This window comes from Triticum urartu, chromosome 6A, assembly GCF_056163025.1.
Source record: "Triticum urartu cultivar PI428250 chromosome 6A, HENAU_Tu73, whole genome shotgun sequence".
NCBI lineage: Eukaryota > Viridiplantae > Streptophyta > Magnoliopsida > Poales > Poaceae > Triticum > Triticum urartu.
This window is the reverse complement of record NC_141878.1, coordinates 24,004,760-24,076,848: the sequence shown is the minus strand read 5'-3', so window position 1 is coordinate 24,076,848 and position 72,089 is coordinate 24,004,760. Positions and strand designations below refer to the sequence as shown.

The window sequence follows — 72,089 nt, the reverse complement described above, 5'->3', positions numbered from 1 at the left end:
TGGTCAATTACATGGCTAATGTTAGAGGTGAACTTAAACTCATTAGTAAACATGCTTCTATGGTTACTACTCAAGTAGAACAAGTACTTAAAGCTCAAAATGATTTGCTCAATGAGATGAATAGTAAGAAAAATGATTATGCTGTTAGAGTGGCTACTAGAACTGGTAGAATGACTCAGGAACCTTTGTATCCTGAAGGCCACCCTAAGAGAATTGAGCAAGATTCTCAGAGAAATAATATTGATGCACCTAGTTCTTCTAAAAAGAAGAAAAAATGATATAACTTTGCATGCTCCTAGTGAACCTATTGCTGAACCACCTGAGAATCCAAATGATATTTCTATTTCTGATGCTGAAACACAATCTGGTAATGAACATGAACCTAATGAAAATGTTAATGATGATGTTCATGATGATGCTCAACCTAGTAATGATAATGATGTAGAAATTGAACCTGCTGTTGATCTTGATAACCCACAATCAAAGAATCAACGTTATGATAAGTGAGACTTTGTTGCTAGGAAACATGGTAAAGAAAGAGAACCATGGGTTCAGAAACCCATGCCTTTTCCTCCCAAACCATCCAAGAAAAAGGATGATGAGGATTTTGAGCGCTTTGCTGAAATGATTAGACCTATCTTTTTGCGTATGCGACTAACTGATATGCTCAAAACGAATCCTTATGCTAAGTATATGAAAGATATTGTTACAAATAAAAGAAAGATACCGGAAGCTGAGATTTCCACCGTGCTTGCTAATTATACTTTTAAGGGTGTAATACCAAAGAAACTAGGAGATCCAGGAGTACCTACTATACCATGCTCCATTAAAAGAAACTATGTTAAAACTGCTTTATGTGATCTTGGAGCCGGTGTTAGTGTCATGCCTCTTTCTTTATATCGTAGACTTGATTTGAATAAGTTGACACCTACTGAAATATCTTTGCAAATGGCTGATAAATCAACTGCTATACCTGTCGGTATTTGTGAGGATGTGCCTGTTGTGGTTGCAAACGTTACTATTTTAACGGACTTTGTTATTCTTGATATTCCCGAGGACGATAGTATGTCTATTATTCTTGGAAGACCTTTTTTGAATACTGCAGGGGCTGTTATTGATTGCGACAAAGGCAATGTCACTTTTCATGTTAATGGTAATGAGCATACGGTACACTTTCCGAGGAAACAACCTCAAGTTCATAGTATCAACTCTATTGGAAAAATTCCATCGATTATTTTTGGAGGTTTTGAATTTCCTCTTCCTACTGTCAAGAAGAAATATGATATTCTTATTATTGGGGATGTGCATATCCCCGTTGAGGTAACATAGTGTTATTCGAAATTTCTCATGTTTCATGTTATTCAAAATGAGTTCGTTAACAAGACCTGATCAACCTTGTTAGTGGATTCCTTTTGATGAGCATGAGATGGATGAAACTAGAAGGCACAACCTTCTATACCCTCTCTATACTTTCTGTTATTTAGTTGAAATAAAGTAAAAATAGTATTTTTTCTGTCTGTTTTCTGATTTATCCGTGATATATAAAAATACCCCGAAAATAAAAGTTCTCCAAATGCCCTGAAAATGGAATATGATTTTTTCTAGAATATTTGAGAATATCTGGAACTAAGAACACAACAAGGGGATCAACCACCTGGCCACGAGGGTGGAGGGCGCGCCCCCCTACCTCGTGGGCCCACGGTGGCCCTGCTCCACTTATTCCTGCACCCATACACTCCTTCTTCCTCCCACAAACACCAATATTCCAGCTCAAGCATGAGTTCTAGCTCATCTTGCTGTGATTTTCGATCTCCTTGCTCAAAGCACCTCTCACAAAACTGCTTTGGGAGATTGTTCCTTGGTATGTGACTCCTCCATTGGTCCAATTAGTTTTTGTTCTAGTACTCTATTCATTGCAAATTTGTGCTGCCTAGGTGACCATGTTCTTGAGCTTGCATGTCAAATTTATATGGTTCCAAGTAGTTTTAATGCATGATATAGTCTCGAGGCACTTGTAGGAGTAGTCGCTATCAATTTTATTAAGGTTGGTTCACTTTTGTTTGAAGTTACTAAAAATTTCAGAATATTTTAGAAAATAATGAAGAGATTTTTGAGGGGCTCGTCGAGCCGAAGCTCGAAGGAAAAGCAAAAGGAAGAAGCACATAGGCCCAAATATAATTTGCCTCGCACCGCGGAGGTCCGACCGTGTGAATTTCCTTCCAATGATTTCTTGAGAGAAGCCAGGATTTATGATGATTTCTATTCTTTGGCCGAGAATGCTGGCCTCACCGACTTCCTCCGTGACCAACGTCATCAGTATCTCTTACTCACTAATACTTTTGTGCAAAACTTCTACTATTTTCCTAAGGAATCACCTCCTTCAGTAGAGTTTCATTTATATGATGTTGTTAAGAAGATGCCACTAGATGAATTTTGCAAGGTTTGCAAAATACCCTTCGAGGGTACCTTAGATGAACTACATCGTAAAAGACGTGGACGGGTTTATTGACACCATCACTGTGGGGGAAACTAGGAAGGTTTCCGATGCAAGAATCACTAGCATACATTTTACTATTTTACGCTACTTTACCATATTTGCTAGTCATTGCTTAATTGGTCGCGGAAACTGTGGAAACCTTAGTGTTCCTGATATTATCATTTTGTTTCATGGTTTATTTTCCGATAACACTGTTAGTATGGGCGGTATTATTGCTAAACGGTTAAGTCTGAACCGTACTAAGGGCCCCATCTTTGGAGGTATTTATGCTTCACGCCTTGCTGCACATTTTAATATACCTATTAGGCTCTATGAGAAAGAAGAAAAATTGCTGCCCAATGCTTATTTAGATTATAAGAGTATGCTAGCGCATGACTTTATTGTTAAGAATAGGGAAGGGGAGCTTAAATACAAATTGTTCTTTCATAAACATCACCCTAAGACTATTACCTTGCCTGCTCCTTCCTTGTTTAATTTATCTGAAGGTTCGTATCTCGTTCCGTGGGCTGCCATTCAAGCCTACCGGAACCCTACACCAGCCCCGGAGCCGGAAGCACAATTTGAGCCTCCACGACAGTCTGATTACTTTTGGGATCCGGAGATGACTGCCAGCCAGTGGTAGTAAGAGTCCTCTTCATCGCAGTACGACCCCAGTTACACCTACGGATATCCGCCAGGCCATCCTTGGCAGTGAACCAACTTACACCAAAAGCCTAAGCTTGGGGGAGTACGTATTTCCCACCGACATTACATTTATGTTTACGCACACTCATTGCTAGATGTCGGTGCTCATACTTTTTCACTGTAATATCCATGTTAGTTTATTTTCTTTTTCCTGCTTTCTTCTTGTGTGTTGGTTAAACTTTAAGAAAAACCAAAAAAATAATTAGTAATGGCTTGTAGTTAGTTTACTTTTCTTGCCGTAGTAGTAATAACTAAAAGAAAACCCAAAAAGATTTCCCGTTCTTCTTTTGCTTGTTGGGAGCTTTCCCGTGTAAATAGTTTTTATTTCTTTTCTTTTCTTTGGGGGTTGATAGGAGAAGACCATGATTAAATTGTTAAAGTGGCTCTTATATGCATTGTTGTTGATTTAACCAAGAGCCCATATTGCCTTGTCTTCTCCTGTTTATTGAATGCTCGCGGATTCCAGCTTAGTCCAATGCACGTACACTCTTATTATTATTCACATCGTTCGGTCGTGCAAGTGAAAGACAATTATGATGATATATGATGGACTGACTGAGATGAGAAAAGCTGGTATGAACTTGACCTCTCTTGTTCTTGTAAATATGATGAGTTCATCGTTCCTGATTCAGCCTATTATGAATAAACATGTTTGCAAAGACGATTAGAGATCATAGTTGCTCGTGCCATGCTTGATTAGCTATGAGTTATAATGGTTTACCTTGCGTGCCAACATGCTATTAAAATGGTTGTGATGTGGTATGATGGGGTGGTATCCTCCTTTGAATGATTTAAGTGACTTGACTTGGCACATGTTCACACATGTAGTTGAAACAAAATCAACATAGCCTTCACGATATTTATGTTCATGGTGGATTATATCCTACTCATGCTTGCATCTAATGTTTATTAATTTTAATGCATGTTCATGACTGTTGTCGCTCTCTAGTTGGTCGCTTCTCAGACTTTTGCTAGCCTTCACTTGTACTAAGCGGGAATACTGCTTGTGCATCCAATCCCTTAAACCCCAAAGTTATTCCATATGAGTCCACTATACCTTCCTATATGCGGTATTTACCTGCCGTTCCAAGTAAATTTGAATGTGCCAAACTCTAAACCTTCAAATAAACATTCTATTTTGTATGCTCGAATAGCTCATGTATCAAATAGGGCTGCCCTTATCTTCCATGTTAGGCGGGTTATTCTCAAGAGGAGTGGACTCCGCTCCTCATTCACGAGAAAATGGCTAGTCACCGGGATGCCCAGTCCCATGCTTTATGCAAAGTAAATCAAATTAATTGCAAACAAAACTCCCCTGGGATTGTTGCTAGTTGGAGACACTCGTTGTTTCGAGCAAGTCATGGATTGATGCTTGTTGGTGGAGGGGGAGTATAAACTTTACCATTCTGTTTGGGAACCGCCTATAATGTGTGTAGCATGGAATATCGCCATCTCTTGGTTGTTATGTTGACAATGAAAGTATGCCGCTCAAAATATTATTTATCTCTATTTCAAAACCTAGCTCTAGCACCTCTACAAATCCCTGCTTCCCTCTGCGTAGGGCCTATCAATTTACTTTTATGTTGAGTCATCACCCTCTTATTAAAAAGCACTAGCTGGAGAGCGTAGCTGTCATTTGCATTCATTACTATTAATTTATATTGGGTATGACTATGATTGGATCTCTTTTATCATGAATTACAATGTCTAGTCAGTCCTTGATCTTTAAAGGTGCTCTGCATTTATGTTTTGCGGTCTCAGAAAGGGATAGCGAGATACCATCTTGTTATATCATATCATGATTGTTTTGAGAAAGTGTTGTCATCCGAGATTTATTATTATGGCTTGCTAGTTGATTGTGCTATTGATATGAGTAAACATGAGACCTAAGAGTTATTGCAAATGTGGTTAGTCATAATCTTTGCTGAAAACTTGAATGCTGGCTTTACATATTTACAACAACAAGAGCAAACAGAGTTTGTAAAAGTTTTTCTTTATCACTTTCAGTTTATCAACTGAATTGCTTGAGGACAAGCAAAGGTTTAAGCTTGGGGGAGTTGATACGTCTCCGTCGTATCTACTTTTCCAAACACTTTTGCCCTTGTTTTGGACTCTAACTTGCATGATTTGAATGGAACTAACCCGGACTGGCGTTGTTTTCAGCAGACTTTCCATGGTGTTATTTATGTGCAGAAACAAAAGTTCTCGGAATGACCTGAAACTTCACGGAATGTCTATTTGGAATTAATAAAAAATCCTTGCAAAAGATGAAGACCAGGGGCCCACACCCTGTCCACGAGGGTGGGGGTCGTGCCCTCCCCCCTAGGGCGCGCCCCCCTACCTCATGGGCCCCCTGGAGCTCCTCCGACCTCAACTCCAACTCTATATATTTGCTTTCGGGGAGAAAAAAATCAGAGAGAAGAATTTATCACGTTTTACGATACGGAGCCGCCGCCAAGCCCTAAAACCTCTCGGGAGGGCTGATCCGGAGTCCGTTCGGGGCTCCGGAGAGGGGGATTCGTCGCCGTCGTCATCATCAACCATCCTCCATCACCAATTTCATGATGCTCACCGGCGTGCGTGAGTAATTCCATCGTAGGCTTGCTGGACGGTGATGGGTTGGATGAGATCTATCATGTAATCGAGTTAGTTTTGTTAGGGTTTGATCCCTAGTATCCACTATGTTCTGAGATCGATGTTGCTATGACTTTGCTATGCTTAATGCTTGTCACTAGGGCCCGAGTGCCATGATTTCAGATCTGAACCTATTATGTTTTATAGGAATATATGTGTGTTCTTGATCCTATCTTGCAAGTCTATAGTCACCTACTATGTGTTATGATCTGGCAACCCCGAAGTGACAATAATCGGGACCACTCCCGGTGATGACCATAGTTTGAGGAGTTCATGTATCCACTATGTGCTAATGCTTTGTTCCGGTTCTCTATTAAAAGGAGGCCTTAATATCCCTTAGTTTCCATTAGGACCCTGCTGCCACGGGAGGGTATGACAAAAGATGTCATGCAAGTTCTTTTCCATAAGCACGCATGACTATATTCGGAATACATGCCTACATTACATTGATGAATTGGAGCTAGTTCTGTGTCACCCTATGTTATGATTGTTACATGATGAACTGCATCCGGCATAATTCTCCATCACCGATCCAATGCCTACGAGCTTTTCACATATTGTTCTTCGCTTATTTACTTTTCCGTTGCTACTATTACAATCACTACAAAACCCAAAAATATTACTTTTGTTACCGTTACCACTAATATCATATTACTTTGCTACTAAATACCTTGCTGTAGATATTAAGTTATCTAGGTGTGGCTGAATTGACAACTCAGTTGCTAATTGATACGTCTCCAACGTATCTATAATTTTTGATTGCTCCATGCTATACTATCTACTGTTTTAGACAATATTGGGCTTTATGATCCACTTTTATATTATTTTTGGGACTAACCTATTAACCGGAGGCCCAGCCCAGAATTGCTGTTTTTTGCCTATTTCAGTGTTTCGAAGAAAAGGAATATCAAACGGAGTCGAAACGAAATGAAATCAACTGGAGAAGTTATTTTTGGAAGGAAAGCTACCGGAAAAGCTTGGAGTGCACAGGAAAGAAGGGAGGTGGCCACGAGGGTGGGGGGCGCCCCCCCCTGCCTTGTGGGCCCCCCGAAGCTCCACCGACGTATTTCTTGCACCCATATATACCCACGTACCCTAAAACTTCCGAAGAACAGAATAGATCGGGAGTTCCGCCGCCGCAAGCCTCTGTAGCCACCAAAAGTCAACCGGGACCCTGTTCTGGCACCCTGCCGGAGGGGGGGGGGAACCCTCACCGGTGGCTATCTTCATCATCCCGACGCTCTCCATGACGAGGAGGGAGTAGTTCACCCTCGGGGCTGAGGGTATGTACCTGTAGCTATGTGTTTGATCTCTCTCTCTCTCTCTCGTGTTCTTGATTTGGCACGATCTTGATGTATCGCGAGCTTTGCTATTATAGTTGGATCTTATGTTTCTTCTCCCCCTCTACTCTCTTGTAATGGATTGAGTTTTCCCCTTGAAGTAATCTTATCGGATTGAGTCTTTAAAGATTAGAGAACACTTCAAGTATGTCTTGCCGTGCGTATCTGTGGTAACAATGGGATATCACGTGATTCACTTGGTGTATGTTTTGGTGATCAACTTGCGGGTTCCGCCCATGAACCTATGCATAGGGGTTGACACACGTTTTCGTCGTGATTCTCCGGTAGAAACTTCAGGGCACTCTTTGAGGTTCTATGTGTTGGTTGAATAGATGAATCTGAGATTGTGTGATGCATATCGTATAATCATACCCACGGATACTTGAGGTGACATTAGGGTTTTGGTTGATTTGTGTCTTAAGGTGTTATTCTAGTAGGAACTCTAGGGCCGTTCGTGATACTTATAGGTGTCGGGTTTCGTAGTAATTTCAAAAAATTTCCTACGCATACGCAAGATCATGTGATGCATAGCAACGAGAGGGGAGAGTGTTGTCTACGTACCCACGCAGACCGACTGCGGAAGCGTTGACGCAACGTAGAGGAAGTAGTCGTACGTCTTCCTGATCCGACCGATGAAGCACCAAAACTACGGCACCTCCGAGTTCGAGCACACGTTCAGCTCGATGACGATCCCCGGACTCCGATCCAGCAAAGTGTCGGGGAAGAGTTCCGTCAGCACGACGGCGTGGTGACGATCTTGATGTACTACAGCAGCAGGGCTTCGCCTAAACTCCGCTACAGTATTATCGAGGATTATGGTGGCTGGGGGCACCGCACACGGCTAAGGAATAGATCACGTGGATCAACTTGTGTGTTCTAGGGTGCCCCCCTACCCCCGTATATAAAGGAGCCAAGGGGGAGGGGGTTGTCGGCCAGGAGGAGGGCGCAGGAGGAGTCCTACTCCTTCCGGGAGTAGGACTCCCCCCCAATCCTAGTTGGACTAGGATTCCCCGAGGGGGAAAGAGAGAGAAGGGGGCCGGCCACCTCTCCTAGTCCTAATAGGACTAGGGGAGGGGGGAGGCGTGCGGCCACCTTGGGCTGCCCCTTTCTCCTTTCCACTAAAGCCCATGAAGGCCCATATGGCTCCCAGGGGGTTCCGGTAACCTCCCGGTACTCCGGTAAAATCCCGATTTCACCCGGAACACTTCCGATGTCCAAATATAGGCTTCCAATATATCAATCTTTATGTATCGACCATTTCGAGACTCCTCGTCATGTACGTGATCACATCCGGGACTCCGAACAACCTTCGGTACATCAAAATGCATAAACTCATAATATAACTGTCATCGTAACCTTAAGCGTGCGGACCCTACGGGTTCGAGAACAATGTAGACATGACCGAGACACGTCTCCGGTCAATAACCAATAGCGGGACCTGGATGCCCATATTGGCTCCTACATATTCTACGAAGATCTTTATCGGTCAGACCGCATAACAACATACGTCGTTCCCTTTGTCATCGGTATGTTACTTGCCCGAGATTCGATCGTTGGTATCCAATACCTAGTTCAATCTCGTTACCGGCAAGTCTCTTTACTCGTTCCGTAATACATCATCTCGCAACTGACTCATTAGTTGCAATGCTTACAAGGCTTATGTGATGTGCATTACCGAGAGGGCCCAGAGATACCTCTCCGACAATCGGAGTGACAAAACCTAATCTCGAAATACGCCAACCCAACATGTACCTTTGGAGACACCTGTAGTACTCCTTTATAATCACCCAGTTACGTTGTGACGTTTGGTAGTACCCAAAGTGTTCCTCCGGTAAACGGGAGTTGCATTATCTCATAGTTATAGGAACATGTATAAGTCATGAAGAAAGCAATAGCTACATACTAAACGATCGGGTGCTAAGCTAATGGAATGGGTCATGTCAATCAGATCATTCACTTAATGATGTGATCCCGTTAATAAAATAACAACTCATTGTTCATGGTCAGGAAACATAACCATCTTTGATTAACGAGCTAGTCAAGTAGAGGCATACTAGTGACACTTTGTTTGTCTATGTATTCACACATGTATTATGTTTCCGGTTAATACAATTCTAGCATGAATAATAAACATTTATCATGATTATAAGGAAATAAATAATAACTTTATTATTGCCTCTAGGGCATATTTCCTTCAGTCTCCCACTTGCACTAGAGTCAATAAGCTAGATTACACAGTAATGATTCTAACACCCATGGAGTTTTGGTGCTGATCATGTTGTGCTCGTGGAAGAGGCTTAGTCAACGGGTCTGCAACATTCAGATCCGTATGTATCTTGCAAATCTCTATGTCTCCCAGCTGGACTTGGTCCCGGATGGAATTGAAGCGTCTCTTGATGTGCTTGGTCCTCTTGTGAAATCTGGATTCCTTTGCCAAGGCAATTGCACCAGTATTGTCACAAAAGATTTTCATTGGACCCGATGCACTAGGTATAACACCTAGATCGGATATGAACTCCTTCATCCAGACTCCTTCGTTCGCTGCTTCCGAAGCAGCTATGTACTCTGCTTCACATGTGGATCCCGCTACGACGCTTTGTTTAGAACTGCACCAACTGACAGCTCCACCGTTTAATGTAAACACGTATCCGGTTTGCAATTTAGAATCGTCCGGATCAGTGTCAAAGCTTGCATCAATGTAACCATTTACGACGAGCTCTTTGTCACCTCCATATACGAGAAGCATATCCTTAGTCCTTTTTAGGTATTTCAGGATGTTCTTGACCGTTGTCCAGTGATCCACTCCTGGATTACTTTGGTACCTCCCTGCTAGACTTATAGCAAGGCACACATCAGGTCTGGTACACAGCATTGCATACATGATAGATCCTATCGCTGATGTATAGGGAACATCTTTCATATTCTCTCTATCTTCTGCAGTGGTCGGGCATTGAGTCTTACTCAATTTCACACCTTGTAACACAGGCAAGAATCCTTTCTTTGCTTGATCCATTTTGAACTTCTTCAAAATTTTGTCAAGGTATGTTGTTTGTGAAAGTCCAATTAAGCATTTTGATCTATCTCTATAGATCTTAATGCCTAATATGTAAGCAGCTTCACCGAGGTCTTTCATTGAAAAACTCTTATTCAAGTATCCCTTTATGCTATCCAGAAATTCTATATCATTTCCCATTAATAATATGTCATCCACATATAATATCAGAAATGCTACAGAGCTCCCACTCACTTTCTTGTAAATACAGGCTTCTCCAAAAGTCTGTATAAAACCAAATGCTTTGATCACACTATCAAAACGTTTATTCCAACTCCGAGAGTCTTGCACCAGTCCATAAATGGATCGCTGGAGCTTGCACACTTTGTTAGCTCCCTTTGGATCGACAAAACCTTCTGGTTGCATCATATACAACTCTTCTTCCAGAAATCCATTCAGGAATGCAGTTTTGACATCCATCTGCCAAATTTCATAATCATAAAATGCGGCAATTGCTAAAGCGATTCGGACAGACTTAAGCATCGCTACGGGTGAGAAGGTCTCATCGTAGTCAATCCCTTGAACTTGCCGGAAACCTTTTGCGACAAGTCGAGCTTTGTAGACAGTAATATTACCGTCAGCGTCAGTCTTCTTCTTGAAGATCCATTTATTCTCAGTTGCTTGCCGATCATCGGGCAAGTCAACCAAAGTCCATACTTTGTTCTCATACATGGATCCCATCTCAGATTTCATGGCTTCAAGCCACTTTGCGGAATCTGGGCTCACCATCGCTTCTTCATAGTTCGTAGGTTCATCATGATCTAGTAGCATGACTTCCAGAACGGGATTACCGTACCACTCTGGTGCGGATCTTACTCTGGTTGATCTACGAGGTTCAGTAGTATCTTGTTCTGAAGTTTCATGATCATTATCATTAACTTCCTCACTAACTGGTGTAGGTGTCACAGAAACAGTTTTCTGTGATGTACTACTTTCCAATAAGGGAGCAGGTACAGTTACCTCGTCAAGTTCCACTTTCCTCCCACTCACTTCTTTCGAGAGAAACTCCTTCTCCAGAAAGTTTCCGAATTTAGCAACAAAATTCTTGCCTTCGGATCTGTGATAGAAGGTGTATCCAATAGTTTCCTTTGGATATCCTATGAAGACACATTTCTCCGATTTGGGTTCGAGCTTATCAGGTTGAAGCTTTTTCACATAAGCATCGCAGCCCCAAACTTTCAGAAACGTCAACTTTGGTTTCTTGCCAAACCACAGTTCATAAGGCGTCGTCTCAATGGATTTTGATGGTGCCCTATTTAATGTGAATGCGGCCGTCTCTAGAGCGTATCCCCAAAACGATAGCGGTAAATCAGTAAGAGACATCATAGATCGCACCATATCTAGTAAAGTACGATTACGACGTTCGGACACACCATTACGCTGTGGTGTTCCGGGTGGCGTGAGTTGCGAAACTATTCCACAATTTTTCAAATGTACACCAAACTCGTAACTCAAATATTCTCCTCCACGATCAGATCGTAGAAACTTTATTTTCTTGCTATGATGATTTTCAACTTCACTCTGAACTTTGAACTTTTCAAATGTTTCAGACTTGTGTTTCATTAAGTAGATATACCCATATCTGCTTAAGTCATATGTGAAGGTGAGAAAATAACGATATCCGCCACGAGCCTCAATACTCATCGGACCACATACATCTGTATGTATGATTTCCAACAAATCTGTTGCTCTCTCCATAGTACCGGAGAACGGTGTTTTAGTCATCTTGCCCATGAGGCACGGTTCGCAAGTACCAAGTGATTCATAATCAAGTGGTTCCAAAAGTCCATCAGTATGGAGTTTCTTCATGCGCTTTACACCGATATGACCTAAACGGCAGTGCCACAAATAAGTTGCACTGTCATTATCAACTCTGCATCTTTTGGCTTCAACATTATGAATATGTGTGTTACTACTATCGATATTCAACAAGAATAGACCACTCTTCAAGGGTGCATGACCATAAAAGATATTACTCATATAAATAGAACAACCATTATTCTCTGATTTAAATGAATAACCGTCTCGCATCAAACAAGATCCAGATATAATGTTCATGCTTAACGCTGGCACCAAATAACAATTATTTAGGTCTAATACTAATCCCGAAGGTAGATGTAGAGGTAGCGTGCCGACTGCGATCACATCGACTTTGGAACCTTTCCCACGCGCATCGTCACCTCGTCCTTAACCAATCTTCGCTTGATCCGTAGTCCCTGTTTCGAGTTGCAAATATTAGCAACAGAACCAGTATCAAATACCCAGGTGCTACTGCGAGCATTAGTAAGGTACACATCAATAACATGTATATCACATATACCTTTGTTCACCTTGCCATCCTTCTTATCCGCCAAATACTTGGGGCAGTTCCGCTTCCAATGACCAGTCTGCTTGCAATAGAAGCACTCAGTTTCAGGCTTAGGTCCAGGTTTGGGTTTCTTCTCTTGAGTAGCAACTTGCTTGCCGTTCTTTTTGAAGTTCCCCTTCTTCTTCCCTTTGCCCTTTTTCTTGAAACTAGTGGTCTTGTTGACCATCAACACTTGATGCTCCTTCTTGATTTCTACCTCCGCAGCTTTCAGCATCGCGAAGAGCTCGGGAATAGTCTTGTTCATCCCTTGCATATTATAGTTCATCACGAAGCTATTGTAGCTTGGTGGCAGTGATTGAAGAATTCTGTCAATGACGCAATCATCTGGAAGATTAACTCCCAATTGAATCAAGTGATCATTATACCCAGACATTTTGAGTATATGCTCACTGACAGAACTGTTCTCCTCCATCTTGCAGCTATAGAACTTATTGGAGACTTCATATCTCTCAATCCGGGCATTTGCTTGAAATATTAACTTCAACTCCTGGAACATCTCATATGCTCCATGACGTTCAAAACGTCGTTGAAGTCCCGATTCTAAGCCGTAAAGCATGGCACACTGAACTATCGAGTAGTCATCAGCTTTGCTCTGCCAGACGTTCATAACATCCGGCGTTGCTCCTGCAGCAGGCCTGGCACCCAACGGTGCTTCCCGGACGTAATTCTTCTGTGCAGCAATGAGGATAATCCTCAAGTTACGGACCCAGTCCGTGTAATTGCTACCATCATCTTTCAACTTTGCTTTCTCAAGGAACGCATTAAAATTCAACGGAACAACAGCACGAGCCATCTATCTACAATCAAACATAAACAAGCAAGATACTAATCAGGTACTAAGTTTCATGATAAATTTAAGTTCAGTTTAATCAAATTAATTAAAGAACTCCCACTTAGATAGACATCCCTCTAATCCTCTAAGTGATTACGTGATCCAAATCAACTAAACCATAACCGATCATCACGTGAGATGGAGTAGTTTTCAATGGTGAACATCGTTATGTTGATCATATCTACTATATGATTCACGCTCGACCTTTCGGTCTCCGTGTTCCGAGGCCATATCTGTATATGCTTGGCTCGTCAAGTATAACCTGAGTATTCTGCATGTGCAACTGTTTTGCACCCGTTGTATTTGAACGTAGAACCTATCACACCCGATCATCACGTGGTGTCTCAGCACGAAGAACTTTCGCAACGGTGCATACTCAGGGAGAACACTTCTTGATAATTTAGTGAGAGATCATCTTACAATGCTACCGTCAATCAAAGCAAGATAAGATGCATAAAAGGATAAACATCACATGCAATCAATATAAGTGATATGATATGGCCATCATCATCTTGTGCTTGTGATCTCCATCTCCGAAGCACCATCGTGATCACCATCGTCGCCGGCGCGACACCTTGATCTCCATCGTAGCATCGTTGTCGTCTCGCCAATCTTATGCTTCCACGACTATCACTACCGTTTAGTAATAAAGTAAAGCATTACATCGCGATTGCATTGCATACAATAAAACGACAACCATAAGGCTCCTGCCAGTTGCCGATAACTCGGTTACAAAACATGATCATCTCATACAATAAAATTCATCATCATGCCTTGACCATATCACATCACAACATGCCCTGAAAAAACAAGTTAGACGTCCTCTACTTTGTTGTTGCAAGTTTTACGTGGCTGCTACGGGCTTAAGCAAGAACCAATCTCACCTACGCATCAAAACCACAACGATAGTTTGTCAAATAGACTCTGTTTTAACCTTCGCAAGGACCGAGCGTAGCCATACTCGGTTCAACTAAAGTTGGAGAGACAGTCGCCCGCAAGCCACCTATGTGCAAAGCACGTCGGGGGAACCGGTCTCGCGTAAGCGTACGCGTAATGTTGGTCCGGGTCGTCTCTTCCAACAATGCCGCCGAACCAAAGTATGACATGCTGGTAGGCAGTATGACTTATATTGCCCACAACTCACTTGTGTTCTACTCGTGCATATAACATCAACATAAATAACCTAGGCTCGGATACCACTGTCGGGTTTCGTAGTAATTTCAAAAAAATTCCTACGCACACGCAAGATCATGTGATGCATAGCAACAAGAGGGGAGAGTGTTGTCTACGTACCCACGCAGACCGACTGCGGAAGCGTTGACGCAACGTAGAGGAAGTAGTCGTACGTCTTCCCGATCCGACCGATCAAGCACCGAAACTACGGCACCTCCGAGTTCGAGCACACGTTCAGCTCGATGACGATCCCCGGACTCCGATCCAGCAAAGTGTCGGGGAAGAGTTCCGTCAGCACGACGGCGTGGTGACAATCTTGATGTACTACAGCAGCAGGGCTTCGCCTAAACTCCGCTACAGTATTATCGAGGATTATGGTGGCTGGGGGCACCGCACACGGCTAAGGAATAGATCACGTGGATCAACTTGTGTGTTCTAGGGTGCCCCCTGCCCCCGTATATAAAGGAGCCAAGGGGGAGGGGGCCGCCGGCCAGGAGGAGGGCGCAGGAGGAGTCCTACTCCTTCCGGGAGTAGGACTCCCCCCCAATCCTAGTTGGACTAGGATTCCCCGAGGGGGAAAGAGAGAGAAGGGGGCCGGCCACCTCTCCTAGTCCTAATAGGACTAGGGGAGGGGGGAGGCGCGCGGCCACCTTGGGCTGCCCCTTTCTCCTTTCCACTAAAGCCCATGAAGGCCCATATGGCTCCCGGGGGGTTCCGGTAACCTCCCGGTACTCCGGTAAAATCCCGATTTCACCCGGAACACTTCCGATGTCCAAATATAGGCTTGCAATATATCAATCTTTATGTCTCGACCATTTCGAGACTCCTCGTCATGTCCGTGATCACATCCGGGACTCCGAACAACCTTCGGTACATCAAAATGCATAAACTCATAATATAACTGTCATCGTAACCTTAAGCGTGCGGACCCTACGGGTTCGAGAACAATGTAGACATGACCGAGACACGTCTCCGGTCAATAACCAATAGCGGGACCTGGATGCCCGTATTGGCTCCTACATATTCTACGAAGATCTTTATCGGTCAGACCGCATAACAACATACGTCGTTCCCTTTGTCATCGGTATGTTACTTGCCCGAGATTCGATCGTCGGTATCCAATACCTAGTTCAATCTCGTTACCGGCAAGTCTCTTTACTCGTTCCGTAATACATCATCTCGCAACTGACTCATTAGTTGCAATGCTTGCAAGGCTTATGTGATGTGCATTACCGAGAGGGCCCAGAGATACCTCTCCGACAATCGGAGTGACAAAATCTAATCTCGAAATACCCCAACCCAACATGTACCTTTGGAGACACCTGTAGTACTCCTTTATAATCACCCAGTTACGTTGTGACGTTTGGTAGTACCCAAAGTGTTCCTCCGGTAAACGGGAGTTGCATAATCTCATAGTTATAGGAACATGTATAAGTCATGAATAAAGCAATAGCAACATACTAAACGATCGGGTGCTAAGCTAATGGAATGGGTCATGTCAATCAGATCATTCGCTTAATGATGTGATCCCGTTAATCAAATAACAACTCATTGCTCATGGTCAGGAAACATAACCATCTTTGATTAACGAGCTAGTCAAGTAGAGGCATACTAGTGACACTTTGTTTGTCTATGTATTCACACATGTATTATGTTTCCGGTTAATACAATTCTAGCATGAATAATAAATATTTATCATGATTATAAGGAAATAAATAATAACTTTATTATTGCCTCTAGGGCATATTTCCTTCAATAGGAATAGCCCAATGGATTGATTGGAAATAATAACTTTGAGGTGGTTTCGTACCCTACCATAATCTCTTCGTTTGTTCTCCTCTATTAGTGACTTTGGAGTGACTCTTTGTTGCATGTTGAGGGATAGTTATGTGATCCAATTATGTTATTATTGTTGAGAGAACTTGCGCTAGTGAAAGTATGAACCCTAGGCCTTGTTTCCTATCGCTCACTTTTATCAATAGTTACCATGCTGTTTTTATATTTTCAGATTACAAAAACCTATATCTACCATCCATATTGCACTTGTATCACCATCTCTTCGCCGAACTAGTGCACCTATACAATTTACCATTGTATTGGGTGTGTTGGGGACACAAGAGACTCTTTGTTATTTGGTCGCAGGGTTGCTTGAGAGAGACCATCTTCATCCTACGCATCCCACGGATTGATAAACCTTAGGTCATCCACTTGAGGGAAATTTGCTACTGTCCTACAAACCTCTGCACTTGGAGGCCCAACAACGTCTACAAGAAGAAGGTTGCGTAGTAGACATCACTAATACTTGAGAATATTCTTTGGCTCCCCTTGTGTCGAATCAATAAATTTGGGTTGAATACTCTACCCTCGAAAACTGTTGCGATCCCCTATACTTGTGGGTTATCATTCCCCAACAGTAATGTTGGGGGAAAGCAGCAACGGGGCACCCCGAACACCGCAGCCAGTTGAGCAGCCCGCTCCAAGGAAATGTTGATAGGAACAAAAGTGCATTTCTCAAAGTTCAACTCAAGGCTAGTGTTTGCAGCAAAGCAGTCCAGGACTTCCTTGAGCCTAGCAACCTGACCGGGGTCAGCCTTGAGCAGGATCAATGTATCATCCGCGTATTGAAGAATGGGGCAGGGAAGGTTAGAGTACAGAGGGTGTTGAAGGCCACCCTCATTGGCAACCGCAAGGACCAAACGTTGCAGCACATCCACAACAAGGATGAAGAGATAGGGGGAGATTGGGTCCCCCTGTCGGAGCCCTTTCTTGCAAACGATCCATCTCCCAGGCACACCATTGAGCACGACTGCAGAGCGATTGGAAGAGTTCAGATCCTGCACCCACCGACGCAATCTGCCGGGGAACCCTTTAGCCTTGAGCACACGATCCAGCGCTTCCCACGAGATTGAGTCGAAGGCTTTCCTGAAATCCAACTTAAGTACAACAGTTGGTTGTTTCCGTTTGTGACAGCATTGGACTAGCTCCGCAGCCAAAACAAAATTTTCCGAGATGCATCGCCCCCGCAAGAAACCAGTCTGCTCGGGATGGACAAGGAAGGGGATGAGCGGTTGCAGGCGGGTCATCATCATGCGGGAAAGCATCTTTGGCGGGCAGTTTTGGAGAGAAATGGGGCGGAAGTTGGACGGAGAGGTGGGAGCAGACACCTTGGGAAGGAGAGCAATGTACGCCCTGTTGATCCCTGAGAGATCAGCCTTGTGAGCAAAGAAATCCGCAGCTAGGGCAAACAGATCCTCCGCAAATAGAGCCCAGACATGTTTAAAGAACACGGGGCCAAAACCATCGGGGCCGGGTGCAGTCCCCGCCCGCATCCCGAAGATGGATGCTTTGACCTCCTCCGGCGAAAAAGGGAGCACCAACCTTGCCGCTTGGAAGGAATCCAACCGCGCCTTGCCCATAAATGAGCAAACTATTCCATGAAACATATTTTTTGAAAATGATAAAATAATAATTTTGAAAACAGAGTTTCCATTAGATGCCAAGTTTGTCTCCACTTTTATAAGCAGCATCAGAGGAAAAAAGAGAGTACCGCACATTTGTTTATAGTGAAAATTCCAAAATGGAAATACATAAAAATAAAACAAAATATGCAACAAAATATATGATACGAAATAATTAAAAAAAATGTGTAACCATGAAAAGGGAAGAAAATGGATGATTCTTAGAACCCCGGTCCAGTAGAGCCCACGCACACAGAGAAAAAGAAGCCCATTCTGACCAACCCCCAACACGCAGAGGCGGAGCTGCAATTGCAATCCATCGGAGATCTATCCGCCGCCGCCGTCCCCGCCGCCGGCTGCGCCATGCTCCGACTCCGCCTCCGAGAGTGCGTCGTTTCCCGTCTCCTCTCTCCTTCCTCCACCTCTGGACCGGCCATCTCCTCTCTCCACCGGCTCCTCTCCGCATCGGCAGCCGCCGGCCCCATTTCTCCGAACCCCGGTGGATTCGCCGTCGAGGACTACCTCATCGACACCTGCGGCCTCACCCGGCCCCAAGCCCTCAAGGCCTCCACCAAGCTCTCCCATCTCAAATCCCCTGCCAAGCCCGATGCCGTCCTCGCCTTCCTCGCCGGCGTCGGCCTCTCCGGCGCCGACGTCGCCCCGGTTGTCGCCAAGGACCCGCAGCTCCTATGCGCCAAAGTGGACAAAACCCTGGCTCCGGTGGTCGATGGGCTCACCGGCCTCGGCCTGTCGCGTTCCGACATCGCCAGCCTCGTCTTGCTCGCCCACCACAACTTCCGCTGCAGATCCATCGTCTCCAAGATGCAGTACTATCTGCCCCTCTTCGGCTCCTGCCACAACCTACTCCGGATGCTCCAGCGCTCGTCCTACCTTCTCTCGTCGGACCTCGACAAGGTGGTCAGGCCCAATGTTGTGTTCCTGAGGGAGTGCGGGCTAGGTGATTGTGATATTGCCAAGCTGTGTATCCGGGAGCCGAGGATGCTCATCACCAACCCGGAGCGTGTTCGGGCGATGGTTGCATGTGCTGAAAAATTAGGTGTGCCCTGTGGCTCTGGGATGCTCAGGCAAGCGCTGCAGGCTGTCGCGTTTCTCAGCGAGGAGAAGATTGCCGCCAAAGTGGAGTATCTGAAGAATACATTCAGGTGGTCTGATGCCCAAGTGAGCATTGCTGTGTGTAAGTATCCGATTCTGCTGAGGAAGTCGAAGGAATCTCTGAAGCGTAGGTCCGAGTTCCTCTTCTCTGTGGTGAGGTTGGAACCCATGTACATTGCTGATCGATCGGTAATTCTCGGTCTTAGCCTGGAGGGGCGGATCAGGCCCCGTTACTATGTTGTAAAGTTTCTCAAGCAAAGTGGACTGCTAGACCGTGACTGGAGCTTCTGGAGTGCTGTCACGGTGACCGAGAAGGTATTCATGGAGAAGTTCATATGCCCTCACAAGGAAGCTGCACCACACCTCGCCGAAGACTATGCAACTGCTTGCAAAGGGGAGGTGCCGACTAGTATCATATTTAGATGAACCAGGAACAGGCTATGAAAATAGGTTACTCCGTATGTCGCAACAAAGTTTCCACTTGGTAGAGTAAGCTGGCAATTCCTGCTTTGGTGTACTTTGGCTATATGGATATTTATGTCTTAAGTATGCCCGTTACATGCTACTTTGGTCATTGCTAACTCCTTCTGAAATTGGTAATTTGATTCCTGAACCCTGGTGTGCTGATGTTGTCTTTTCTTAGTGAAGATCTCTGAAAATGAGAAGTCCATGGATATATTTGTGTTTCTGACATCATTGGAAGATCGTGGAAACCAGAAAACAAAAGAAATGTATCAGTACTATGGTCTGCTTTCATGCCAAAGTTTATTCATGCATGTTCCATTTTCAGTTGATTATCTTTTAGATTCCATCATACTCCTATGATACTTTGTTTAATATTTAGATTATACTTATAAATAAACTTCTAATGGGTGTTTGTTTGTTTTTTGCTTTCTTTCCCATTTTTCCTAAAGATATATTGTCTTTGTTGCTAAATATCATAGTTGACCTTACTTTAGTTGAGAATTTTCAAATCGGTAATGGCAACCCTGGTGTGCTTTTGGAAGGAAACTTGCTTGGAGCTCTGGCAGCACATGCGACCTAAAAAAGTGCATGCCCCACTGCTAATAATAATCCTGGGAGTGACCAAAACTGTTGCTATTCTGCTATTTTGGCATTGCATTTCTGATTCATATGCTACAGTATTACGGAGTAGCAACGTTTCCGATAGCATGCAGCCTTGAAACATCTTTTATGAATTCTGGAATTGGATGCACACGCGTGGACAAGAGGCATAATTAAAGGAGACGTCCTAACTTTCTTTTCCTAAACCTCATGATCAAAATAGACAAGAACTTTCTGTTCTTAGAAACACAAAACTGAATTTATATACTGGGCCCGCATGATTGTTTTCCCTCGGCAAGGTCACCACAGCTGTTGATGTCTTTTGGGGTGATTATCAAAATCCAATGATTTGCTTTAAAACTTAGCATCTTCTTTTGCTGTAAGATAGGAGTACTATCCAATAAGTAGTAGCGACATTAAGAATCGACGCTATCCTGTCTTAACACCATTATGGAGAAAACAAGGGGTGCAGCTTAGTCGGGCTTACTGTTCAGATGCCCATGAGTTCTCATCTTTTGGTTTTTTTTTTCTATGAGGTGAACCATTTTTTTTTTCACGAATACGCAAAGCTTGCGTATCATTGCATTGTTAGAAGGAATAGAATGAGTACAGAGGGGGTACATCACATGACACGAACGCAGGCAGGCGTGAACATGGTGCCTAGAGCAGGGAGACAAGGGATGCTCGGCCCGAACAAGGATAGAACACAGCTAGACCTACCAAGCCTGAACCAAAAGCGGCAAAGCCAAACTAGCGAGAATACCAACATCGCGAAAACCAAAAATCGGGGGCACCACGAGCGAGCAAGATAGCGCCTTCAAGTATTGTGTTGAATGAGGTGAACCATTTCAGAAACCGGCATTGTGTTGGTGCACATATATAGTTTCTAACTTGCGGGCAGAACCATTTAACAAGTATCGACAACTTACAAAAGTGAAGGGAGTATCTACATCCACTATCTTGACATATAAACTCAGTTCCTTTTCTATACTGCTGACACAACAGGAGACCTATGATCTGGTGTTATCAGCGTGTTTCTTACAAATAGTTCTGCTTTAGTTTTATTCTGTTGCCGTTAGTAATGCATCTTCAGTCCCTTCCATTTATTTGTTACTTTTGCAAGACTGAATACAAATTCCGACCATTAGTATGTGATATGAAATAACGAAACGGAAAATACGAAAGATTGTGGCAATGCAAATTTATTGAGCGATTGCAGGTCTTAGCAAAGGCGATCAAAACCGAAGGACAAATAAGTTGGGAGGAGAGGAAATGACAGCCAAGGAGGGGAGCCGACAGGCAACCCAAACTCATAGAAATAGAGATAGTGGTGGATCTTGAAGAACTCGAGGACTCTCTCCCTGCTGTCGTCAGCGGCATGGTATGCCTCCATGAACCCCCAGTACTTGGCCGGATTCCTTGCCTCGTCCACCGTCTCCGGTGTCGGGGGCCTATGTGGCACTCCATCTTGGGCATGACCAGGGAGTTGGTGACCACATGGTGCTGTGCTTGACCCTCGCCATCACCTCATTGCTATTGGTGATTATATCTCAATGACTCGGTCTGGTGCCCAAGTTGATGACAAACGCATCGGGTACTGTGGGACAAGGAGCCACCTTCTGTCACCCCTGGGATTGGAAGAGCGCGGTGAGGAGGTGGGGGTCGCAGCGTGGGAAGAAGCCAAACGTGACAGTGACAGTCGGGTCTGGGCATGGCGGGTAGTAGTTCACGTTTATCTGGGCCACCGCTGAGCGGTGGGTGACGATCTTGATGTTCTACCGTCGCAGGGCTTCGCCTAAGCACCGCTACAATATTATTGAGGATTATGGTGGAGGGGGGCACCGCACACGGCTAAGAGATCTCAAGGATCAATTGTTGTGTCTAGAGGTGCCCCCCTGCCCCCGTATATAAAGGAGCAAGGGGGGGCGGCCGGCCAGGAGGAGGCGCGCCAGGGAGGAGTCCTACTCCTACCGGGAGTAGGACTCCCTCCTTTCCTTGTCCAACTAGGAGAGGGGGAAGGAAGGGAGAGAGAAGAGGAAGGAAAGGGGGGCGCCCCCCCTCCTTGTCCAATTCGGACTAGAGGGGGAGGGGGCGTGCGGCCTGCCCTGGCCGCCCCTCCTCTGCTCCACTTTGGGCCCATGAGGCCCATTAACCCCCCGGGGGGGTCCGGTAACCCTCCGGTACTCCGGTTTTATCCGAAACTTCTCCGAAACACTTCCGGTGTCCGAATATAGCCGTCCAATATATCAATCTTTATGTCTCGACCATTTCGAGACTCCTCGTCATGTTCGTGATCACATCCGGGACTCCGAACAACCTTCGATACATCAAAATATATAAACTCATAATGAAACTGTCATCGTAACGTTAAGCGTGCGGACCCTACGGGTTCGAGAACAATGTAGACATGACCGAGACACGTCTCCGGTCAATAACCAATAGTGGAACCTGGATGTTCATATTGGCTCCTATATATTCTACGAAGATCTTTATCGGTCAAACCGCATAACAACATACGTTGTTCCCTTTGTCATCGGTATGTTACTTGCCCGAGATTCGATCGTCGGTATCTCAATACCTAGTTCAATATCGTTACCGGCAAGTCTCTTTACTCGTTCTGTAATACATCATCTCGCAACTAACTCATTAGTTGCAATGCGTGCAAGGCTTAAGTGATGTGCATTACCGAGAGGGCCCAGAGATACCTCTCCGACAATTGGAGTGACAAATCCTAATCTCGAAATATGCCAACCCAACAAGTACCTTCAGAGACACCTGTAGAGCACCTTTATAATCACCCAGTTACGTTGTGACGTTTGGTAGCACACAAAGTGTTCCTCCGGTAAACGGGAGTTGCATAATCTCATAGTCATAGGAACATGTATAAGTCATGAAGAAAGCAATAGCAACATACTAAATGATCAAGTGCTAAGCTAACGGGATGGGTCAAGTCAATCACATCATTCTCCTAATGATGTGATCCCGTTAATCAAATGACAACTCAGGTCTATGGTTAGGAAACTTAACCATCTTTGATCAACGAGCTAGTCAAGTAGAGGCATACTAGTGACATACTGTTTGTCTATGTATTCACACATGTATTATGTTTCCGGTTAATACAATTGTAGCATGAATAATAGACATTTATCATGATATAAGGAAATAAATAATAACTTTATTATTGCCTCTAGGGCATATTTCCTTCAGTCTCCCACTTGCACTAGAGTCAATAATCTAGTTCACATCATCATGTGATTTAACACCAATAGTTCATATCACCATGTGATTAACACCCATAGTTCACGTCGTCATGTGATCAACACCCAAAGGGTTTACTAGAGTCGATAATCTAGTTCACATCGTTATGTGATTAACACCCAAAGAGTACTAAGGTGTGATCATGTTTTGCTTGTGAGAGAAGTTTAGTCAACGGGTCTACCACATTCAGATCCGCATGTATTTTGCAAATTTCTATGTCAACAATGCTCTGCACGGAGCTACTCTAGCTAATTGCTCCCACTTTCAATATGCATCCAGATTGAGACTTAGAATCATCTGGACCAGTGTCAAAGTTTGCATCGACGTAACCCTTTACGATGAACCTTTTGTCACCTCCATAATCGACAAACATATCCTTATTCAACTAAGGATAATTTTGACCGCTGTCTAGTGATCTACTCCTAGATCACTATTGTACTCCCTTGCCAAAATCAGTGTAGGGTATACAATAGATCTGGTACACAGCATGGCATACTTTATAGAACCTATGGCTGAGGCATAGGAAATGACTTTCATTCTCTTTCTATCTTCTGCTGTGGTCGGGTTTTGAGTCTTACTCAATTTCACACCTTGTAACACAGGCAAGAACTCTTTCTTTGACTGTTCCATTTTGAACTATTTCAAAATCTTGTCAAGGTATGTACTCATTGAAAAAAAAACTTATCAAGCGTTTTGATCTATCTCTATAGATCTTGATGCTCAATATGTAAGCAGCTTCACCGAGGTCCTTCTTCGAAAAACTCCTTTCAAATACTCCTTTATGCTTTGCAGAATAATTCTACATTATTTCCGATCAACAATATGTCATTTACATATACTTATCAGAAATGCTGTAGTGCTCCCACTCACTTTTTTGTAAATACAGGCTTCACCGCAAGTCTGTATAAAACTATATGCTTTGATCAACTTATCAAAGCGTATATTCCAACTCCGAGATGCTTGCACCAGTCCATAGATGGATCGCTGGAGTTTGCATATTTTGTTAACACCTTTAGGATCGACAAAACCTTCTAGTTGCATCGTATACAACTCTTCTTTAATAAATCCATTAAGGAATGCAGTTTTGTTTATCTATTTGCCAGATTTCATAAAATGCGGCAATTGCTAACATGATTCCGACAGACTTAAGCATAGATACGATTGAGAAACTCTCATCGTAGTCAACACCTTGAACTTGTCGAAAACCTTTTGTGACAATTCTAGCTTTGTAGATAGTAACACTACTATCAGTGTCCGTCTTCCTCTTGAAGATCCATTTATTTTCTATGGCTTGCCGATCATCGGGCAAATCCATCAAAGTCCATACTTTGTTCTCATACATGGATCATATCTCAGATTTCATGGCCTCAAACCATTTCGCGGAATCTGGGCTCATCATCACTTCCTCATAGTTCGCAAGTTTGTCATGGTCTAGTAACATGACTTCCAGAACAGGATTACCGTACCACTCTGGTGCGGATCTCACTCTGGTTTACCTACGAGATTCGGTAGTAACTTGATCTGAAGTTACATGATCATCATCATTAGCTTCCTCACTAATTGGTGTAGTAGTCACAAGAACAGATTTCTGTGATGAACTACTTTCCAATAAGGGAGAAGGTACAATTACCTTATCAAGTTTTCTACTTTCCTTCCACTCACTTCTTTCGAGAGAAACTCCTTCTCTGGAAAGGATCCATTCTCAGCAACGAATATCTTGCCTTCGAATCTGTGATAGAAGGTGTACCCAACATTTTCTTTTGGATATCCTATGAAGACGCACTTCTCCGATTTGGGTTTGAGCTTATCAGGATGAAACTTTTTCATATAAGCATCACAACCCCAAACTTTAAGAAACGACAACTTTGGTTTCTTGCCAAACCACAGTTCATACGGTGTCGTCTCAACGGATTTAGATGGTGCCCTTTTAACGTGAATGCAGTTGTCTCTAATGCATAACCCCAAAACTATAGTGGTAAATCGGTAAGAAACATCATAGATTGCACTATATCCAATAAAGTACGGTTATGACGTTCGGACACACCATTATGCTGTGGTGTTCCAGGTGGCATTAATTTGTGAAACTATTCTACATTGTTTTAATTGAAGACCAAACTCGTAACTCAAATATTCGTCGCCGATGCCGATGCCGCCGGTCTCTCCGGCGCCGATGCCGCCGCCGCCGTCGCCAAGGACCCGCAGCTCCTATGCGCCAACGTGGACCAAACACTGGCCCCTAGGTCTCTCGCGTCCTGACATCGCCCGCCTCGTCTCCCTCACCCCGGACCGCTTCCGGCGTAGAGCCATCGTCTCCAGGCTGCACTACTACCTGCCCCTCTTCGGCTCCTCCCACAACTTCCTCCAGCTGCTCAAGCGCTCATCCCACCTTCTGTCGTCGGACCTCGATAAGTTGGTCAAGCCCAATGTTGCCTTCCTGAGGGAGTGCGGGCTAGGTGACTGTGATATTGCCAAGCTGTGTATCGCTGTGCCGAGGATTCTCATCAACAACCCGGAGCGCGTCCGCGCAATGGTGGCATGTGCTGAAAGACTAGGTGTTCCCCGTGGCTCTGGGATGTTCAGGCGGGCACTGCAGGCTGTCGCATTTCTCACTGAGGAGAAGATCGCCGCCAAAGTGGACTACTTGAAGAATACGTTCAGGTGGTCTGATGCCCAAGTGAGAATTGTTGTCTGTAAGGCGCCGATGGTGCTGACCATCTCAAAGGAATCTCTGAAGCGCAGGTCCGAGTTCCTGTTATCTGAGGTGGGGCAGGAACCTGCATATGTTGCTCATCGGCCGATAAGTGTTTGTCTTAGCCTGGAGGGCCGGGTCAGGCCCCGATACTATGTTGTAAAGTTTCTCAAGCAAAATGGACTGCTAGATTGCAACCCGAACTTAAATACTGTAGTCAGGATGACTGAGAAGGTATTTGTGGAGAAGCTCATATCCCCTCATAAGGAAGCTGCACCCCAACTCGCTGAAGACTATGCAACAGCTTGCAAAGGGGAAGTGCCAACTAATTTCAGATTCATATGAACAAAAAAGGGCTATGGAAATTGGTTACAGTGTATGGCGCAACAAAGTTATCACCCTTTGTCTAAGCTGTTACTTGTTTTGGTGTTCTTTGCCTAAGACGATGTTGATTGTTTTCTGTAGTATGCCAGTTAGTCATTGCTAAATGCTAACTCCCTGTGAAACTGATTATTTGATTTCTGAACCTCCATATGTTGATGTTATCATAACTTAAAGAAGATCTCTGTAAATGAGAAGTTTATCAATATATATGTGATTCCGACTTCCATTGAAGATCACGCAAATTGGATGTGTGTATGGACCAATTTTGTCTTGAAACCAGCACCCATGAAACTAGAAAGCAAAAGAGTAATGCTGTGTAATTTTCCACCGAAATGTATCAGTATGATCTGCTTTCATGCCGAAATTTATCTATCATGCATGTTCAGTTTCCATTTCATTGTTTTTCAGGTTCCATCGTATGTCAATTAGTACTAACTTTGTTTAATATTCAGGTTAGACTCAGAAATAAATTTCTCATTTGCCTTTTGATATCTTTACCCTTTTTCAAAGGATTTTTTTTGTCTATTCAGCGAAGAAAAGGAAGTTCAGTTGGCTAAATAGAACCATGGTCCGCCTACCTTGAAATTCATGTACCAGGAGCCTAGGAGGATGCCGGTAGATGTTTGGTTTTGGTGCGCCACCAAAACAAGCTTGCTGATGGGATGCAAAGGCTAAGGTAATGAACTATCAACTGTACACATGACTACATGAGGTAGAAGGCTATGCCTACTGTACTGCCAGCTAAAATATAACGCCTATTCCGTCAAAAAGAGAAATGTAATGCCTACCTGAACCGTCTTAGAACAATGACTGATGTTGATATTTTTAGTTCCAAACTTCAAAATGATAGCTATACTGTTCTGAATTTTTAGGATATAAAAGTTGTTTGTATCTTTGAGTGTCTAATTCCAAGTTGAAGTCAAGATTGTTAACTGCTGATAAGCTGAAGGTAGTACTAATTGCCATCTTTAATTCTGTTTGACAAATAGAGATGAACTCCTTTCAAATTCGTGTTGCAGTTATGCCTGATTATCTCCTGAAACCCGTATTTCAGTTTCTGAGTCCCTGTGTTCCACTGGCGGTGACCATCAGGTCTCACCAACATAATTTTGCGCATGATCAATGGTGTTCTGTTCTGATAGGGGAGTTGTAGTAGGTATCGTGGCAATGGAGCTTTTGGCTGGAAATCTGTTTGGTGCTCTGGCATAATGACCTAGAGGTGCTCCACTTGTAACGATCCTGAATTTGACTGAAATTATTGGTATTTGGATGCTGTGTGCTCCATGCATTGGTGTTCTGATCTCTATCTATGATTTCCCATGTGGAAGAAGCTACAGTATGTAGATTTCAGAACTTGCAACCAGAAATACCATGTGTTTGAATACTGTATGTTTAATGTTCGATGATAGATGTGATGTTGTGCTGAGACGTATCCAGTAATAGCATTTTTACAGATTAACATGCCGATGCGTTTTGTATCAAGTCACAGCAAGTTACGTATTCTGTTTGGCGTCCCTATTCTTCAGTGGCATAGCTTAAAAGTTACTATCTGCCTTAACTCAAATGTAAGCCGTTCGATATCATGAAATAAGCAAACATGTCTTGTGTTAAACCATATTTTAAATTTGCAAGCTCGATTTTTCTTCTGTTGTTTTCTCATGCTTTGGCTTGTAAAACTAAATTGGGGCTTAGGGCCAGAGTAGATAGAAGGTGCAATCTCGGCCATTTTTCATACGCGTCAGTTTAGACTCTTTAGAGCTAGAGCTATTTTATCAATATTTTCCTTTACCACACCAGCATATGTATGACATGAGTTCTTATGTTTTCAGAACATTGAGAGTTTGAGACTGGGTTTAACTAATTCTGTTGAGAAATCACTTTGTTATATTAAAGTTAATCAGTGATTAGTGGATTTTGACAAAGAAGTTATCTTGTTGTTTTCCTTAGATCAAGATATTGCAAAGCCCTTCATGGGACTATTGGGAAACGTGCAACATATGTAGTGCCTTTTGTAAGCTAAGCTGGGATATTGAAGTAATTGTGCTTCATGTATTCCTCTATATTTTATTTATATGATGTTGATCTAACCGTGATGGCTCCTTTGTTCCGCAAACATTACTTGCCCGGGAGCATCTCATCAGCGGTTTAGCTTTATTTGCGCATATATGTTCGCAAGATGCAACAAGCATCATGCCCCGTAAATTTGTGCAATGCTAATATTCTTTTTGTTGCTCATTTTGGGAGTACTCGTCCGGTGACATTTTTGTGCGTCAACTTGAGTTTCTGTTGTGAGAACTAGAGTTTTAGTTGTGGATATTGTAGACATTATCAGGGGTGGTTGTTTTCGGCGATTGGAGGTGGGCAGTGGAGACGTGGGTGAACCTTTAGTCCGCTCGCTACGTGGTCCGCCGGATGTAATGGTTAAATGTCATTTTATTACCGCATTAGATTAAATTGAATGATTAGATGTTTTAAGTGGGTCTGATGGTGAGGTGTTTAGTGTTCTGTGTACATTATGTGTGTGTGTGTGTGGGTGTGGGAAGGGGGGGGGTACTTAAGAAAGAAAATGTTTACTCTTTTATAAGTAGTAGAGAAAACAATGTGAAAAAACATTTAGCGCATGCAGATTTTATTTTTCTTGTACTTCTTACTTTATAGGAAAATAATATATTGGTTAGACCATGGTATATAAAATAAATAAAATTTATAGAAAATGAAACCAAAATTTGAAGCTATGCCCAATAGATATTTTAAAAATATATTTTGATATCTCTGAATTTTTTCGTCTACGAAGTAAAATGAACATATATGTCAAATAAAATGTTTACTCTACTTGTTTTGACTAATAGAAATGTTCAACCTGTAAAAAAAGTGTTTTTCTATATTTCTATTTTTTTCACGGAAATATTGGTTTATTCTGTAAAATTTTCCTCATGACATTCTTTGAAGTCTAAGATTTTTTTGCATATGTAAAAAAGTTAAAATAGTTATTATTTTTGATAAAAAATGATCATATGAAATCATAATTGACAAAACATACTTTTTCTCGAAAATAATAAAATACTAGTGTTGATATAATAATATAGTATTAATTAGTGAATAAAAATGACCATTTTATAAGTAAGGTTAAATATAAAATTTTATTGTGTATTTTAGGTAATAATATAAATTTAATGAACATAAAGCAAAAAAATAATCTAGAAATGGAGGAGAACATTTTTTTGTGTGAAAAGTGATCAAAAATGGAAAAAAGGTAAAAATTAGGAAAAGCTGGAAAAGGGATAACCAAGAAAATAATTAAATAAATTGAGAAAGTAAAAACAAAGTTGAATGAAAACAAAAACGATAGGAAGAATACCCAAGCGGGTATGTTCCTTATGCCCCGAAGTGAGGAGGGGGGAGGGTGGATTCTCGGTCTATCCAACCCAAAGGAGAACAAGCAATGATGATGTGACAACTCAAGCTCATCGTAGTCATCAGAACAACATTTTATGGCATTGTCAATTATTTTATTTATGTAAATCAAATAATTTTTTCACTACATTCTAATAATTATATCATCAAACAGAGAAAATAATACAAACCTATTATTTTTTCGCATTAATAAAAGCTAATGCCGAGAAGAAAGTATCTGTTAGTGAAAAATATTCTCCATCTTTATGTTAATGCAAAAGAAAAAAGATGATAGTCTTTCTTAAGATATATTCGTTGTCTATGGTATTTGTTTATGTATATCATTGGTATGGTTGTAAGAATCATTTCATCAGAACAAGAATATTTTGTTAAAATGAGCAAACTATTCCATAAAACATTTTTTTTGAAATTAACTAAAATTAATTGTAGAACAAATTTTCTATTAGATGTAAGGTTTTTCTCCATTTTTATAAGCAGCGTCAAAGGAAAAAGAAAGTACTGCACATTTGTTTGTAGTGAAAAATAAAAATGGAAATGGATAAATAAACAAAATATATGACACAAAATAATTAAATAAAAATGTGGAGGAGACATAGGTAAATTAAAGAAAAATAAAACAATGGAAAGTGAAGAAAATCAACTTTGTTTAGAACAAGGGAAGAAAATGGAATCAACGGCTGGAGCTTCAAACCCATCTTATACATGGGACTCGGTATGGAATTTAGTCTGCCCAGCAAAGATAAAAATATTTATGTGGCGCGCGCTCCAGAGTGCTATTCCCTGTCGATCTATCCTGGCTAATAAGCACTTGAAAATAAATCCAAGTTACCCAGCCTGTAACCAGGGGCCTGATGACATAAGACATATGTTGTTCGCATGCAAATTGGCAATTGACGTGTGGAAGATGCTCGGTCTTGAGCTTGTTATCAAACAGGCTCTGAAAGTTGACAAGGCAGGTGAGCTTGTGTTGGCACATCTTCTGTGCCTTCCAGAACAACAAATCCAAGTGTTGGGCTTGCCGAAGTTTAGAGAAACGACGGCAACGACGGCTTCGTATTTGTGGTATGAAAGGCGAAAATTGACACATGACGAAGAAACTCAAAGTGCATATCAAATCAATATGTCAGTGAGAGGCTTAGTAGCAAATTATACCATCTCTTACAGCCCAAAGGCTCACGTCTATTCAGATGCTTGGTTGAAACCAAAGTATGGTTACGTGAAATTAAATGTTGATGCGGGATTTGATAGTGACACACTCGCAGCAACATTTGGAGCAGTTATCCGGGACCATAGGGGGAAATTTATAACGGCTGCTAATGAAAAGATGGACCTTTGCTTCGACTCGTTCGCAGCAGAAGCAATTGCAGTGAGGTTTGGTTTGAATTTTGCTAATACCGTCGGATGTAGTAAGATTGAAGTGAATTCGGATAGCATGAAGGTGGTGAATGCCTTGAGCCAAGGCTACTCTTTTTCAGTCGCTTCATCCATTATAGACTACTGTTATTTCATGTCATTAGGTTTTTTCCATGTCATTTATGATCATTATAATAGGGAATGTAATCAAGTAGCTCATGAACTAGCAAGGTTAGTTAGATTTTCTTCTCCCAGTGTTTGGATGGATAATGCCCCTAACGAGGTTATCCCTTTACTTGTAAACGATCCTACTTTACTTATGAATGAATAAAGGAGAAGAAGTTTATAAAAAAAGGGAAGAAAATGGATGATGAAAATGGAGCCCACGCACACAGAGAAATAGAAGTTGAGCCCATTCTGACTAACCACGACACGGAGAGGCCATTGCAATCCATCGCCGCCGCCGCCGCCGCCGTCCCCGCCGCCGGGTACGCCATGCTCCGCCTCCGTGAGTGCGTCGTTTCCCGTCTCCTATTTTCGCCCTCCACCTCTCCCATCTGCTCTCTTCGCCGCCTGCTCTCCGCCACCGCGTCGCCCCACATTTCCCCGAACCCTAGCAGCTTCGCCATCGAGGAGTACCTCGTCGGCACCTGCGGGCTCACCCGGCCCCAAGCCCTCAAGGCCTCCACCAAGCTCTCCCACCTCAAATCCCCCACCAAGCCCGACGCCGTCCTCACCTTCCTCGCCGGCCTCGGCCTCTCCGGCGCCGACGTCGCCGCCGTCGTCGGCAAAGACCCGCGGCTCCTATGCGCCAAAGTGGACCAAACACTGGCCCTTAAGGTCGTCGGGCTTACTGGCCTAGGTCTCTCGCGTCCTGACATCGCCCGCCTCGTCTCCCTCGCCCCCGAATGCTTACGCTCCAGAAACATCGTCTCCAAGCTGCGCTACTACCAGCCCCTCTTCGGCTCCTTCCACAGCTTCCTCCGGCTGCTCAAGCGCTCATCCCACCTTGTGTCGTCGGACCTCGATAAGTTGGTCAAGCCCAATGTTGCCTTCCTGAGGGACTGCGGGCTAGGTGCTTGTGATATTGCCAATCTGTGTATCGCTGTGCCGAGGATGCTGACCACCAACCCGGAGCGCATCGGCGCAATGGTGGCATGTGCTGAAAGATTAGGTGTACCTCGTGGTGCTGGGATGCTCAGGCAAGCGCTGCAGGCCGTCGCGTTTCTCAGCGAGGAGAAGATCGCCAGCAAAGTGGAGTATCTGAAGAATACATTCAGGTGGTCTGATGCCCAAGTGCGCGTTGCTGTGTGTGGCGCTCCGTTTGTGCTGAGGAAGTCCAAGGAATCTCTGAAGCGTAGGTCTGAGTTCCTATTCTCTGAGGTGGGACTGGAACCCGTTTACGTTGCTCATCGACCGATAATTCTCTGTCTTAGCCTGGATGGACGGGTCAGGCCCAGGTACTATGTTCTGAAGTTCCTCAAGGAAAATGGATTAGTAGATCGCGAGCTGAGCTTCCATACTGCAGTCATGATGACTGAGAAGGTATTTGTGGAGAAGCTCATATGCCCTCACAAGGAAGCCGCACCACACCTTGCTGAAGATTATGCAGCAGCTTGCAAAGGGGAAGTGCCTACTAATTTCAGATTTACATGAACAAAAAAGGGCTATGGAAATTGGTTACAGCCTATGGCACAGCAAAGTTATCACCCTGTCTGTAAGCTGGTACTTCCTGTTTCGGTGTTCTTTGCCTAACATGATGTTGGCTGTTTTCTGTAGTATGTTTGTTGCTAAATGCTAACTCCCTATGAAACTGATAATTTGTTTCCTGAACCCCTATTTGTTGATGTTGTCATTCCTTAGATTACAACTCTGTAAATGAGAAGTTCATGGATATATTTGTGTTTTCGACTTCCATTGAAGATCATGGAAATCGGATGTGTGGTTGGACCAATTTTATGATGACCCCAGCATTCACGAAACCAGAAACCAAAAGAGTAATGCGGTGTCGTTTTCCACCAAAATGTATCAGTACGATCTGCTTCCATGCCAAAATTTATTTATGTTCATTTACATTTCCTTGTCTTTTAGGTTCTACTGTATGTCAATTAGTACTAACATTGTTTTATATTTAGGTTAGACTTAAGATACACCGAGACCTTCTACTGGTTGCCCATTCTATAACCTAAAGAGTGGCAAATTGTTGTGATTTTGTGATGTATATGTGTTCTGGCTGTGTTTAACCCCGCAGCTGTTACCATACCATTATATACAAACATTTTTCCTGTTTGAACACATGAAAGATCACAGCCATTTCGATCTGAAAAAGAAGAGAAAATTGCAGCAACTACTTGTATTGTCTAAAAACTGCAAACTGCAGCTGATGACCGACAAGATGAGAAATAGTATATATTCAGCGAACACAGAATATATACCTAGGTGATGAATAGTACATATTCAGATAAGATGGGTATCGGTACGAAAAAATCACCCTGCTGTTAAGATTCATAAACTTTTCTTAAAAGAGTTTTACTTGAGCAAAATTAATAGTTAAGATAGCTTGATACTCCCTCCGTCCCAAAATAAGTGTCTCAACTTTAGAGACACTTATTTGGGACGGAGGGAGTATTTTTAACGGGGATCAGAATCATGTTTATGCAGAAGTTACAACTAACTATCTCTCAGTAAAAGAAAAACAAGTTAGTCTGATTTAAATTTTCTGTTGCACTGAAGCATAATATGGTGATTCTGAATTACCACATTAAGCATGAGTATATTTTTATGACTTTGAAATGATGGATGCTGCAAGTGGTTTGAGGTTTCTAATGATCAGTTCAGACTATTAAACATTAGTTTCTGTTTGAAGAAGTGGGTGTTTCGATTGATGCGTCAGGTCAAAATTGCATATGTGATTTTGGTTAACATTGCAATGACCACTTTTCTTGGAACACAAAATTAAGTTATTATTATATACTAGCCCCCCCATGATTCTGTTGTATATAAATTCAGTTTTGTGTTCTGGCTACACATTTGTTTAGGTGCAGACATGTCCCTCTGCCTGGTGCTATTAGGCGTGCCCTTGCAGAAACCAGCATTGTGTTGTGGCACAGCTGTTTATGTTTATATAGTTTATACATTCCAGCTACCAAGATTTAAGTATCTACATGTTGCAAAAGAAAAGAGTATCCACATCCAGTAGTATCTAACATTTAAATTCAGTTCTTTCTCCACACTGATTCACATCCAATATTCAGCTTGTTTCTTGCAGCTAGTTCTGCTTTAGTTATCAACCCCATCCCTTGGAAAAAAGAAGGTAGCACCGAAGATTGCAGTTAATAACTTAAAATTGTATCTTCAGTTCATTCTATTTACTTAATATTTCTGTCAAGACTAACTACAGATTTCGACCATGGTATGTTATACTTCCTCCGTCCCAAAATAAGTGTCTCAACTTCAGTACAACTTTGTACTAAAGTTAGTACAAAACTAAGACACTTATTTTGGGACGGAGGGAATATGAAATAAAAAAAAGGAAAATATGATAGAATGTTGCAAAAAAAAAGAGCGATTGCATGCTCCCTCAGCAGAAGCAGCAAAGCTCGGGGCATTCTAGGCATCATCATCTGGCATATTGGCACTGATATTTTCCGTGCCAGAAGCAGTTGATCCAAGGTGGATGATGCAGCCCAGGAGCAAGTGGTGAAGAACATTCCTTGAGTGGCCCTATGCTACCTGGCCAAATGATATCGCCTGCTAAAAATTTATTAACCAGAAAACTGAGGAGGCCATCCACCAAACCGAGAGGGGATTAACACGTCTTAGCAAACAATCCTCCTCGACCGGATCTCGCGAGAAGAAAAAAGGCCTGGCCCCTGCTCCCGTGCGGCCACGCCGGGTCGCACCGGGGCAGCCCCCGCCGGCCGGCTCAAGGCGTCCTCCACACCAAGCTCCTCCCTCCCGCCGCCGCTGCCGGAGGCGTCGCCGGGCAAAGCCCGTGTGGCGTGGCAGCGGCGGTGGATCTCCTCGGCCATAGATCGGATCGAGGCGGCGGCGTTCCGCACCGTCCGTTCAACGGCAGCGTCGCGGGGACGCGGCGGCCAGGATCTGCAACTGCGATGGCGGACGGTCAAAGGCAGCGGGTGGCGGCGGCGGTGGACGCGCCCGATCTAGGTCTCCAACGTCAGTTTGCGGCTTCCTGGGCTAGTCCCGCAGCACGAGGAAGCCGGGGTCTCCGGCCCCGAGTGTGGCTGTGGTGGCCTCCTCCTCCGCCGGAGGTGGTCGGCTGGCTGGTTGTGCGTGGCGGCGGCCCTTGGCAAGCGGTGGCGGGCGCTGGGCTCTCGGCGACGCTCCGGCGTGTGCAGGCGGCAGTGGTCCCTGTGCGTAGTCGGCGACTCCGTCTCTTACCCGGACGGCGCGGGGGATGGCGGCGGCCCGGCGTGGCCAGCGATCTGGATGCGGTGGTGCTGGCGGCTCGCTGATCTGCCGGTGCTCTAGGATTCTCCCTGGTGGTGCTGGTGGTGACGGCGGCCCGTGCACGAGAGTTGGATCCCTTCGAACGGATCTGGGTGAAAACTTGCCTTCGGCGTCTGCTAAGGCCGGCGGTGGCGGCGCTATCTGCGTAGTTCCCTTCTTGAAGGCATCACCGTGAAGAAGTTCAAGGCCACTCTCTGCTACTTCCGGGGGAAACCCTAGATCGGATGATCGGATGACGGCGGCGCTCTGGTGTCGTTCCTCCCTTGGGGGCGTCATTCTTGGAGGTACACACGTGATCGAGGGACCAGAGGACGGATTCTTTGGTGGAGCTTTGATTCATCCTACACACTGATGGCGATGGATCTTGACGGCGTGGCGCAGTGCAGATTCGGAGTTCGCTGTGGGAGGATGGACTCGCGCAGGAGGACGACGCTGTCGGGCGTCGTGGTGGCGTCGATGGCAGAGAGACCTGGCACGGTACATGCAACAGTACAACTCTGAAGATGGATTGGTGGCAGATGGCTGCGGCGGCCTCCTACCCGGCAGGCGTCCTGGTTGAGGAGTGCGCCGGACTGGGAGGTGCCCCATACTCAGCAGGCGTCCTGGTTGGGACCTCATGTCTTAGATGTTTAGGTTTGGCTGCGATGTCTGTTTGGTATTAGGCCCAGACTATCTGCGCCCCTTCATCAATTGAATAGGTGTAGCGACAGTTGTTGTTTAGACGGTGGCTTTAGTCTTGCTGTTGTATGACTTTGTAAGGTCTTATGAGAATAATTAATAAAGTGGCTGTATGCATCGCCCAGATGCAGAGGCCGGTGGTCATCCTCCTTTTCTAAAAATAAAAAAAAAACCCTACTGTACCGCCTACTGAAATGAGGTGATGCCTAGTTAAGATGCGGTGTCCTGAATTTGTTTTAGGACAGCGGCTGCTGTCGTTACCTAACCCCAAAAGGACAGATGCACTGTTCTTAACTTTTAGGATACCAACTGTTGTTTGTATCTTTGAGTGGCTCATAATCAGTTAACCATGTCTCCGGCCGGCCAGGACTCTGTTCGATCAATGTATTTGTTTGGCCTGGAGTGCTCCTGATGTTGATCGCCCTTAATGGATGCTCGTCGAATTTGGTACTTGCTCCAGTTGATTAGCATTTTTTACCACACATAAGATTCGATGGATGCATCAGGTGTTGCTGTTACGTGTTTGGTTTTAGTGCTTCGCCAAGACACTTGCTGAACTTGCTGATGAGATGCAAGGGTTGCGGCCATGTCAGGTAGTCTTGTACCGCCTACTGAAATGTAATTCCTAAGATGCACTGTGTTGAATTTTTTAGCAGGACAATGGTTGCTGCTGATATTTGCCGGTGCCGAACTGCAAACTGATAGACAAACTGTTCAGAGTTATGATATCAGCTGTTGTTTATATATCTTTTGAGTGGCTAACTTGAAACTGAAATCGAGATTGTTATCTCCTCATAAGCTGCAGGTACTAATTGCCATCTTTATCTCCGTTTGAGATGACGAACTCTTTCCAACTTCGGATTACTTGAGTTGGGAGCTATGTACCAGGTATGTCTACAATGCGTTTATGATTGACGTTTTGAATGAGACAATGGTTAATCTTAAGCTTGGGAAAAAACACTGAGAAAGACTATTGATCAACCACAAATGCATTTATCATGAGTTCTAGTTTTTCTACCAAGTTCAGAAATTTCAAATATTTCAGGATACTAATTTCTAGTAAGTTTAGATAAATATCCAATGATTGTTATGGCATTTAATTATTTGTAAATTAAATTTTAAGTCGAAAACTAAGAAATTGCATGATAGTAATCCCAAGAAATCTCATTATGCAAACTCTATGAAATTATGGCTCTTCTAACAAATTTAAGAATTTCATTATACTAATTCTGGGATTTTGTAGTGAAAGCATTCAGTGATTTTCACGATATTGCACGTATTCAGATTTTCAGTGGAAAGCTAATAATCCACTATACCATTTCCGAGAAATTTAATTATACTAATTCCTACAAATTATGAATCTTCTCGGAAAAAGAATTTGATGATACTAAATTGGGAAATTTTAATCTGCATACAAACGAGAATGTTTTAGGATATACAAATTCACATTACTCCCACCGTTTTGAATACAAGGCCACTTCATATTCTTAGGCCTTACTTTGATCATTAATTTTACCAATAAAATGGGAGTTATATGCCGCAAAAAGTATGCATTGGATGCACATTTCAAAGAATCTCTTTTTGAGGATCTGCTAGCTGTATCTCTGTGCCACCACATCATTTCTAGTCAATTTAAAAGTTCATCCATACAGTAGCTGCGGGCTCGGATCGGACATTTGGCCCTTCGGTCCACACCCACCCCCTTGAAATCTGCATTTTCAATATTATCTTGTCTCCGGTGTACAAGATAAAAAGCAGCAAATCACATTTATTTTGGCCCCATGAATCTGCTGAATCACATGCGAGCAAGTTTGAGATGTTTTAAAGTAATTCACATCATATATAATTGGATAGTGGGACAAACTATTTAGTAATAGAAAATTCCGACGCCCAACATGAGAAGGAGAGATGCCTTCACTTTGTAGTTTGTACTAACAAAGATGAAAGAGACCCCGCAACCAACTGCACGGCTAGATGTATTTATGCCTAGCTTGCTCCTTGATATCTGCTCATCAGACATCCACTTGCACTTACTCCTACGACCGGTTTGTAATAGGCACAAGATGGCCCATGTAGCAGAGAAAAAACACGAGCGTAGCTGCCTCGCTGATGCGCTGCCGGCGACGAACGGTGCTGACAACCTCACTGAGCTCATCCAGTCACTGCCCGTCGAGAAGCGGTTACTGCTGCCGCCCGCCGGCTCGCAGAGGCGACAGTACCGTGGGTACTGGTTCCCGGAGTGGCACCTGTCGGCCCTGGCGGCTGTCCGTGACCACTTCGAGCCCAAGCCAACGGACATGTTCCTGGTGAGCTGCCCCAAGTCCGGCACCACCTGGCTTAAATCACTGGCCTTCGCCACCGTGCATCGTGATGTCCACCCGCCGTCCAGCCGCGAGCACCCTCTCTTGCACAAAAACCCACATGGCTGCGTCGAATTCATCCACGCAATCTATCGGCAACCGGTCGACGTTGCGCGGGGCATCGTCGAGGCGTACCCTTCGCCGCGCATCTTCGGCACCCACTTCCCCTTGTCCTTGCTGCCGGAGCACATCAGCGGCGATGGCAGCGGGTGCCGGATCGTCTACATCTGCCGGGACCCCAAGGACGTGGTCATCTCGTGGTGGTGGTTCATGCGCACCTACGTCCCAAACCCCGAGCAGCTCCAGTTCGAGGAGGTGTTCGATTTGTTCTGCGAGGGCCGCACAGGCGCGGGCCCTTATTGGCTCCACGCCCTCGAGCATTGGGAGGAGAGCCGGAGAAGGCCTGACAAGGTGCTGTTCCTCAAGTATGAGGAGCTGCTGCGAGACCCGCATGGTAATCTTAGGAGGCTGGCGGAGTTTTTGGGGTGCCCCTTCTCTGAGGCGGAGGAGAAAGCCGGTGTCATGGATGCCATCTTGGAGCTCTGTAGCCTGGACAAGCTAAAGAAGCTGGAGGTGAACCAGAGCGGCAACAAGTTGAAGGACGGACCCGTGATGAACCATTCCTTCTTCAGGAAGGGGGTGTCCGGTGACTGGATCAACACCATGACGCCGGAGATGGCGGCACGGCTCGATGCAATCGTCCAACAAGCACTGCAAGGCACTGGATTTGGCTTTGGCATCTCCACGCAACAGTAATATAATCAATCATGTATTCCTACACCGTATCTCCTGCAGCTGGTAGCCCTGGAGGAACTGTGAAGGCATTCTATACCGTCATGATGCATATATCCAATGTGCCTCAGCTCGGGTGTTTTGTTTTTCCTTTTTGTATATAAGCCGATTCATCGGTATCAATGCTTGGCTTGTTTGGCATTGTTGTTAAATAATCAATAATATATGTATCAGTGTGTGCATGTTGGCGTTAGAAAAGAGCATCCACATCCAGTAGTATCTGACATATAAATTCAGTTCTTTCTCCACACTGATCCACATTCAGTAATCAGCTTGTTTCTTATATTCTTTACTTGTATCTTCTTTACTTGTATTCTATTGCAGTTAATAAACTGAACATGTATCTTCGGTTCATTCTATTTACTTCGTTTTTTCATGAAGACCATAACAAAAAAATTCGACCATGCTCCCTCAGCAGGAGCAGCAAAACTCGTGGCGTCACACTGGCACTGACGTCTTCCTTGCCAGAAGCAGTCGAACCAAGGCGAATGATGCAGCCCAGCCCAGGAAGCATCGCTGAAATTAATTGTTGCTATCCTGATACTGTCTGCTCCGTGGGCTTCTGTTCTGATCTCTATGATTTCGAAGTGCTGAAGCTACAATATGTGCACGTCAAAACAGAAATTCAGAGTGTTTGAATGATGTCAGTCTAGCATTATATAGATGATAAATGCGATGATGTTGTTTCTGTTAATGTGAAACTTCGATCAATCGATGGGGTGTAAGTTTGAATTAATGCAACTATCTAGTCTGTCTTAAAACCATTGACAATGCTCAAGATTTGACGAGGGCTCTGATGGACAACGCAAGGGAAATATTAATAACCATCAGGCAATACCGGCAAATGTTGAGTTAAATTTGTTTTTTGACACGAGCGTAATCTGTTTTCTGAACAAAGTGAAATTGTTTTTGTAAACGAGTGAAATATGTGTTCTGGAATAAGTGAGATCAATGTTTCAAAACGAGTGAATTTAGTTATTTGAAATTAGCGAAATCACCTTTTCGAAATGAGCGAAACCAGTTCTTTGAAATGGCTTAAATATGTGTTTTGATACGAGTGAAACCAATGTTTTAAAAGTGAAAAAAAATTAGTTTTCCAAAATGGGTTAAATCTATTTTAGAATGAGTTAAATTTGCATTTTCGAAATACTCAAATTTGTTTTCTTAATTGTGAAATCAGTTTTTTAAACAAAGTGGAATGAGTTTTTTCAAATGAGTTAATTCCATTTTTTTTGAAATGCCAAAGCGAATGAAACGGAAAAATTCAAACCACGCTTAGAAATATTGAACATTGGTCTTGTTCTAAAGATCTTGTTTTTAGGAATTCAAATATAGAAAATGATTTTAAAAATAAAACATTTGCGTAAAAGAAACCAATCATTTAATAGGTAACAAGAAAGTAAAAATGTTAGTGCTATGCCGGTTCCGATAATGCTTGTTCGGCCCCAGGACCCTCGAGAGAGATCGGCAGAGCCAAAGCCGGGCAGCGACACGAGAGATCAAAATTGAGAGAGAGGGGACGCAAAAAAAAAAAAAACTCCCGAAGTTGTAAGGCCCACGAGAGACCACAATTGCATCGTAGGAAACATCGGCCCAGCCCACACACACTCACTATTGACCTACGCCATAGACGCGCACTTTCCGTCGCAACCTTGCAATTCCCATCGGAAATATCTTCCTCGCCGCCGCCGCCGCCGCCGCCTGCGCCATGCTCCATCTCCGGCACCGCATCGTGTCCCATATCCTCTCCTCCTCCTCCACCTCTGCCATCTCCCCACTCCACCGGCTCCTCTCTGCGGCGGCAGCCGCTGCCCCCATTTCCCCGACCCAAGGATTCGCCGTTGAGGACTACCTCGTCGACGCCTGCGGCCTCACCCGGCCCCAAGCCCTCAAGGCCTCCAAGAAGCTCTCCCACCTCAACTCCCCCGCCAAGCCCGACGCTGTCCTCGCCTTCCTCGCCGGCCTCGGCCTCTCCGGCGCCGATGCCGCCGCCGTCGTCGCCAAAGACCCGCTCTTCCTCTGCGCCGGCGTGGAGAGAACATTGGCCCCCGTCGTCGACGGCCTCGCCGGCCTCGGCCTGTCGCGCCCTGAGATCGCCCGCCTCGTCTCGCTTGTCCACAGCCGCTTCCGCCGCAGATCCATAGTCCCCAAGCTGGAGTACTACCTGCCCCTCTTCGGCTCCTTCCACAGCTTCCTCCGGGCGTCCCAGCGCGCATGCTACCTTCTCTCATCGGACCTCGACAAGGTGGTCAAGCCCAATGTCATGTTCCTGCGGGAATGCGGGCTAGCTGATTGCGACATTACCAAGCTGTGTATCTCTGAGCCGAGGTTGCTCGGCAACAAACTGGAACGCGTCCAGGCAATGGTGGCGCGCGCCGAAGGTCTGGGCGTGCCCCGTGGCTCGGGGATGTTCAAGGTTGCGATACAGGCTGTCGCATTCCTCAGCGAGGAGAAGATCGCCAACAAAGTGGACTACCTGAAGAAGACGTTCGGTTGGTCGGATGCTGAGGTGGTCGTTGCTTTGTCTATGGCTCCAATGTTGCTGAATAGGTCAAAGGACATCCTGCAGCGCAGGTTCGAGTTCCTTGTCTCTGAGGTGGGCTTGCAACCGGGGTACATTGCTCATCGGCCGGTATTCCTCTATTATAGCCTGGAGGGCCGGATCAAGCCCCGGTGCTATGTTCTAAAGTTTCTCAAGGAAAACAGATTGCTCGATCGCGACTGGAGCTTCTATACTGCAGTCACTAGGCCTGAGAAGTATTTCATCAAGAAGTGCATATGCCCTTACAAGGAATCTGCACCACACCTCGCTGAAGACTATGTGGCAGCTTGCAGAGGGGAAATGCCAAGTAATTTCAGATTTACTTGAACCAAAAAAGGGCTAAGGAAATTGGTTGCTTGTGTATGGCGCAACAAATTTGCACTCTCCGTAGTGAGCTGGTAGTTCCTGTTTTGGTGTTCTTTGCCAAACTAGATGTTGGTTATTTTCTGTAGTATGCCTGTTACATGCCAGTTTGGTCATTGCTGAATGCTAACTCCTGTCAAACTGATAATTTTATTCTTGAACCTGGATATGTTGATGTTGTCATTCCTTATAGAAGATCCCTGAAAATGATAAGTCCATGGATATATTTACGTCTCTGACTTCTGTGTAAGATCATGATAACCAGAAAAACCAAGAATACTACTGTGTTGTTTTCCACCTAAATAAATGTATCACTATGATCTGCTTTCATGCCAAAATTTCTCTATCATGCATGTTCCATTTCATTTGATTGGCTTTTAGGTTCCATCATAGTCCTGTGTTACTTGAACCAAAAAGGGGCTAAGAAAATTGGTTACTTGTGTATGGTGCAACAGAGTTTTCACTCTGTACTAAGCTGGTACTTCCTGTTTTGGTGTTCTTTGCCAAACTAGATGTTGGTTATTTTCTGTAGTATGCCTGTAAGCCTGTTACATGCCAGTTTGGTCGTTGGTAAATGCTAACTTCTATGAAACTGATAATTATATTCCTGAACCCTGATATGTTGATGTTGCCATTCCTTAGATCATATGATGTGTTTAGTGATGGCATTGACACCTTACACCTGCTGTTCATTATAAAATAAAAGTGGCAAATTGATGTGGTATATTAGCCGGCCCTCCAGGCTATAACATAAATTTAGCAAATTGATGTGTCATATGAGCCGGCCCTCCAGGATATAATAGAACAGTTTTGGCATTGACACCTTACTGAAGACTATGCGGCCGCTTGCTGTGGGGAAATTGATGTGGCATATGCCCTCACAAAAACAGTTTTGGCATTGACACCTTAGACCTGCTGTTCATTATAGCATAAAAGTGGCAAATCGATGTGTTTAGTGATGTAATTATGTGTTTCGATCGTGTCTAATGATGCAAGAAGGGTAACTACCCCCTCCACTGTTCATTGCCAATATATATCATTTTCTGGAGATCAATGGATCAAACATTTCCTTGTTAAATCGCATGAAGTCATTGCTACTTTGATCTGAAAATGAAGAGACAACTGCAGCAATTACTTCTTTTGTGTATAAACTGCAAATGGTAACAGCAGGGCTAGTTTGATCTAAAACCACGATTCTTATTATGGAACGGAGGGATAGTTTGCAAACTACGAAACCATGTCATGTGGAGATTGATATTGTCATGGTTATATTTTGCCTCTGTTTTATGTGGTTCTGTTTTCTGCTCACCATCTTGTTTACAGATTCGTTGTTAGTGCTCATTTTTACTGCGATCTTGTGCTTTGGTTGTCAGATTGCCGCTGTTTGTGATTTGGTAACGAAGTTCTCTGGTGTTGCTTAATTTGCCCCTCATTTTTTTCTTTTGGTTTTCCATACAGGTTAATTGGGGTACAGCTAGGCACATAACTGTCAGAAGTAAAGTACTGTTTTACTTGCTGCCATAGTAACGTCGCTGCGTAGGTGATGGTGACAGTACAAAAGACGGAGATGGGATACATGACGATAGGTTTGTGAACCATGTAACATCCTAACAGCTGAACTGGCTAATCCATGCACTTCAGAAAAACCTTCATGAAGTTTTCTCTTTTATAATTATTATTGTGTCGATGCTGTGTGCATCATTCTATTTTAATCTTCATTTAGAAGCATGGAAGATTTAGAAGGCATATGTATGATATGATGACTGCTTTACCAATGTACTGAAAGGTTGGAGTCCAGTATCTTTGAAGAGCAGAGTTTTGCTATTTGCATGATCTTACTTATCTAAACGTGGAGATAGATAACCCTGGACACAAGCTTGGAGTTTCCTCCACTTAAATATGCATAATTTGTTGAGTTCTAGGACCTTACTTTTTATCTGAATTTTAATTGGTGATGTCAGTATTTGAAGCCAAGGTTCAGCTTACTCAAATGGTAGGGAGGTTCATAGTGATCCTGTACAACCATAGTAGAGCATAATATTTGTCTCTAATGTTCAACTCTGAGTAAACAGGTTCTACAAACGGTCTTTTACTGCACTTGACTGAAGAAGTAGGTGTCCTGATGTATGCTGCACTTGAGGTGAGTTGTGTTTCCAGGTTTACATTGCAATGGATACTCTTCTTCGAAACACAAAATCAAATTTATATACTATGCACGCATAACTGTTTTTGTTGTAGCTGATGTATTTTCGGTTGATTATAAAAATCTAAAATGTGGTTTACTTTGGCACCTGGATGGAATTACTGGTAATATCAGTTGATTACTTTGTACTGTGGGATGGTAAATTAAATTAGTATCAACATTCACTGCTTTACAGGATGTAGTCTCTTTTGAATTTATTAAGGAGACGGTGCATTTAGGGGTACAAAGTTCCAAACTCAGGAGGTTCTAGGATCCATAAACCGATGACCCAAACAACAGAAAGAAACTCAGGAGGTTCTAAGATCCATAAACTGATCCGAACACAAATAAACAGAACCTACACACAACAATAACCAAAATTTTATTCCCCTTCTCTGTTTATTTCGTGCTCTCTGCATGGCAGCAGCAGATATCGTGCAGTTTGTCACTCATCATCAAGCTAGTCATGGTTGATCATGAAGGACTGGAGCACTTCCTCCCTGCTGGCGTCGGCCGCGTCATATGCCTCCATGAATTCTCTGAAAGCAAATTCCCTGTACCTGGCCGGATTCATCGCCTCGTCCACCATCTCTGACGCCGGTCTGATGCGGCACCCGTCTGTGGGGTGCACGTGCGTGGCCACCGACATCCTCACTGCAGCGGAGTTGGTGACGGCGCGGTGCTCCACGCTGGCCAGCACCCTGTTGGTGACGATCTGCATCTGGTGCCCGAAGTTGATGACGAATGCGCCGGGGATGGGGTGGACGAGGAGCCACCTCTCACCGTGCCTTGCCTGGAGCCCAGCGACGTCAGCCTGGGAAAGCACGGTGAGGAGGTGGCGGTCGCAGTGCGCGAGCAGGCCCATCGTGAGGGTTGGGTCTGGGCAGGGTGGGTAGTAGTTGATGCTCATGTGCGTGTCGCCGCGGCTGAGGTTGCCGGTGAAGAAGGTGCCGTCGAGGCCCAGCCCCTCGGCGATCAGACAGAGGATGGTCTGGGCCAGCTCGTGCACCGCCGCAGAGTACTCGACGAGGCTTGGCGTGAAGTTCACCAGCTTGGACGGCCAATGGCGCGCGTTCTGGTTGGAGGCCGGGTAGCCGCGGAACTTGATGTAGTCGTGCCAGTACCGGGTCTCGCCACTGTCGTAGAAGGTGCTGGTGGCGAGCCGGAAGCGCTTGCTCATGTCGTAGGAGCAGTAGGGGAGCTTGTCCTCCGCCGGCATTGCGAAGAACCCCGCCGCCGCCTCCCGGAACCCCCGCACCACACCCTCCTCCACGCCGTGGTTCACCACCTGGAAGAAGCCAAACTCCTTGCCGGCCCGGATGATCTCGGCGGCGACCTGGTGACGGCGACCGTCGGAGACGGAGATGTCGCCGCCGTGTAGTGTAGGTCGATGACCGGGAAGGCGACATCTGGGCTGTGGTCGTGGGCGAGCAGGACGGGGCCCTTGTCAGGCGGGAAGACGTACCTGTCCGGCACGGAGCGGTGCGCCAGGGCATTGGACAGCAGCTCCATGGCTGATCGATCAAAGGAGCGTCAGTAACCAGTGGAGTGGAGAGGCCAGCTAATTAAGATGCGTGCTGATTAGCAAAGGACATGTGAGTATATGTCGCAAGTGTAGTTAATTGACAAGATGCTCTGTGCCTCCGAGTGGTGGGGATCACTGTTGGGGCATTCGTGTTCTGACCCTTTTCTGAAACCTATTTGAGATTTGACCCTAGTTTGAATTTTTTTTCGAGATCTGACCCTTTTGCTACCGCCAGAGTCTATGTCGACTTTGGCGGTAGGAAACATCGCTACCGCCAACCGGGCTGACGGTAGCCTGCACAACCCTACCGCCAATGTGCTTGGCGGTAGGCACGAGCACGCACTGTGATCAATACTTAGGAGGTTTTTGGCGGTAGGGCATGCATGTCGGTAGGCTGTTATACCCTACCTTCAAAGTCCCTGGCGGTAGCAAAAGGGTCAGATCTTGATTTTTTTTCAAACTAGGGTCAAATCTCGAATAGGTTTCAGAAAAGGGTCAAAACACGAAATTTAGCCCACTGTCGGTTGTTGGATCATAGCTAGCGTGAATGTGCAACCACTACCTGGACATCCGTGCAATCGTCTAGAAGTTGATAAAAATTCTGAAAAAAAATCTGTAAAATTTAACTCAGAACTTTAAACATTGCTGTAAAGAGAAAAACGGCAAATCACTGGACAAATAGTGGCTAACCTACATTAGGCTGTAAATTCAGTACATTGGATTTCTTATTTTTGTTTCGCAAACTGTGGTTTGAATTTTAGTTTTTAAACTTTTTCCAGTATTGTGCACACGATATTTCTAGGAGACTTAAGAGCTCTATACGAGACCTCACGTTAATACTTGAGAAAATACCAATGAAGCCCGTTCGACTATGTAAACTCTGCATGATTATATAGTTTTATTTTTCCAACCTCCAAGCATGTCTCCATACTTATTAGCAAGCCTTTGCTGGAAACATCAAGTGTTGTTCAGGTTTGGTGTCCCAGGAAGCCAATTCATGTATTCGCTTGATGCATAGGGCCGGGCCACATGTCGTATACTTGTATTAGGAGCTGGTGCCTACCGATTTGTTTATGTCTTGATGATTGATTCTTGAAAGCCCACCCCTAATTGTATTTTGTAGCGCCTAATTGCATTTGTTGGTATTTGTAGCGCGCTGTATTCTTGAAGGGCCTCGCTATTTATTTGTACATATGTTCTCGTTGGTATTTGTAGCGCGCCTAATTTCGTTGGTATTCGGTTGATTGATTCTTAAAAGCCCACACCGATTCTTGAAAGCCCGCGCCTAATTGCATTTCAAATATATCTAGAAATAAAGTATTTAAGCAACTAAATTTTTCCTAGGAGCAAACAATATATGCATAAGGGCCAAATCTAGGACATAAAAATTGTAAGTCTCAAACAGTTTCAAGATAAAAAGAGTGAGAAAGGTAGTGGTCGTGGGTTGGTTTTGGCCTGCTGGGCCTGCTGGGTTGTACTCCCTCCGTTTCGAATTACTCGTCACAGAAATGGATGTATCTAGAACTAAAATACATCTAGATACATTCATACTTGCGACAAGTAATTCGGAACGGAGGGAGTAGTTGTTTAAGTTTTGCATGGTCTGCATGTTAAAACGTGTAACGCTACAACGTTATAGCGTGTGTAGCGGCTAATTACGCGATTAGCGCCGTAGCGGCTGATTTTGTTAAAACGTAACGTCTCCCTTCCGAATATGCTATAACCGTGCTATAACGGCGAAATAGCGTGCTATTTTTTTCGTTGTAAGGTACACATACTTCTACGAAGATGTCCTCATGGCTAGCAAAATTTGCATGTTCATGACACTTCTACTGGATGTGCCTTACTTTAATGACTAGATTTGAATTCATTAATACAGTAATTTGTACTTGCATGGGAAATTACTTCTGGTACTAATCCCTTTGACGCCTTTTCTGTTTATTCTTTTTGACCATTTCATTATAGAAGGGGGAAAAACTGTACAAAGGAAGGTGCCTTAAGGAAATGAAGAAAGAAGAAGCAGAAAAAGGGGCCTGAGACTGAAACGTGTCAGCTCAGCAGTACATGGCAAGAGTGCTACTCCCACGCCTCCTTGACGAGGCAAAGTTCATCTCTCTCGATTATACGTGAAATAGGGAGTTCAAGGTCTTATTCGTCTTTCTTGGCCTACGTGAATATGAGCCAATTCCGGAAAGTGAATAATTCTCTATTGAAAGTGCAAGTCTGACGTTCCTGATACGAAAGTGAAAGTGGAGTGAAATCTGGATATGAAGGTTCAAGTCCAGTTTCAATCTGGATATAAAAGTGATGTTCAATCGTCGAAAGTGATCTCTCTTTTGTTGTTCTCTTTTAGTCCGCCGTTCTTTTTTCTCTTTCTTTGGAGTCGGGTTCTTAAGACAGGACTGGAAATCGGGTTCTTTTTGAATATCTCTCTTCCGGAGAAGTAAGTTTGTCCGAGATCGAAAGAGTGAGAGGCTTTCATGGAATACATGCCTGTTTCTCTCATTTCACAAGTCCCAGGCAATGTAGGCCGAAGGGGTGCGGACCTGAATGGCATCATCCTTTCGAAGGTGTGAAAGACTTTCTCCGCGTGACTTGCCACAAGTTGATTTGTAGAGATGGAGTGCCAGACCTCTTTTGCATAAGGGTAGCGAAGAATGCGGAAATCATCCACATCATCAACATTTCCCATCCGATTTAAACCTCTCATCCATTTTGACAACTGAGCTGACTGCACATTTTTCTGTTTATTCCAGTATAGAATAAAAACTTGACAATGATATCTTGGAGAATAAATTATAGAACACCCTTCGTGCACATTTAGAATTTGCATGCAAACTCGCAGCAATTTTAGCAGGTACATTTATAATTTTGTGTCTCCTGACCCCTTTTCAGAAACAGACGCCATGTCTACATAGGTTTTAGCAGAGCATCTCCAACCGGACTTAGCAAATCTGGGACTCTAAATGTCTAACCGGTCAATCCTCAAATCTCCTCTGCCACAACCGGATGCCTCATTATTGAACCATCAAATCCACACAATTACATACAATGTAAACCTAGTATAAATCTTGGCTGGTGCTCATTCGCCTTGAAGTCATTGTTCCGTCCGCGTCTGTCCGGTGGCCATTAGGCTGGTCGTAATGGTAGTATCATAGCTAGTATCATACATGCCAACTAGATAATTTTGATGAGGTGTCATAACATTAAATGAAGAAAAAGTGGATGCAGTATCATATCATGATACCGTATCATAATAAATGTTATGCTACTTTGTGTCATGCATGGCAATAAATAGAGCACTACATGATATTAATATATGATACTATGCATTAGAGATGTAGTATCATACACTAGTATCATATGCATGAGTGAAGGTCCATTACAACCAGCCTTAGACCCGCAAAGTGAAGGTCCATTTGCCAGTGAGGTAAAGTAGGACATGGGACATGGATTGTCCCACACATGACACACCAGGCACCACCATCTCCCATACCCTACTCTTCCTCGTCGGGGCATGTGGCCTCAGTGTAGCCGATCAAGGTGAGGTCCACGATAGACCCCTCGTTGTCGGAGCTCGACACCCCTACGAGTGCCCTATCTTTGCATGTAGGATTTTTTTTCACGATTTTTGAAAAAAATGACCCAATTCTTTTTACTAAAATTTGGAGTAGATATCACGTGAGTGCCCTCTAACATGGGTGCCACTTCAATCGTTAGGTGACCTGTTTTTCAGTGCGGTTTTGTGTTTTTTTTTGGCATTGTGACCAAGGCACATAATACTTATAAAAATTTAGGATGAAATTACCCTAGGCTAATTCGTTGATTAAGTAAAAGTAAATCATTTAGCTAGGAAAGCAAGAGACACACACAATCGGGATAGAGATACTTTATTTTTCACAAAGAGAGATATATGCAATCAGGGGAGAGATATTTTTCTTTTATCAAAAAACTTAATTATCCACCTTATATAAAGTAATGGAGTGTATTTCAAAAGATTTTTGTTTGGAGAAAAAGTTTTTTTATAACACGACATATATTTCAAAAGAGGATTTCCCCCACAGAGTCCTTCTTTGGATATAGTAAAACACCTTTTTTTTAGGGGACTATAGTAAAACACCTTTTTTTAGGGGAACTATAGTAAAAACACCTGATTGAGCCCAGCCAGCGGGTGGTTTTGTCGGTGCAAAACTGGGCCTACGCTGGCCCGTTGCTGTCAAGTCGGCCCGCAAAATCTCGCGCCGAATCCCGGTCGACTCGGAAACTTCCTCGGCACAAATACAGTACCGCGATCTGCCGATCATCACACCTCGTCGGCGGCGGCAATGGCGCAGCGGCAGCAGCAGGATACTAAGGCGATCCCCGTGCGTTCCATTGACGGCCTCACCACGACCGTACGCCTGGCCGCCGCCTGCTCCGTCGACGACCTCAAGGCCGCCCTCCGGGCCTCCAACTTCCCTCCCCCGGCCGGCGCCCCCACGTTCCACCTCTTCCTCAAGGGCGCCAAGCTCCTCCCGCAGGCCAAGGTCGGCAACCTCCCCATCTACGCCGGAGATTTCGTCTCCCTCATCCCCTTCACCGCCAAGCTCACCACGCCCGCTCCGTTCGGCCGCCACGCTTTCTCTCCCTCGCCGTCGCCGTGGGCGGCGGCCGGCACAAGGAGGAAGCTTCCAGGTTCATGGAGTGGCGGCGGCGACGATGACGTGTACGCGCCGATTAAGGTGGCGAGGCCGTCCTCTTCCTCGTGCAGCAACCATTGCGGCGGCACGGAGCCGCTGGACCCGGCGCAGATGGTGGAGCACCTCCGGCGAGGGCTCGGGAAGCACGGCCAGATCGCGCACGTCGAGCGCATGCCCGGCAGCGAGGCCTCCTTCGCCGACGACGGCCTACTGCACCACCTCACCGACGCAATGAGGAGCTGCCTCCGGAGCACCGGCGTGACGAGGCTGTACGCGCACCAGGCGCAGGCCGTGCGCGCCGCCGTCGCCGGCAAGCACGTCGTGGTGTCCACCTCCACGTCCAGCGGCAAGTCGCTCTGCTACAACGTCCCCGTGCTGGAGTCCGTCGTGTCCTCGCCGGTGGCCTGCGCGCTCTACGTGTTCCCGACCAAGGCCCTGGCGCAGGACCAGCTCAAGGCGCTGCTGCAGATGAAGGCCGCGCTCCTCCTCGCCGGCGCCGGCGACTTCGGCGTGGAGATATACGACGGCGACACGCCGGTGCAGGACCGCGCGAGGATCAGGCAGCAAGCGAGGGTGCTCATCACCAATCCGGACATGCTGCACGCATCCATCCTCCCCTGCCACGGCCAGTTCCGGCGCATCCTCTCCGGCCTCGCCCACGTCGTCGTCGACGAGGCGCACACGTACCGCGGCGCGTTCGGCTGCCACGCCGCGCTCGTGCTGCGGCGCCTCCGGCGCCTCTGCGCCGACGTCTACGGCCGCCGCACCGCCTTCGTGTTCTGCACCGCCACGCTGGCCAACCCGGGCGAGCACGTCATGGAGCTCGCCGGGGTGGACGAGGTGGAGCTGGTGGACCAGGACGCCAGCCCGCGCGGCGTCAAGCACTTCGTCCTCTGGAACTCCTCGTCGGCGTCGAAGTCGCCGGTGACGGAGGTGTCCCGGCTGCTGGCTGAGATGGTGCAGCACGGGCTGCGGTGCATCGCCTTCTGCAAGACGAGGAAGCTGTGCGAGCAGGTGCTGGCGGCGGCGCGCGAGATACTCGAAGAGGCTGTACCGGCGGCGCCGGAGCTGGCGAGCTCCGTGTGCGTGTACCGTGGCGGCTACATGGCGAGCGACCGGCGGGAGATCGAGGCGGACCTGTTCAGCGGGCGGCTCCGCGGCGTGGCGGCGACGAACGCGCTGGAGCTGGGCATCGACGTCGGCCACGTCGACGCCACGCTCCACCTCGGCTTCCCAGGCAGCATTGCCAGCCTCTGGCAGCAGGCCGGCAGGTCGGGCCGGCGATCCAAGGACTCCATCGCCGTCTACGTCGCCTTTGACGGCGCCGTGGACCAGTACTTCATGAACTACCCCGACAAGTTCTTCGGCAAGCCGATCGAGCGGTGCCACGTAGACGCGCAGAACCAGAAGGTCCTTCGGCAGCACCTCGCGTGCGCCGCCGTCGAGAACCAGCTCCGGCCCGACCGCGATGAGCCCTACTTCGGCGCCACCATGAACGACGCCATCACATTCTTGAAAGACAAAGGAATTCTCACCAGCAACCCAACCAGTAGTGGTGACACGTGGAAGTACGCCGGCCCCGTCAGGCGGCCGTCGCAGTCGGTGAGCATCCGCGCGATCGAGCACGAAAAGTTCACGGTGACGGAGACGGCGAGCAAGCGGGTGCTGGAGGAGATCGAGCAGAGCAAGGCCTTCTTCCAGGTGCACGAGGGCGCGGTGTACATGCACCAGGGCGTGAGCTACCTGGTGGACCGGCTCGACCTCTCGTCCAGGACGGCCTACTGCAGCATCAGCATGTCGGAGCTCTGCTACCACACCAAGACCGAGGACTACACCGACATCGACGTCGCCGCCCCGGCCGATGCTAGCGGCGGCGTCCGTGCCGACGAGTGCACGGTGACCACGCGGTGGGTCGGGTACCGCCGGATATTCAAAACGACGGACCAGGTGTCCGACGTCATCCCTCTCCACCTTCCCTCCTACTCCTTCGACACCCAGGCCGTCTGGGCGACGATCCCCCAGACGGTCCGGGCGTCGATGGAGCAGAGCAAGCTGTGGTTCCGGGGCGGGCTACATGGTGCCGCGCACGCCATCCTCAGCATACTGCCGCTGCACATGATGTGCGGCTCCGGCGATCTCGGCACGGAGTGCGTGGATCCCCATGAGACGCGCAAGCGCGATGACGACCGCGTCGTCGTCCCCGACAGGATCTTGCTGTATGACAAGCACCCCGGCGGCATCGGGCTGGCGGCGCAGGCGAGGACGCTCTTCGGGGACCTCCTTGCGGCCGCCCTGGAGCTCGTGTTGGCGTGCGGCGGCGGTAACTCTGACGGGTGCCCGAACTGCGTGCAGTCATTCGCGTGCCGTCACACTAACAAGAATCTGGACAAGGAGGCTGCCGTGGCGCTGCTCAAGGGTCTCATTGAGTGGCATTCTGAACTGAAGCCTAATTGAGGTGGATGGAGGCCATCAAAGTCACAACTAAAGATGAACGGAAAGAAAAAAGATGAGTAGTAGTACTTGGGGCTTTACATCACATGATGTTTTGTAGGTTGTATGCTATATACATATTTCTTGATCGGGCTTGCTAAAACTCAGTCGACTACATAGCTGTTAGATCTTTGCATGGAGATTTGCGTTGGATTTAGCATCATCCAATGGTCCTCGCAACATTTTGTCCCAGCGTTTGCACTGTATCTTTCTACCGGTTGCAGCATCCGTCTTGCAGGTTATAGCATGTCATCTGACCGGACTCAACATCTGCCGTTGTTGATTGTAGCACGCCGTCGCCCCACGCCCCCACCTTAATTTTTTTCTGTCCTCCGCCACTGCGTGCAGGATAGTAGAGACAATGACGACGTGTTTGGTTCGCACTCAGGTAACGGATTCGTTCTGGTATCGGGAAGCCCTAGTTTCCAATGGTTTTTTACCGAATACACGTTTAGTTTGGTTCGAGCATCCGACCCCGTTTTCCGAATCACCTTCGCTCCGGCCATTTTCGGTTTTGTGAATCGATGTATCGGAAGATACGGGTACCTAATACGTAGTATGCGTACCAAACGCTGGATGCCGTTTCAGAAAGCGCTGGTTTGGGAAGCCGCGACTTTTCCGCCCAACCAAACGCGTCGTGAATTGCAGTAGCAGGTTTTTATGTAGTGAACAACTGCACCAGAGTGTGAACTTCTTTTTTTCTGTGTTCATCAAGTGTACTACCGCAGAATATAGTTTTACTTTTGGAAATTTTGAATTGTTGTAGTTTTTTAGAGTGATTTTTTGTTATTATTTGTTTTATGCGTGGGAGCCATGAACTATCAAAATTTACAAATAGTGGACTTCAGTTTTCAGGTAGTGAAACGCTGCCGCGAATAGTGAACTTCTTCTTTATATGATAAATTGTTCTAGTTTGCACATTGAGACTTTCGTTGTTCAAGTGGCAGACTGTTAGGTTTCACGGAATGTTAATACATAGTGAACTTCCCATGTGTTCCTACAAAGCGGACGGATGTGGTGTTTTGCAGAGGGAACCGCTGCATTTTTTTGTTAGCGACTTCTTAAAAAAAAAATACCAAACTACTATATTACAAGATAACAACCTGCTGTTTTTCATTTCTCACATTTTGAATTATTGGTTTGTACGTTTCACATATGGGCTAACGAATGACATCTATTATAGTGAACTTCTATCCGTGTGGTTTATATAGTGGATCACAGGTTCACTAGTAATGGCGACCTATGACATTGGAGGAGTGTGATGACGAGGAAGGGGTCCCAAGGCATGTATAGGGTCCACGATAGCGAGGGAGGGGGCATTTGTCGATGCAGAAGGAGGTGCGGCAATAGGGAAGGATCCATGTGGTACTAACAGAGCATGGAGGCGGCCGGTGAGGGGAGACGGTAGCGTGGTCGAGGTGAATGTCTCATGCAGCCAACCGAGAGGTACTCCATGGACAGGGTGTGTCACAATGGCGTGGGAGGGGAGCAAGACAGCTGTGACCCTGGGGAGGTGCCCAACTGCAGGGGAGGAAGGGTCACAACGACAGTAGGGGTGAGGTACCGTGGCAGGGAGGGACACAATAGTGAGGAGGATTTTTATGTCGTGGGTGGTGCGGGGGGGGGGGGGGGGGGGGCAGGTGAGGAGGTATTTGTTTTTTTTTGTACATGCAAGGTCCACAATAATAATTCTTGAAACTCATATAAGATATTATTTAGATATGTACACTCTACAACTCTCTACAAGGGTATGTAAAAACACTACATAGACAAACACAATGTTATATTATAATCATGTCTGCATTACTGTATAATTTGTTTCCCTAGGTTCCCTAGGGTCAAGCGGGTTCAATTGAGCTAATGGTTTTGTAAGGAGTAATGTATGAAACTAAATTTAAAAATAACATAACTTTTGGCCAAATATACTTTTACTTTCTAATTGGCGGAAGCAAGTTTGTAAGTGTTGAAGATTTAATTATAATACAAAAAGGCATAATTTAATATTTTGCAGCACTCTGCCAGTGTAAATTTCCCAATTATCAAGGGAAAGAACTTGTTAAATATTGTGCTTATATAATAGGCATAAACTAAAAAAGTTTAGTATAAATAAGTTATATCAGCGCCACATAGAGCCCCCGCATGTATTGGTCATCCACACACCCCTAACTCTTGTAGGGGAACGCGACAGAAAACAAAAAATTTCCGACCTATGCACCAGCCCAGGACCACTATGGAGACTGCATACATGGTTTGATCTTTTTCGTTACCGACTCGTAGCGCAGAGGGAAGTAGAGTCGATGATGATCGGTGGTGCAGATCCCCGCAGCTAGGATTTACAACCTCCCAACCGCGAGGATGTATACCCTCATCTGCTCCTCTGACAGCCCTCCGGGAGGCGGTCGAACAGCCCCCCGGACGGTGTCACGGACAGCCCTTCGGGAGGACCTTCGAAACTCGAACGGCACTCGGACAGCCCTTCGGGAGGACCTTCGAAACTCGGACGGTCACACGGACAGCCCTTCGGGAGGCACTCACGAACTAAGACCGAAACTACGATCTCTCTACAGAGTTGCACACATACGGTGTCATCTATCCGGCAGGGCTTCGCCGTCCAGAACTAGTTCCTGCCGGAACCCAGACAGCCTTACGGCTCTACGAAACTCTTTCCGTGGGAGGGAGAGAAGAAGCCAGATAATGCATGGCATATGTATGAGAGCAAGGGATGAGAGTGGAGGGCTGCCAAGTGATCTTGCTGCGAGGTCTGACCTCACCCACCTCATTCCTCTCGATTCGTTCGTGCTCATGTGTACATGGCGCACCCCGAAAAGATACGAATTTCAGACAGTGCTACACTTGGGTGAACACTAACTACTTTGATATTTTAAGTGAGAGATCACCCTAATAAAAAGCGACTACCGCGCAATCAAGAAGGGTGCATCATAAGGGATAAACATCTCAGGCAATTCACAATAGCATGATATGGTATAGCCCTTTCTGACGGAGAAGTATTTCATTTCTTCGTCTTCGGCATTCGCATCGGTGTTCACCTTCACGAAGATTGCCACCACCCTGTTGATGCACCAGATAATATTGCTATCTCTATAGCTAACAAAATAAGTGCATTACTTAAGTTTGACACGCAGGTCATTAAAGTGACAATCATATGGCTCCAGCCATCATGCTGAATCATGACACGCAGGTCATGTTAATTACATCATATAGTCATCTCATACATAATCAAATTGAATATGAGCATTGCTATACCACATCACATGCATATCCTGCAAAACCAAGTCAGATGCCTCTAATCGGTTTATGCAAAATTTTATTTTTCGTGGCTTCTAAGGTTTTAACTTAAACCGCAGCTACCAACGTTTTATCATCAAGTATGATTATTCAAATTGCTAGAGTAACATCTCGGGGTGTATGAAACATGAGATAATAAAATCTCGAGCCCCATACTAAAGTTCGTCATACGCATGACCCCCGTGCAGATCATATCTGCAATGCCCTTTCATCTGCGAATTTCATCTTTCTTTTGACTACGACAGAACCCAAAGAACTGATAGCACTTCCATGATCAATTAGGAACACGGATTGCCAGAACTTTGTCAAATTCCACCATGCTGTCTCAAGATTGAGCAAACGCAAATTCTAGGGAAGCAACAAGAACGTTGGGTAACAGATTTCATCTGTCACCCGCATAAATAATTTTCAGCAATAGATCTCATCTACTACCTAATTATATTATGCAATACCCATACATCTCTATGTATTCTAGATCGCAACCTGCATCTACGCATAGCACGGCTCATGATGCCACTGTAGGGTAATGCAGCAAAACAAAAAAAAAATCCAACCTACGCACCAGCCCAGGACCACTATAGAGACTGCATACATGGTTTGATCTTTTTCGTTACTGACTCGTAGCACAGCGGGAAGTAGAGTCGATGACGATCGGCGGTGCAGATCCCCGCAGCTAGGATTTACAACCTCCCAACCGCGAGGATGTATACCCTCATCTGCTCCTCAGACAGCCCTCCGGGAGGCGGTTGAACAGCCCCCCGGACGGTGTCGCGGACAGCCCTTCGGGAGGACCTTCGAAACTCGAACGGTCACTCAGACAGCCCTTCGGGAGGACCTTCGTAACTCGGACGGTCACACGGACAGCCCTTCGGGAGGCACTCACGAACTAAGGCCGAAACTACGATCTCTCTACAGAGTTGCACACATACGGTGTCATCTATCCGGCAGGGCTTCGCCGTCCAGAACTAGTTCCTGCCGGAACCCAGACAGCCTTACGGCTCTACGAAACTCTTTTCGTGGAAGGGAGAGAAGAAGCCAGATAATGCATGGCATGTGTATGAGAGCAAGGGATGAGAGTGGAGGGCTGCCCCTCCACCTCTATTTATAGGAAATTCCAAGGGGTAGGGTGGTTTTACAAGAAAACCCAAAACCCATATGAAATGGAGTCCTTCCCAAGGACCTAAAGAGTGAAAACAAGGGACAAGTGGGGCCCCATGGATGAGCTGCACCCATGAACGTCCCACCCCTTGTGGGGCCCCCAAAAAGGAGGGTCCACCCTTCCATGTCATCCCTAGATCTTTTGGGCAAAGCCCCAAAAGGTGGCTTTCCATAAAATATCCCAAAAAGCACTTTCACTATTCACGACGACATTTTTCAGCGTCCGTTCGAACTGGAATTTTTTATGTGGGCTTAGAACATTTCCAGTACCCACCATAATAATTTTCAACACGTTCTGGAACAATTCCAGTTTAGTGATTTTCATCTGTGAAAAGCATCTGAACCGGTTCCTGCAGCTCCGGAACATTTCCGGTTTTTATTTCTGAAAATTCCAAAAAGTTTCTAGAATGATTTTGGCACCCTCCAAGAATTATCAGGCATGTGCCGAAACCATTTTGACATAATGGCATACCCCGAAACAACTATTTCGGTTTCACCGAAACTCATCCGGTGACCTCTCTGCGGAACTTTTCCACTGTCCGAAACTTTCCGGTGTCCGAAACTTTTTCGATGATTTTCTCTCAGACTCCCTGTATAGTATTCAGCAGATAGATGACCCTTAAGCGTGTGACCCTATAGGTTTGTTGAAGTATATAAATGACCCGGAACCCCTTCCGATCAATGATCAACATCGGAGCCGTGGACACCCATATTGACCCCTATACCCACACGAATAAATATTCGAGTGAACCTCCAGTTGTAGTGAGCTATTCCTGTTGCTTCGCGATATGTCACATGTTGGGGAACGTAGTAATTACAAAAAAATTCCTACGCACACGCAAGATCATGGTGATGCATAGCAATGAGAGGGGAGAGTGTTGTCCACGTACCCTCGTAGACCGAAAGCGGAAGCGTTATGACAACGCGGTTGATGTAGTCGTACGTCTTCGCGACCCGATCGATCAAGCACCAAAACTACGGCACCTCCGAGTTCTAGCACACGTTCAGCTCGATGACGATCCCCGGACTCCGATCCAGCAAAGTGTCGGGGAAGAGTTCCGTCAGCACGACGGCGTGGTGACGATCTTGATGTTCTACCGTCTCAGGGCTTCGCCTAAGCACCGTACAATATTATCGAGGAGTATGGTGGAGGGGGGCACCGCACACGGTTAAGAGAACGATCACGAAGATCAACTTGTGTGTCTAGAGGTGCCCCCCTGCCCCCGTATATAAAGGAGCAAGGGGGAGGGGCGGCCGGCCAGGAGGAGGCGCGCCAGGGAGGAGTCCTACTCCTACCGGGAGTAGGACTCCCTCCTTTTCCTTGTCCAACTAGGAGAGGGGGAAGGAAGGGAGAGAGGAGAGGAAGGAAAGGGGGGGGGGGCGCCGCCCCCCTCCTTGTCCAATTCGGACTAGAGGGGGAGGGGCGCGCAGCCTGCCCTGGCCGCCCCTCCTCTTCTCCACTTTGGGCCCATGAGGCCCATTAACCCCCGGGAGGGTTCCGGTAACCCCCCGGTACTTTGGTTTTATTCGAAACTTCTCCGGAACACTTCCGGTGTCCGAATATAGCCGTCCAATATATCAATCTTTATGTCTCGACCATTTCGAGCTCCTCATCGTGTCCGTGATCACATCCGGGACTCCGAACAAACTTCGGTACATCAAAATATATAAACTCATAATGAAACTGTCATCGTAACATTAAGAGTGCGAACCCTACGGGTTCGAGAACAATGTAGACATGACCGAGACACGTCTCCGGTCAATAAGCAATAGCCGAACCTGGATGCTCATATTGGCTCCTACATATTCTACGAAGATCTTTATCGGTCAGACCGCATAACAACATACGTTGTTCCCTTTGTCATCGGTATGTTAGTTGCCCGAGATTTGATCGTCGCTACCTCAATACCTAGTTCAATCTCGTTACCGGTAAGTCTCTTTACTCGTTCCGTAATACATCATCTCGCAACTAACTCATTAGTCGCAATGCTTGCAAGGCTTGTGTGATGTGCATTACCGAGAGGGCCCAGAGATACCTCTCCGACAATCAGAGTGACAAATCCTAATCTCGAAATACGCCAACCCAACATGTACCTTTGGAGACACCTGTAGAGCTCCTTTATAATCACCCAGTTACGTTGTGATGTTTGGTAGCACACAAAGTGTTCCTCCGGCAAACGGGAGTTGCATAATCTCATAGTCATAGGAACATGTATAAGTCATGAAGAAAGCAATAGCAACATACTAAACGATCGGGTGCTAAGCTAATGGAATGGGTCATGTCAATCACATCATTCTCCTAATGATGTGATCCCGTTAATCAAATGACAACACATGTCTATGGTTAGGAAACATAACCATCTTTGATTAACGAGATAGTCAAGTAGAGGCATACTAGCGACGTTTAGTTTGTCTATGTATTCACACAAGTATTATGTTTCCGGTTAATACACTTCTAGCATGAATAATAAACATTTATCATGATATAAGGAAATAAAATAATAACTTTATTATTGCCTCTAGGGCATATTTCCTTCAGTCTCCCACTTGCACTAGAGTCAATAATCTAGATTACACAGTAATGATTCTAACACCCATGGAGCTTTGGTGCTGATCATGTTTTGCTCGTGGAAGAGGCTTAGTCAATGGGTCTGCTACATTCAGATCCGTATGTATCTTGCAAATCTCTATGTCTCCCACATGGACTAGATCCCGGATGGAATTGAAGCATCTCTTGATGTGCTTGGTTCTCTAGTGAAATCTGGATTCCTTTGCCAAGGCAATTGCACCAGTATTCTCACAAAAGATTTTCATTGGACCCGATGCACTAGGTATGACACCTAGATCGGATATGAACTCCTTCATCCAGACTCCTTCGTTTGCTGCTTCCGAAGCAGCTATGTACTCCGCTTCACATGTAGATCCCGCCACAACGCTTTGTTTAGAACTGCACCAACTGATAGCTCCACCGTTTAATGTAAACACGTATCCGGTTTGCGATTTAGAATCATCCGGATCAGTGTCAAATCTTGCATCAACGTAACCATTTATGATGAGCTCTTTGTCACCTCCATATACGAGAAACATATCCTTAGTCCTTTTCAGGTATTTCAGGATGTTCTTGACCACTGTCCAGTGATCCACTCCTGGATTACTTTGGTACCTCCCTGCTAGACTTATAGCAAGACACACATCAGGTCTGGTACACAGCATTGCATACATGATAGAGCCTATGGCTGAAGCATAGGGAACATCTTTCATTTTCTCTCTATCTTCTGCAGTGGTCGGGCATTGAGTCCTACTCAATTTCACACCTTGTAACACAGGCAAGAATCCTTTCTTTGCTTGATCCATTTTGAACTTCTTCAAAACTTTGTCAAGGTATGTGCTTTGTGAAAGTCCAATTAAGCGTCTTGATCTATCTCTATAGATCTTAATGCCCAATATGTAAGCAGCTTCACCGAGGTCTTTCATTGAAAAACTCTTATTCAAGTATCCCTTTATGCTATCCAGAAATTCTATATCATTTCCAATTAATAATATGTCATCCACATATAATATCAGAAATGCTACAGAGCTCCCACTCACTTTCTTGTAAATACAGGCTTCTCCAAAAGTCTGTACAAACCCAAATGCTTTGATCACACTATCAAAGCGTTTATTCCAACTCCGAGAGGCTTGCACCAGTCCATAAATGGATCGCTAGAGCTTGCACACTTTGTTAGCTTCTTTTGGATCGACAAAACCTTCCGGCTGCATCATATACAACTCTTCTTCCAGAAATCCATTCAGGAATGCAGTTTTGACATCCATCTGCCAAATTTCATAATCATAAAATGCGGCAATTGCTAACATGATTCGGACAGACTTAAGCATCGCTACGGGTGAGAAGGTCTCATCGTTATCAATCCCTTGAACTTGTCGAAAACCTTTTGCGACAAGTCGAGCTTTGTAGACAGTAACATTACCGTCAGCGTCAGTCTTCTTCTTGAAGATCCATTTATTCTCAATTGCTGGCCGATCATTGGGCAAGTCAACCAAAGTCCACACTTTGTTCTCATACATGGATCCCATCTCAGATTTCATGGCTTCAAGCCATTTTGCGGAATCTGGGCTCACCATCGCTTCTTCATAGTTCGTAGGTTCATCATGATCTAGTAGCATGACTTCCAGAACAGGATTACCGTACCACTCTGGTGCAGATCTTACTCTGGTTGATCTACGAGGTTCAGTAGTAACTTGTTCTGAAGTTTCATGATCATCGTCATTAGCTTCCTCACTAATTGGTGTAGGTGTCACAGAAACCGGTTTCTGTGATGTACTACTTTCCAATAAGGGAGCAGGTACAGTTACCTCATCAAGTTCTACTTTCCTCCCACTCACTTCTTTCAAGAGAAACTCCTTCTCTAGAAAGTTTCCGAATTTAGCAACAAAAGTCTTGCCTTCGGATCTATGATAGAAGGTGTATCCAATAGTTTCCTTTGGATATCCTATGAAGACACATTTCTCCAATTTGGGTTTGAGCTTATCAGGTTGAAGCTTTTTCACATAAGCATCGTAGCCCCAAACTTTAAGAAACGACAACTTTGGTTTCTTGCCAAACCATAGTTCATAAGGCGTCGTCTCAACGGATTTCGACGGTGCCCTATTTAACGTGAATGCGGCCATCTCTAAAGCATAACCCCAAAACGATAGCGGTAAATCAGTAAGAGACATCATAGATCACACCATATCTAGTAAAGTACGATTACGACGTTCGGACACACCATTACGATGTGGTGTTCCGGGTGGCGTGAGTTGCGAAACTATTCTGCATTGTTTCAAATGTACATCAAACTCATAACTCAAATATTCTCCTCCACGATCAGATCGTAGAAACTTTATTTTCTTGTTACGATGATTTTCAACTTCACTCTGAAATTCTTTGAACTTTTCAAATGTCTCAGACTTATGTTTCATTAAGTAGATATACCCATATCTGCTTAAGTCATCTGTGAAGGTGAGAAAATAACGATATCCGCCACGAGCCTCAACATTCATCGGACCGCATACATCTGTATGTATGATTTCCAACAAATCTGTTGCTCTCTCCATAGTACCGGAGAACGGTGTTTTGGTCATCTTGCCCATAAGGCACAGTTCGCAAGTGCCAAGTGATTCATAATCAAGTGGTTCCAAAAGCCCATCAGTATGGAGTTTCTTCATGCGCTTTACACTGATTTGACCCAAACGGCAGTGCCACAAATAAGTTGCACTATCATTATCAGCTCTGCATCTTTTGACTTCAACATTATGAATATGTGTGTCACTACTATCGAGATTTAATAAGAATAGACCACTCTTCAAGGGTGCATGACCATAAAAGATATTACTCATATAAATAGAACAACCATTATTCTCTGATTTAAATGAATAACCGTCTCGCATCAAACAAGATCCAGATATAATGTTCATGCTCAACGCTGGCACCAAATAACAATTATTTAGGTCTAATACTAATCCCGAAGGTAGATGTAGAGGTAGCGTGCCGACTGCGATCACATCGACTTTGGAACCATTTCCCACGCGCATCGTCACCTCGTCCTTAGCCAATCTTCGCTTAATCCGTAGTCCCTGTTTCGAGTTGCAAATATTAGCAACAGAACCAGTATCAAATACCCAGGTGCTACTGCGAGCATTAGTAAGGTACACATCAATAACATGTATATCACATATACCTTTGTTCACCTTGCCATCCTTCTTATCTGCCAAATACTTGGGTCAGTTCCGCTTCCAGTGACCAGTCTGCTTGCAGTAGAAGCACTCAGTTTCAGGCTTAGGTCCAGATTTGGGTTTCTTCTCCTGAGCAGCAACTTGCTTGCTGTTCTTCTTGAAGTTCCCCTTCTTCTTCCCTTTGCCCTTTTTCTTGAAACTAGTGGTCTTGTTGACCATCAACACTTGATGCTCCTTCTTGATTTCTACCTCTGCAGCTTTCAGCATTGCGAAGAGCTCGGGAATTGTCTTATCCATCCCTTGCATATTATAGTTCATCATGAAGCTCTTGTAGATAGGTGGAAGTGATTGGAGAATTCTGTCAATGACACAATCATCTGGAAGATTAACTCCCAATTGAATCAAGTGATTATTATACCCAGACATTTTGAGTATATGCTCACTAACAGAACTGTTCTCCTCCATCTTGCAGCTATAGAACTTATTGGAGACTTCATATCTCTCAATCCGGGCATTTGCTTGAAATATTAACTTCAACTCCTGGAACATCTCATATGCTCCATGACGTTCAAAACGTCGTTGAAGACCCAATTGTAAGCCGTAAAGCATGGCACATTGAACTATCGAGTAGTCATTAGCTTTGCTATGCCAGACATTCTTAACATCGTCAGTTGCATCAGCAGCAGGCCTGGCACCCAGCGGTGCTTCCAGGACGTAATTTTTCTGTGCAGCAATGAGGATAATCCTCAAGTTACGGACCCAGTCCATGTAATTGCTACCATCATCTTTCAACTTTGCTTTCTCAAGGAACGCATTAAAATTCAACGGAACAATAGCACGGGCCATCTATCTACAATCAAACATAAACAAGCAAGATACTATCAGGTACTAAGTTCATGATAAAGTTAAGTTCAATTAATCATATTACTAAAGAACTCCCACTTAGATAGACATCCCTCTAATCCTCTAAGTGATCACGTGATCCAAATCAACTAAACCATGTCCGATCATCACGTGAGATGGAGTAGTTTCAATGGTGAACATCACTATGTTGATCATATCTACTATATGATTCACGCTCGACCTTTCGGTCTCCGTGTTCCGAGGCCATATCTGTTATATGCTAGGCTCGTCAAGTTAAACCCGAGTATTCTGCGTGTGCAACTGTTTTGCACCAGTTGTATTTGAACGTAGAGCCTATCACACCCGATCATCACGTGGTGTCTCAGCACGAAGAACTTTCGCAACGGTGCATACTCAGGGAGAACACTTTTACTATGATAATTTAGTGAGGGATCATCTTATAATGCTACCGTCAATCAAACCAAGATAAGATGCATAAAAGATAAACATCACATGCAATCAATATAAGTGATATGATATGGCCATCATCATCTTGTGCTTGTGATCTCCATCTTCGAAGCACCGTCATGATCACCATCATCACCGGCGCGACACCTTGATCTCCATCGTAGCATCGTTGTCGTCTCGCCAATCTTATGCTTCTACGACTATCGCTATCGCTTAGTGATAAAGTAAAGCATTACAGGGCGATTGCATTGCATACAATAAAGCGACAACCACATGGCTCCTGCCAGTTGCCGATAACTCGGTTACAAAACATGATCATCTCATACAATAAAATTTAGCATCATGTCTTGACCATATCACATCACAACATACCCTGCAAAAACAAGTTAGACGTCCTCTACTTTGTTTGTTGCAAGTTTTACGTGGCTGCTACGGGCTTAAGCAAGAACCAATCTTACCTACGCATCAAAACCACAATGATAGTTTGTCAAGTTGGTGCTGTTTTAACCTTCGCAAGGACCGGGCATAGCCACACTTGGTTCAACTAAAGTTGGAGAAACTGACACCCGCCAGCCACCTGTGTGCAAAGCACGTCGGTAGAACCAGTCTCGCGTAAGTGTACGCGTAATGTCGGTCCGGACCGCTTCATCCAACAATACCGCAGAACCAAAGTATGACATGCTGGTAAGCAGTATGACTTATATCGCCCACAACTCACTTGTGTTTTACTCGTGCATATAACATCAACACATAAAACCTAGGCTCGGATGCCACTGTTGGGGAACGTAGTAATTTCAAAAAATTTCCTACGCACACGCAAGATCATGGTGATGCATAGCAACGAGAGGGGAGAGTGTTGTCCACGTACCCTCGTAGACCGAAAGCGGAAGCGTTATGACAACGTGGTTGATGTAGTCGTACGACTTCGCGACCCGACCGATCAAGCACCGAAACTATGGCACCTCCGAGTTCTAGCACACGTTCAGCTCGATGACGATCCCCGGACTCCGATCCAGCAAAGTGTCGGGGAAGAGTTCCGTCAGCACGATGGCGTGGTGACGATCTTGATGTTCTACCGTCGCAGGGCTTCGCCTAAGCACCGTACAATATTATCGAGGAGTATGGTGGAGGGGGGCACCGCACACGGTTAAGAGAACGATCACGAAGATCAACTTGTGTGTCTAGAGGTGCCCCCCTGCCCCCGTATATAAAGGAGCAAGGGAGGGGCGGCCGGCCAGGAGGAGGCGCGCCAGGGAGGAGTCCTACTTCTACCAGGAGTAGGACTCCCTCCTTTTCCTTGTCCAACTAGGAGAGGGGGAAGGAAGGGAGAGAGGAGAGGAAGGAAAGGGGGGGGCGCCGCCCCCCTCCTTGTCCAATTCGGACTAGAGGGGGAGGGGGCGCGCGGCCTGCCCTGGCCGCCCCTCCTCTTCTCCACTTTGGGCCCATGAGGCCCATTAACCCCCGGGAGGGTTCCGGTAACCCCCCGGTACTTCTATTCGAAACTTCTCCAGAACACTTCCGGTGTCCGAATATAGCCGTCCAATATATCAATCTTTATGTCTCGACCATTTCGAGCTCCTCATCGTGTCCGTGATCACATCCGGGACTTCGAACAAACTTCGGTACATCAAAATATATAAACTCATAATGAAACTGTCATCGCAACGTTAAGCGTGCGGACCCTACGGGTTCGAGAACAATGTAGACATGACCGAGACACGTCTCCGGTCAATAAGCAATAGCCGAACCTGGATGCTCATATTGGCTCCTACATATTCTACGAAGATCTTTATCGGTCAGACCGCATAACAACATACGTTGTTCCCTTTGTCATCGGTATGTTAGTTGCCCGAGATTTGATCGTCGGTATCTCAATACCTAGTTCAATCTCGTTACCCGCAAGTCTCTTTACTCGTTCCATAATACATCATCTCACAACTAACTCATTAGTTGCAATGCTTGCAAGGCTTATGTGATGTGCATTACCGAGAGGGCCCAGAGATACCTCTCCAACAATCGGAGTGACAAATCCTAATCTCGAAATATGCCAACCCAACATGTACCTTTGGAGACACCTGTAGAGCTCCTTTATAATCACCCAGTTACGTTGTGACATTTGGTAGCACACAAAGTGTTCCTCCGGCAAACAGGAGTTGCATAATCTCATAGTCATAGGAACATGTATAAGTCATGAAGAAAGCAATAGCAACATACTAAACGATCGGGTGCTAAGCTAATGGAATGGGTCATGTCAATCACATCATTCTCCTAATGATGTGATCCCGTTAATCAAATGACAACACATGTCTATGGTTAGGAAACATAACCATCTTTGATTAACGAGATAGTCAAGTAGAGGCATACTACTGACGTTTAGTTTGTCTATGTATTCACACAAGTATTATGTTTCCGGTTAATACAATTCTAGCATGAATAATAAACATTTATCATGATATAAGGAAATAAAATAATAACTTTATTATTGCCTCTAGGGCATATTTCCTTCAGTACACCCAAGGTGAGATTTATTGCATCCCCGTGGACGAACAATTTTTCCACCATGCAAGTTACCTCGTTACCGGTTTTGTTCTCTTTTCTCGTTTCCGTGTTCCGGCATCCCAGTGATCAAATCACAAGGTGTCTGGCCAGACGATTATGGATACCGTAACACCGAGAGGGCCCGAGAATATCTCTCCATCGTCGGAGGAGCAAATCCCAATCTTGAGCTATCAAGTTACTTGACATACTTTTCCATGAACCCGTAAGCTGCCGTAATAGCCACCCATTTACGGATGACGTTTAACAAACCCGAAAGTTCATGAAGCAAGCATGAAGAAACTCGATACTCTCATGGTCTAAGGAATCATGCAAACATTAACCATCTCTGTGTTATGTACCATTAACTTGTGACGAATGAATCTCATAGCATAACATAAATCCGGGTCGATTCAACACAAATGTTCTCTTAACATTGTGCCCTCAAAATTGCTGGCATAGACATGCCCATGATCAGGAAAGCATAACCATCATGCAACACTTGAGCTAGTCTTAGATGCCAGACTAGGAATACTTCTTACCATTTATTATTCCACACGTGCATATGAGTCTTCCTCCGAGCCTCGTGGATATTGCAGACTCGAGAATCATTGCAGTTATAGCATGGAACATAAACATAATTATGAACTCGAAGATAAATAATATCATTTATTATTGCCTCTAGGGCATATCTCCTACAGACTCCCACTTGCACTAGAGTCAATAATCTAGTTAATGCTAATGCACTTTACACCTATGGCATACCGGTGTAAAAAATGCTTCGCATGTGGTATAGCCTGATGTCCATCGGATCTGACAACTTCAGATCCATGTGTATCTCTACATATCCTCGTGTTTTCACGCTTTCACAAAATTCATATTTTGTGCGGACTTGGCTTTGTATATATGTGAATCATTGGTCGAAACCTGATTCCTCAGACTGAGTTATGGAGCATCTATCTGCAATAGTGTCCCATTGACCAAAGCCTTCTTGGGACCATACTAAGTTGATGAATGAACTATATGATTCAACATCTTTGTCTTTGTCGCTTCTAAAGCAGCAACATACTCCGCCTCTGTTATAGAATTCGCCACAGTAACTTGTTTGGAACAATTTCCAACTAACTGCACCACCATATTGTGTTACACAAAACCCTCAATTTAAATCGAAAATCGCATGGGAAAAGATGAAGACTGTTTCGATGTAACATTTTACAATGAACTCTTCATGATCTCCGCTTGCGTGAAAACCTATCATTAGTACTTACTCTAGTACTCAATGACATCTTTCACTGTTGTCCAACGATCAGTACTTTGATCACTTTAGTATCCATACTCGCAACACCTTGGGAGTATCGGACATATCTGGTTGTTTTACATACCATGGAATACATGATTAATCCAAACACAAAAGTGTGTGGAATCTGCATCATGTATTTTGCTCATCAGTGTTTTGGGACACCGAGTCTTGCAAAAAACTCTTCCATGTGACTCCGGCAAGAATCACTCCTTGGCGGTTTTAAATGCTAAATGGTTTTAGCACCTTGTCAATATGTATTCATTGCTTATCCCTATTAGGTAAATCTATCTCCATAGATCATTATGCCTAATATTGAGGCTATTTAGCCTAAGCACTTCATCAAAACTATTTTCAAATGAAGTCCTAATTCGTGTCAAGAAATTTATTTCCAATTAACAATGTGTCAAGAACACAAGGTTTTTAGAAATATTATTATGCTCCCACTTACTTTCTTGAATTACAAGCATCTTCGTTACCCATTGATGAAGTCAGAACCCTTTGACCATTTCATCAAAGCACGAAGATTCCAACTTCATTTTGCTCTCTTCTATCCATCGCTGGAACTCTGAAGTTTGCACCCTTACTAGCATCCTCTGGATAGACAAAATGCCTTGGACTGTAACACATGCAAGTCCTTGGTTTCATTTCCATTAGATGGAAATCCTATTGTCATCCATGTTTCATATCTCATGATTGAAATATGTATTAATTGCTAGTTCAACCCGAACCGACTTTAAGCATCGCTACGATGAAAACAACCTTATCATAGTCAACTCTTGAACTTGTTATTTCAACAAGTCGAGCTTTATGGATAAAACATTTTTATCCGTATCAGTTTAAAGTTCCATAAATATTCGTTAGACTCTAAGTCTTTCGAAAGGTGTATCAAGGTTTTAATCTTGAATCACTTATATGGAAACTAACTCGGGTTGTATTGGCATTTAGCCAATTCCGGAGTCAGGGCCCATCAACGCTTCCTTGTGTATCGTAGGTATAATGTTGTCTAACAACAATATCTCATTTGCGCACCTGAGAGGTTTGCATGAGCCTTGCCTACGTGGTTCAGCTGCAAGTTCGACCGAGTTCATACATTTTATTGTAGAGACTTCCGTATCAGTCGCAGTAGGAAACTCTGGAATTACATCCAAGGTCTCTTTCCTTTGATCTGACGATGAAGATACTATTTATATCGTCGAATTGCACTATTCTCCCACTCACCTTTTTGAAAGAACCATTCTCTTTAAAAGCACACCGTTTCGCGACAAAACTATTTGCCTCGGTATAGTGAGGGAGGAATACCTAACATTTTGGTATAACCTACAAAGTAGCACTTGTCTGATTTGGAATAGGTTTGTAACCTTTTACACAAGCCCCATATTCCAAATGTTAAGAAAAGATATAACATAGTTGGGCGTACCATACCATGGCTTCATTTCAACAGACCCGATGTAGCTCTTTTCAGTGTAAAAGCCGCAGTCTCTAAAGCATCAGTTTAAAAGGGAAAATGGCAAATTTATTTATGTCATCTTTGACCTTACCATGTCATAAATGGTTTGATTACATCTTCACAGACATTCCACCCATAGTGGTGTTCCAGAAGGTGTAAGTTATGAAACTCTTTTCACAACTCATCAGACATTCGCTAAACATGTAACTCAAATATTCCTTTGTGCAATCAAATTGCAGAAACATAATTTTCTTGTTACAATAACTTCTACTTCATTTTTGAAAAATGATTTCAAAAGATCCAGACTTATGTCTCATCAAGCAAATATCCATATATCTACTTGAGTCATTTCTGAAGATATATAAATCCACTACTTGCAACAACATTTATTGAACTACACACATCAAAATGTATGATCACCAATAAGTTTGTTGCTCGTTCCTTATGGCCTGTGAACGGTATTTCAGTCACTTCACTTTTCGGAGAAAGTTGCAAGTGTCAAATGATTCAAAATCAAACGACTTCAAAATCCATCATAATGGAATTTTTCCATGCGGGTTTCTCCAATGTGACCAAATGTAGTGCCACACTTGTGTGGTATTCTTTTAGTCTTGCGACATTTAGCGTTAGTGTTATGGATGTATCATATTACCATCAATATTCATAACATACATCCCATCTTGGATGGAAGCATGGCCCTTCATGTTATTCATAATACTTAACAACAATTGTTGTTTTTCTGAACAACTCTTTTGCAACAAACATTGTGCAATGGGCTAGAGTGTATGAAACTCTAAAATGAATTATGAAAGTAAACCCAGAGGTATTGTATTATTATCAATATTCATAACATACATCTCATTCATAATGAAAGTATGTCCCTTGTGTTATTCATAACATTGAACATAAAAAGTTCTCTTATGAACAACCTTCTTGCAAGATACCTTATGCAATGGGCTAGAGTTTGTGAAACTCTAAATGAACTATGAAAATCAATACAGACGACAATACACCGATGGAAGGTATAGTAACATTTACTATGTTCCCTGTGTATACCTTAACCTCATTTCTGGCTAGTCTTTTTAGGCCATAGTAGCTCTTGCATTGATTCACAACAGAATGCAATCGAGCGGGTATCTTTGTGATTAACTCACAATACCCAAGAATTAGTGATTAACATGTTTAACCATAATTCCCAAGAACTATATCTTTGACCAGCCTACTATACATCAAAAACTTGTATGACATTCATACATGAGCTGGATATTCCAGCCATCTTTATTTCTGCCTTTATACTTCTAACAGTTTAACTTTTAGTATTTCTCCTACTCGCAAAAGAAGCACCCAACTTAAGAGTGGCGTTAGCCCCGGACTTCCTAGGCGTGTAAGTCATACTAACACCCTTTGGACACTTCCTTTCCCTTTAAGTTGTTGTTTTATTCACCTTTCATTATATGACAGGCGTTATTTTGGATCACTTTCCCAATAGTCAAATGCATAGTAAACACTTTTACTAATACTTGCAAACAAACATTGCTTTGTTTGTATCTGAAAATAATTTTCAGTTCCATGAATATCATATAACTATCCCAACTTTCGAAGTTTGGGTTTCATGGAAGCAAACATATTCCACTTGACCGTAACAGAATTCTAGCTTTTGGATCGAAGGACGAGAGTCACATGATCCATAGCATTAGAGGGAGGATACGGAAAGCATGCGATAGGACAAAGTCCTTCTCGACACTTTTGAGGACAATCCTCACATTATGTTACCAAACGTAAAGTTTTAACCAGATATTTAACAACTATTCAATTTTAACAGGGAAGGTGGAAACGCGAGCCATTATTCTACAACTATTTTGCAAGAAACACTTAGACAGTGTTCATAATTAATTGCACTGAGAATTAAACATGTTAATTCA

General features: G+C 44.6%; 4 protein-coding genes and 2 pseudogenes across 8 annotated transcripts; 5 read left to right on the top strand and 1 right to left on the bottom strand.

Moving 5' to 3' along the window:
* Positions 1-18,276: 18,276 nt before the first annotated feature.
* LOC125513423 (transcription termination factor MTERF8, chloroplastic) lies at positions 18,277-20,037 on the top strand. Its single transcript, XM_048678544.2, has one exon. It carries the CDS (start codon positions 18,402-18,404, stop codon positions 19,575-19,577), a length of 1,176 nt encoding a protein of 391 aa, XP_048534501.2. The 5' UTR covers positions 18,277-18,401; the 3' UTR covers positions 19,578-20,037.
* A 5,583-nt stretch (positions 20,038-25,620) lies between these two features.
* LOC147963438 (transcription termination factor MTERF15, mitochondrial-like) lies at positions 25,621-26,508 on the top strand. The gene has a single exon (XM_087529574.1). It carries the CDS (start codon positions 25,621-25,623, stop codon positions 26,506-26,508), a length of 888 nt encoding a protein of 295 aa, XP_087385700.1.
* A 5,184-nt stretch (positions 26,509-31,692) lies between these two features.
* On the top strand, positions 31,693-33,184 carry LOC125517331 (uncharacterized). The gene has a single exon (XM_048682528.2). The coding sequence runs from the start codon at positions 31,810-31,812 to the stop codon at positions 32,968-32,970; it is 1,161 nt and encodes a 386-aa protein (XP_048538485.1). The 5' UTR covers positions 31,693-31,809; the 3' UTR covers positions 32,971-33,184.
* Positions 33,185-38,338: 5,154 nt separating this feature from the next.
* LOC125514647 (cytosolic sulfotransferase 13 pseudogene) lies at positions 38,339-39,940 on the top strand (annotated as a pseudogene).
* Positions 39,941-41,238: 1,298 nt separating this feature from the next.
* On the top strand, positions 41,239-48,563 carry LOC125512614 (uncharacterized). Of its 5 annotated transcripts, none has more exons than XM_087528404.1 (4): positions 41,240-42,557; positions 43,981-44,108; positions 44,595-44,662; positions 48,198-48,563. In XM_087528404.1, exon 1 carries the CDS (start codon positions 41,326-41,328, stop codon positions 42,484-42,486), a length of 1,161 nt encoding a protein of 386 aa, XP_087384530.1. In that variant the 5' UTR covers positions 41,240-41,325; the 3' UTR covers positions 42,487-42,557; positions 43,981-44,108; positions 44,595-44,662; positions 48,198-48,563. The 5 variants fall into 5 exon arrangements, with proteins under 5 accessions (XP_048533674.1, XP_087384530.1, XP_087384529.1 ...); XM_087528403.1 differs by having other exon boundaries at positions 48,195-48,563; XM_048677717.2 differs by having other exon boundaries at positions 41,239-42,466; positions 43,981-44,662; positions 48,195-48,563.
* On the bottom strand, positions 45,165-47,625 carry LOC125512615 (mugineic-acid 3-dioxygenase pseudogene; annotated as a pseudogene).
* Positions 48,564-72,089: the final 23,526 nt, after the last annotated feature.

What these genes read in the sequence shown, in the direction of transcription:
- LOC125517331 (XM_048682528.2), top strand. Translation starts at nt 31,810, where the DNA reads ATGCTCCGCCTCCGTGAGTGCGTCGTTTCCCGTCTCCTATTTTCGCCC.
- LOC125513423 (XM_048678544.2), top strand. Translation starts at nt 18,402, where the DNA reads ATGCTCCGACTCCGCCTCCGAGAGTGCGTCGTTTCCCGTCTCCTCTCT.
- LOC125512614 (XM_087528404.1), top strand. Translation starts at nt 41,326, where the DNA reads ATGCTCCATCTCCGGCACCGCATCGTGTCCCATATCCTCTCCTCCTCC.
- LOC147963438 (XM_087529574.1), top strand. Translation starts at nt 25,621, where the DNA reads ATGCCGCCGGTCTCTCCGGCGCCGATGCCGCCGCCGCCGTCGCCAAGG.